The following is a 72,089-nucleotide window of genomic DNA, read 5'->3' on the forward strand; positions in this document are numbered from 1 at the left end:
ATAAAGCCTGCTACAGTTACTTTAGAAGTGTCAAATAATTTTCTTCCTTCTTTTTCTATCTTTCTTTTCTTCTCATCTATCCTTTCTTTCTTTTCTTTCTTTCTTTCTTCTTTTCTGCTTTAACCCTGCTTAATTCTTTATCAATTCATTTAATCAACAATATTTGGCACTGTCCTTGTAGCTCTATGACATTCATGGCCTAGTAAACTAATGCTCCAAAAGCTCTACCAAACACCAAACTACCAGCAAGAATAGTTTATACCTGTTAACATACACATTAAAACACTACAATTAAACTTAACTCATCTATGTCTTATGTTGGAACACCAAACCAGAGGCATGATTCCACATACATATTTTCACTTCTACGAGTTCGGAAGTGTTGGCATGATGCATGAGTGCAGGAACAAGCACAGTGGATGGACTAGAAACAGTAGTGACCTTCTCGTGTTAGTTATTGTCTCGTGTTCCAGGAACAGTAGGCCATTTTAGAAGATTCATGGATCAGCACATCTCTTCCTATTTTATATTTAAGGAAAATAAGTATCTCATCCTAAGTAACCAAACAGCATGCTCTTTCAAAATGCCATGGCCTTTCATTTACAAGGGAAACATCAACAAAGAGTTACTGTTGTATCACTGGTGTGGCATTGAATTGGTGGTTAAGGATGCAACCCAAGAATTCGTATTAATAGAGATATTTAGGCTAGGCCTTCTTCCTTATGCCTCTCTTTCTCCTCCTCCTCTTCCTCCTCCTCCTCTTGGTCCTCATCCTCCTCCTCATCATCATTCTCATCCTCATCTTCCTCCTCTTCTCTTCTTCCTCCTTTCTCACCTCCTCCTCCTCCTTCTCCTTATTCTCTGTTTCTCTTAAAATGAAGGCATGGTACAGTTTACAACATAAATTCTGATGACTATTTATTTAAGTGAAAACAAAATGTCTCTCATCTTTCTGTTTGAATTACCAAAATGAAAAATACTGCTACTGACAAATATGGACTAACGTATGACTGTCTACTTGATAAGATAGGATCTCCTCTGTGTAGGAGATACACATGACAAGCTGTATGCCAGCTCTTAAGGAGCTTATTATGTAACTTTCAAAACAGACAGGGTTAAGGGCTACTAGAGAGAAATCCAGGAGGTGGTTAATTACATGACTTTAGATTTGCAAGAAGAAGGTCCACACAGGGGTTGCAGATAGGGAAATTATCAGCTTGTTGCTTGTAATAAAAAGCATTGTAATAGAGAAAATCATACAGGAAAGCTTTGTATAATCAGAAGAGAATAGCTGAGCACAGATATCCAGGTTAACATTGATGTAAAGAGTGAGAGAAGATAAGAAGCCCAGAACATTGTAACCTCAGTGGACCCTCCTCCCCCATGGTGCAAGTCCCATAACCTCAGCATGCCTAGATGAACACAGCGTGCCTGATGAGTGACCCTTGAGCCAGCCAGCACCATGAAGTCAACAGAATATGGAACCAAATAACCAGAGTAAGGAGGGAAAAACAAATTAAGAAGCTAGCGTTGCCTAGGGTTTTGTTGCACAAAGAACTTAAAAACCAAGGACCCAGCACTTCCTCTCTGCATAGCCCAATCAGATTATGCCCTTGCATTTTCCTGTTTCTCTCATTGTTATTCTATGCCCATAAAATCTGCCTTCTGACTCCAGCTTGAGGAGACAGACTTGAGGGTTGCCTCCTGTCTCCTCACCAGTTGTCCTTGCAGTAAAGCTTTTTCTCTGCTCCAAAGCTAAAGCCATAGTCCTGCAGCCATGCTTAGAACCCCAGCCTTGCCTAGGATTGTGAGTTTGAGTCCCACTGTACAGGGATTCTGGTTGGGTAGAGTCCCAGTGAGGTTTGAGTTAGAGTCCCAAAGAATAAGGGCAATACAGTTGGTTCCCAGGTTACAGACCAGACACTCTCCTGGGAACATCTTTAGGTCAAATTTGTATGTAACTCTGATCCCTTATGAACACTGCGTATATGGTAATATTTATAAGAAGAACTATACTACAATGGCTCACATGTGGTAATAATTATGCAGTGTAGCACTGTAATAATAACGATACCCCTGCACTGTAATAATAAGTTACAGAAAATCTGTTCTCTTTGTTTTAATTCAAGCAAACAGAACATAAAAACAAGCTCAGGCAAAAGGCTTGGAAAATGGGAAATTTCCAAAAGGAGTATTAAATGTTATCTGTCACCTAATGTTGCTTCAATGTCTTGCTTACTGGAAGGGGCATTTGTGAGGCAAGAAGGCAGGTGACATTCACCAAAAGATGACGTTGGTGTGGGTGCTGGAGAGGCTGGAGTAGGGGATGGAGATTCAGGATTTCATTCTGTGGCCAGAGGAGGGGAGCTGAGGACTGAAGTCAGTTTCTTGGAAAAGGCATGGAGGGTTGTTTGCAAAGCCTTTTTCTTTTCTTCATCCTGAATGGCGTTTTAGCAGCTGCTGTTCTCCCTAATCACAGGATAAACCTTTGTTAACGGCTCAATATTAGGATCTTACTCTTACAGCTTAGGAAATCCTGGCCTGTTTCCATACCTGGCAGATAGAGTTCACAAATTATTAATTGTTATTATTTAATTATAAATTATCCTTATGGGGAGCCTGAGTGATCTGTGTCTTGGCAGTTGGTGGAGATTTTCTCCCACACCAAACAGGAATTCAGTAATTCACTTTCTTCTTTTACTTCTCCTCCTCAGTTTCTTCTGCTTCAGATTGTTATCCACTAACCTTTCTTGCTTTTTGGTGCACAAATGTATAGTTATGCTTTTTTCATCATTGCATACATAAGCTCTGTTTTGACCATTTGGGCAACTATTTCTCTTTTATGTAGTGCAGGGCACTTTCCTTGCTTACTTTGAAATTCTTTTTCCATCTGTTTAGTAAGATTCTTTATTGTGGACTCTGGGATGCCAGAGCATTGTTTTGGATTCATCATTCGTGGATAATGATAATGCCCACTAACTCTCAGCATTCTTCTCACCATCTTTACAATTCCCAAACAGGTTGTGCCCTGCAAGGCAAGAAGGAACAGAAGGACCAAATAGATCGAATACCAAGTGGCTGTGGGAGCCCATGACTGATGTTTCGAAGTACTCTGGTGAATGCTTAAATACCCCTTAAAAAGAAGCAACAAGGTAAGTGATGGGGACTCTCACATTCTTACTATACTTGCTGGACTATTTACTTGCCTTTTTTTAATGTTTTACTGGTTTATGATTCTTTGAATGTTACCTAAAGGGTTAAATCACTTTTCTTTGTAACTATAAGGCCCTCTATTTTCTTGATTCTGCTCCAGAGGAGGTTATTTAGCGGCTTTAGTTCCTCCTTGGGGTAGAATACTTTAATGACTTGTCCCCTGATTGGTGGGACTGCACTCATCGCAACATGTAATTCCTTTTGCTACAATTTTTCTGACCTTCCTTTCTCCAAATAAAATTGTTCTCCGTTCCCCTTTGCTACATCCTTTCTTTTGCCCTAACCTCTCAGGCCAGAGAACACAATTCCGTGATAAGAATTTTCCAAACCTTGGCAAAGGCTGGAAACCTTACCCAATATTGGATATGCCACCCTAGGTCCAGCTTCACTTAGGACCACTGATTAGCTTGTATATCTTGTAAAAAATTTCAGTTCAGCTCTTACTGGTATTTTTGAATGAAACTCCAGAGTCCCACCTAACTGTGTCTGCTTAGCTTCCAACAGCCAAGCTATACCACGCTTTCATCAAACTTTTAGGGCCTCTGTTGAGGTAAACATCTCTCTCTCTCCAGCCTAAAGTGAAAAGATCTTTCAAATGTAGCTACTATAGTGAAATAGAAGTCTGAGACAAAAAAATTATACTGGGGTAGGTCCTATGTTATCAATTTGTTCTTATGATATAGTAATTTATGGTTTAATCTGATTCGGTAACAAATTAACTACATCATCATTCTGTTTGTGCGTCTCTGGGGTTTATCATCATCTGTGGTAGAGAACATAACCTATGGGCCTGCAAGTGTTTTAAAAAGTGGTTAATGACGGGAAAATGTCTTGTAAGATATTTAATTACTCCTTTCTCTGTCCACCACTCTATTGAGGACCAACACTGGAATAGCTCCTTACAATTTTTTTTACTAGAACTAAAAGATCTATATTAAATCCCCTTCTGGATAAATATTTACCAGGTGGCTTATCAGATAGGGTAGGATATTTCTATGGACAAATTCTGTTGCCCTGCTCATGAATATATGATCAGAAACTTTCCCATCACCTTGGGAAAACTTGCCAACAAGACTGCATTAGCCACAGTGGCTCAACAGAGAGCGCTAGATCCTTTAGCTAGAGTAGTACTAGGTACTAGGATGACCGTAGATGACATCCTAGCATAATGAGGAGGAGTTCCTGTGTGAATGATGTTTCATGCTGTGTTTATAGTAATCCCTCTGCAGAAATTGAGACTCACTGAGAGAAAATCAGCCAAGAAGCTGCCTGGCTTCAACAAGTATCTAACAAAGAACCAGGGTGTGTCCTACTCCATAGTCTTTTCGATTGGCTTCCTACTTTGGATACTTCAGAAAACTAATGATGTATTTGGACAGTTATTGGAGGGAAAGGGTGAGAGATATATAGGACAAAATGCAAGAAAAATGTTTGGTAAGCAATGTTGTACTCTACACATAGAAAACATAAAATGAACATTTTTTTTTTCCTGCTAGATTTAAGTCTCCTTGGTAGATGAGCATTTTAAAAAGCATTAAGAATTTCTAGAATTGAGACTATAGCAAATATGGTGACTCAAAGGCAGAAGTCCACTGTAGTTGGTTGAGCGATTGCAAGTATGTTTTGAATGATAATATGAAGTCCTAGATTAAAAGAAAATGAAATAAAATAAAAAATGAACAGACTAAAAGGACATGGAAATATTAAGGGCTTAGAGGTTTCTGTAAGGCCATGGGCAGGCATGCGTGCTTTCACCCTGGCCTACCTTCTAAAATGTAAATCAGATCGTATCTTTCTCTAATGGGATGCAACTTAATCCAAAGAGTAAACTTAATCTAGGGAGGTTTAGTCACATGCACACTCCTTCTTGCATGACCTAATTTATTTTGATCCTCTTGTCTTCTCTATTCAAGGTGGTCTCATTGAGGTTTCCCCAATGGCAAGAATCACATTTCTACCAAAATGAATTTGCACTTACTATTTCTTCCACTTCAAAATTTCTTTCTCCAGGCTCATTCCCATACTAAGTATATGTTTTTTAAATGGTCACTATACCAGAGGCTATTGTTCACTGTCCTATTTAAAACTGCCCATGTGTGTAGCCCTGCCTTTTGCTGCCATAGCACATTTATCATAGTCTGAGATACTGCATATTATTCGTTTACTTTTTTTTAAAATTTATTTATTTATTTTTTTTATTTCAGCTTATTATGGGGGTACAAAAGTTCAGGTTATTTATATTGCCCATGTCCCCCCATCCCCCCGAGTCTGAACCTCAAGTGTGTCCATTCCCCAGACAGTGCACATCGCACTCATCATGTAGCATCTCCCGACTACACTGTAAACTCCCTGAAGGCAGGACTTTTGTCTCTTTCATTCCTTACTGTGTGTGCAGCATCTAGAACAGTGCCTGACAGCCAGTGTCCTTCAAGAAATATTTGTTGGATGAAAGTCATTGTCAACACCACTCATATAGGGCACTGGAGGGTTTGTGTCCTGAGTGCCTGCTACTGCTGTGGAGGGACACGGGGATTACCTTTGGCCTGAGATGGGAAATGTGAGGATCTCGGAGGCTTAGAAAATGTGCTGTGGCGAAGGAAAGCAGGAGGAAATCAAAAGTTAGCATAAATAGGCCAAATGATCTAGCTGACATTGGGGAGCACATATGTGTGAGACATAAAATATGACAGACAAAATTAAAATTAAGTAATTTCAAAGAACCTCATAATAAAGTGCTTCCATCAGTGCTCCTCAAACTGGGAAAAGGAAACTATTAAGGAATGGGTATGCCAATGGAGCCTGCAAATATGGAATGTAGAAATGAAGAACATACACGTAAGAATGTGCTTCAAATTTATTGATTTTAGAAAAAGAATAGATTTTCATTAGTCAGGAAGTAGTGAAAACAGCTTAACAGGTTGAAATTGGAACTCTCTAATCCAAGATGAACTATAAAGGTAATTATCATGAAACATAGGGAATACAATAAATCATCATCTTTCCTTACATTGGCTTTTTGGTAATTTTGCCAAAACAGGATGGCAATGTGAAGGGTGGAAATACACATTGAGAAACTGGATTTGCGAGTCAGACCTGCACAGAAAAAGAAAATAATAGATTATTTGTCAAATTTATACGCTTGTAAATACATTTACATTATAGCCTAATGCCAAGTACCTCTGCACAGATAATGTCAGTGAGTATAATGCAGTGCCCAAAGTAGTATGTGACACCAAGTAGACAATGAAATGCTTATTTAAATGGGTGTCTCTTAAAAGAATTATCCAGCATCTGCAATTTGAGCTTAAGTTTTTCTTAATTGTTTTCTATCACAAACCTATTTTAATCCCCCATTTAAATTAGCCTACACATTTCATTCATATTTGACTTTCCAGCATAGTAATTTAAATATATCCTTACTTGATTAAATTTCATCAGCTATTACGTAATGCTTAGAGGATCATGTTCAAACTCTTGGCTGTGTCACTAATAGCAACAGTGAAATCAATTGAAATAAAACCCCAAATGCATGGAAAATAATTGAAATCTTGTGGACTGTTTCAACTTTGAATTGTAAAGCAGTCCTCTTTTGTCTTTAAGCATGGTGTTTATTTTGTAGTAAAATATTTAGATTCTCACAGAATTTGGAACTTTTAATGTTGTGTATATATAGGTAAAATTGACTTTCTAAAAAGGAAAATTGATAGCATTTCCATAATTTCTTGTTGGTATTATAGTAGTGGTTTCTAGCCTAATTGTTCATTAGAATTACTAAGGGGAAAACTCCTCAAAATTGTTGTAGTATGAATCTTACAATGATAATACTTCAATGCAGACTCTGAGTAAATTGATCTGGATGTAGCTTTAATGTGTACATTTACCACAAGTTCCCAGATAATGCTTTTGTAGATGCTCCAAATATTACATTTTAGGAAGGAAAGTTTTAAGCAACATTCAGGGACAGATTTAGTTGCAGGGAAGCCTACAGTCAAAAGTATACACCTTTCTGAGGAAAGGCTTTCACGATTTTTAATAACTTCAACAATTCTATGAATTCGGTAAGTATTATTATAGTGTCTATTTTGTCGATGATCAAATTGAGGTTTAGGAGAGCATTTAGGGACAGTTTGAGGTCATCAAACTATTAGTTGTCAGGGCCAGAACACAAACACAGGAGTTCCCTTACCCAGAGCCCACTATCTTAACCATAGCAGGACAGAAGTTTCCATTCAGAAGCATTGATATAATAAATGCACTTCAAGCACCTACTCCAGGCTACTTCTCTTAAATTGGGGCTGCTGTTGGTTTGATACCTTCTTTTTATTTTTCTGATAATAACTGTCAGCATTGATACTTCTGGAAAGTAAGAAATGTCACCAGACCCAGCTTACCTCTGTAATCATGTCCTGTGGTTGTTGAGCAGCGTTTCAATATAAATCATAATCGTAATCACCTGGCGGAAGTTCTGGAGCTGCTACATAATAGTAACTTCGCTTATGGTGGTGATGTTTACCCTGCATTCACAGAAAAGGTCAGAGAAAATTACAGAGAATTGAGACAATGACAGTGCGAGTGTTTCAAAATAATTGTCCTTAAAAGCTTAGGTTGTTAAAGTCCGTGGGACCTTATATATCATATGCACGATTGTTTTTCAAAATTTTAGTTGGCTTTTCACTTTTTCATAAAAATATATTTAAAAGAAAGTGAAAATGATAAGCATTTACCTTTTTACTGTTTATTGATTGTTACGTGGTTTTATATAATACATATGGGACTACTGATTACAGGCAACCACTCCAAATGGGGTTTAATGTTCTTTATAATGTCATTTCCAAGCACTGCTTTGCCCACCCTTTAATTTAATGTTGAGGATAAATTTAGTAGTTCCAACTTAGGTGGAGTTCTTCATCTCACTCTTATATTGAGCTCATTGTGTCTCAAAATTCCTACATTCTTTAATACTCCCTTCTGTTAATCATATTCCATAATCCCTATGTTTGCATCTTTTTATTTGCTGTCATTTTTATCCATACACTTACTATATTGGTAAGGAGAGATTTTGAAACCCAATAAAATTGATATGATGGGTAAAAATATTATGAGATGTCAATAATAGATACACAAGGCAAATATTCGGGAAGTGAAAATTTCTATGTTAGTTAGCATAGTCAGGTTAATCTAATGACTTTATCACCCTCAAAAAATCAGAAGGTGGAAACTTACCCCCTTATATGTGTCGTTAGCAACCTCTAGATTCCATTAGGCATGTAGTATAATTAATGTAATTAGCATTTCAACTATTGTTTAGGTCAATGCAATTATTTATCACACAAAGATACTTAAGTTCTCAGAGACTAAATATTCTTCAGGATGGCATTTGGAGTTTACATCTGAATGCTCTAAACACATAAGACATTTGGGACTTTTGCCAGTGTATAATAAATGAATGAAATCAATGCACACTTCAGCCTTCATGATATAGATATATTTCATGAACCAATACTGATTCTTCCTGGAGAATAAGTATTCAGAGGAGAAAACTTGTTTTGACTGTATAACATTATCAGGGGAAGACTTGCCTCATGGTTTTTATGCTTGTGATGTTTCTGTGAAAAATAAAGAAAAAATGTTAAAAATGTAATATATATTTGATTTTCAAGTTTTTTTAGTAAATAAAATCATCTTACCTCATCGGAGTCATCAGCTCTCTTGGAAAAAAAAAAGAAAAGAAATAAGTAGTTAATACCTAATTTCATAATTCAAGACTGAGTATAAAAATACACTTGGCCACAATTATGATTAAACTGAATTGATGAAATGTTCTTGGCAAGATGATAAACTAAACTAGCTATTTTTGCTTCATGACAACTTTAAAATGAGTGAAGGGTAGGTTTTATCTATTAAATATAATTAATTTGCTCTATTCAAATATCAATTCTCTTTGGTTTATATATTTTTTGTGTGAGGCAAGTAAGAAAATTCTATCACCATGAATAAGGGAATGATAATTGAAAAGTTAAACTCTGATAGTTTTAATATGGATATATTTATTTATTTATTTTTTATTTTTATTTATTTATTTTTTTTGAGACAGAGTCTCACTCTGTTGCCCAGGCTAGAGTGAGTGCCGTGGCGTCAGCCTAGCTCACAGCAACCTCAAACTCCTGAGCTCAAGCGATCCTCCTGTCTCAGCCTCCCGAGTAGCTGGGACTACAGGCATGCACCACCATGCCCGGCTAATTTTTTCTATATATATTTTTAGCTGTCCATATAATTTCTTTCTATTTTTAGTAGAGATGGGGTCTCGCTCTTGCTCAGGCTGGTCTCGAACTCCTGAGCTCAAACGATCCGCCCACCTCGGCCTCCCAGAGTGCTAGGATTACAGGCATGAGCCACCGCGCCCGGCCTAATATGGATATATTTAAAGTAGCACAAAAGCTACTCATATTCAAAATGTTGATTTGCTGATAGAGACCAGAATTATGCATTTCTCTGTTCTTCTTAGAATGCTATTTTTTCTTCTATTCTTTAATAACAAAATAATGTGATAATCTGTGATCTCATAGCCAGTTTGTTCTTGAAAGATCCCTTGGAATTTAGTAGATATGTTGAAATATTATTTTTTGTAACAAGTTTCACAATAACTTGATACAATTAGAGGAGGAGAGGAGCAAGAGGAGCAGGAGACAGAAGAAAGAGTTCCAGAGAGACCAATTGCTTTACCTAGTGACACACAGTAGAAAATAACAATATAATCTGGACACTTATGGCATTTAATAGATCTGGTATTTTGTTTTATGCTTAAAAAGAAGCAGGTTAATTTTTAGATGGGCTGAAATAATTGTATGCTAAATTTGAATAGCTATGTTTTACAAAATGTGACTTTCAAATTCCTTTTTGCCTTCTTGTAATATTTGGGTTCCATTTAAATGTACTTTGTTCTTCCCTCATATCTATAACTGCAGATTGTCTAGAGCTTTTTATATTTAAAGATATATTACCAGCTCTCAGTCCCTCTTATTGATGGAATTCTCTTAATTTTTCTTAGTTTCGTATTTAACAAATAGTACTTGAGTGTCTGTGGATGCATATTGAATTTTTATTTGAAGTCCTTAATGAACTTATATAGGTTAATATAAGAGAAATGTCCACATAAAACTATTAAAACTATAAATCCATATTCGGGTAAATGCAAATATAGAGTAGAACACAGGGAATAAGAGAGACTCTTATGATAGTTACTGAGAACATATTCTTCAAAATTTACTCTTATACTTACAGTCATGGAAACCATGAGAGCCATGATTAAGACAAAGACAAACAACTTCATATTTGGCTGAGTCCTGTGAAAGCAGATGTGAAAAATTAGTAACACATCCTCCCCTGCATTCACTCATCAAACCTTTATTGATCACACTAGGTTGCAAAGCCTTGTGAGGCAAACTAGAAATACAAAGACAGTTTGAAACCCATTGCCTGAAATAATGGAACTTAGTCACTAGTTGAGGACATTGATAAATAAAGATGAGTGCTCTTATGTGGAAATACTAAAATGCTAGAGAAACACACAAATGGACATCTCAAACATAGCAAGAGAATGGGAGTATGAAGGTGAAGAAGAAAGTAAAGCTTGAGTTGGGTTATAAGAGATGCATAAGGAGAAGTGCTGGGAGACTATCAGGAAATGAAAAAGAGAGAGAGGATACCATGTCAAATGCAGAAACAGTTCAGCATTTAGGGAGGACAAAACTGGAGACAAGCTGACCCCTCAAGTAGTTATGACATTACAGGGGCTTGGATAATGACATCAGAAATGGTAATTAAGGCACAGTCCAAAGAGATGTTTAGAAGTTAGAATGGCAAGCAATAGGGACTGGCTTTATATTAATAAGAAAGTCAGTGAAATGAGCTAGGTTTGTGTCTTGATAATTACATAGATGGTTCCAATCCTGAGACTAGAACAAAAAATATATTGGATAGGGAAAAATAAATTTTAAAGAAGTCAAGGGAAAATAATTGTAGCTACTTTGAGAAATTGCATTGGTGAAAATGATTTAATACTTCATATGATCTTATTCAACAAAATTAACCTAATCTGGGCCTTTTGTATATTTTTATTATTCTGCATGTACAAGTAAACTCAATTTTGTTGGTGTTGAATAAGAAGTAAAGCAGATTATTTATTTCTAAATATGAATATCTATCTAAAACATTTTTCCCTGGAAAATAGAATTGCCATAACACTTATTATACATGACATATTTATATGTTCATTGCAAACTGTAGGGTAATTCCTTAATAGGTAATGGCTTTTCATTTTTCTGATCATTTTGCCTATCATTTGTGATAGAACATTGCAGTATATTTTTTATCTAATTATGAAAAATCCTATACTTCTGGTAAATAACTCTAGATTTGTCACACATAAAGCAGAACTCAAGATTTATGGCAATTATCTTATTTCTTATATGTTGATTTTCCCTCACTAATTTAAAATGAGGTCTCTAGTATTAGATAAATAATGAAAAATGTATATTTCTTAAAGTTTTTCTAACATATAATAGATCTGTTAGTCATATTTTGAAACAGAAAGAATAAAAATTTTAGGATTTTTAATATCTGTAAATTTCATCGAAAATACCAGATCACAGGAAGTTTAAAAGAAAATACTAACATATAGATAAATACATAGATACACATATAAATATATGTAGACATATAAATATATGTGTACGAGCTTTAAGGAAATATTTAACCAAAAATAGAATGACAAAACTTGAGAATGGCAAAACTTTCTTTTCTGTCCCATCACAAGTGAAATTAAAATGAGCATATAAATTAGTCTACTTTTTATAGAGTGTTAACTTCGTGGAATAACAAAACTGTTTTAAATAAAAAAGATCAGTTAAAATGACATGGAAAAGCATTAGTGATAGACACAAGTAACTTTGAAATAGTTACTTAAATCTTTGAAACATGACATACATTTGCAAAAAAAGAACTTATGCTATTTTTTTATAACATTTGACCTTCAAATTTCGTAAACGTAAAAGCAATAAGAAAGCACTTTTCAGATTATCTAGATAAGAAAATTAAAAAAAGGTTTATAGGGAGTTCCACTAACAGAACATGAAATACATCTCCTCCATATTCTACATCATTTACTTTGTACAACTATTGCAGATGTCAACTCATAGGAACCTGAGATCCTGAACTCACTTTCAGATCCTAACATATAGTGACCATTTCTTTAAAGTTTTTCCTTATGAGAAATTATTGATAGATAATATACATTTTCAAAAAGGGAGTTCAATTCGTTTTAGCAAGCAAAAATTAGACTAAGACATCATAATTGATTGTATGTGAACATATTACCTGTTACTCAAGATGAGCCTCAAGAGTTGGTAAAGCTGAACTGAAGCCCCAAGCGATGCTCTGCTTCCCTAGAGGGCCGAGGTATTTAAGCACACTGACATCCCCCATTTGTTTTTTGAAATAACATCAACTATGAGATCATATTGTGGAAACTGGAAATAATGCCAAAATCTGTCTCTACAAATACTAAAAATAAACTTAAGAAGGTGATTTTACAATGAAAGACTGTGAAGAGAAACTAACCAGGAAACCAAGGGACCATCACATGTTAATCCCGGTGTTAGTCTAGGCGTGTGTGAATAAGACGACAGGAAAAGCTTGCTGGAGCAAACCAAGCATAGAAATGATTGAAATGATAAAAATGTCATTGGACAACATCATCTACTCTATTTCAACAAATATATGTCCAAGGTGGAGCAACTCCATGTCAAAAATAATACTGTTATCAAAATCTTACCAGTTCTCTAATGCATTGCAATAACGGGCACAATCAAATTAGAGTCAATTATTTATTACTAATGATTTTCCCACAAATAACTATTTATATGGTATGCTTACTTTGCTCTATTGACTTTAGAATATTTTAAGTCATAAATTGGATATAAACATTTGCCAAAATTCAGTAATCTTTTGGATATTTTATAATAAAATAATTTTTAAGTTTAAGTCAAATGATCCTAGGGGCTTCTTATGTAGTAACTGAATACTGGTGATTACCAATTCAATTTACTTTCGTGGAGTCGTGAAGGGATCGTATTTCACAATAAAAGCCATTTGTTGACATGACTACATTAGACCAAAAAAAAAAAAAGAGTTTTCACTAAATTCCTAATCAATTTTGTATAAAAAAATGTCACCTGCTTGCTTCTGGTTGTATATTTCAGTGTACTCAGAACTGAATATGAAAAACTCATCTGTAAAATTTAGTTAGGTCAGATAGGCCTAGTCCCTTGTTGCTCAGTGTGGCACCTGGGACCACTAGAATCAGCATCAGCTGAAGCCTGTTAGGAATGCAAATTCTTAGTCCCCCTTTTCCCAACTTGCCTAATCAGAATCTAGGAGGTGCATCAAGAATCTGGGTTTTAATAGTATCTCCAGGTGATTCTTCCTGTATTGTAAAGTTTCAGAAACCACCAAATAGACTCATACATGCATTATTTGTCTTTAGACGTGATCCCATAAATAGAAGATATGGTTTAAGTGTTTTAAGGAAATAATTATTAGGTAAATCTTGTATGTTATGTTTAACTAGCCCCATTGAAAATTATGGCTATTGTCTTGATAATATACAAAACAGTATACATTTATTAGGATAAATAAATAAGTCAAAGTAGATTTAAATTATTTTTCTTTCATTGTCATGTGATTTCCAAGCAGGAAAATAGGCAATCTCTTCCCATATGCAAAACAAATCCAATCTCTCATACATTGTCAATGGAAAAGAGATATAGAGGGTTCAGTAACTATTGATATATGTCGGATTTTTAACAATAAACCCTCCTTCAGGTATTTTAGAAGTGTCAAATGATTTCCTTCTTTTCTTCTTTCCTCCTTCTCTTTGTCCTTTACTTTCTTCCCTCTTTCTTTCTTCACTAATTCATTTAACTAACAATATAGGGCACTGTTCTAGTAGACATGTGATACTCATGACCTAGTGAACAAAAGCTAATGAAGAGTACATAGCCACTGCCAAACAACAGACTACCAGGTAAGCAAAATTTACATGTTAATATACACATTTAAAAACTACAAATAAATTTAACTCATCTAGGTCTTTTGTTAGAACAACAAAATACAGACATTATTCCACCCATCAATTTCTGCTTCCACAGTTTGGAAGTGTGGGGATGATGTTTGACAGTAGGATCAAGCATAATGGGCTAAAAACACAATAGTGACCTTGCTGTGTTAGTTATGGTCTCATATTCCATGAACAGTAACCCATTTTAGAAGACTAACAGACCAGAACATGCCTGCATATTTTATAATTAACTAAAATAGAAACCGTATCCTCTATAATCAAACACCATGCTCTTTGAAAATGCCATGGCCTTTTATCAACAGAGGGAAACATCAAGAAGGAGCTACTACTGTGTCCCAGGTGTGGCATTAAATTCATGGTTTAAGGGTGCAACCTATGAATGTGTATTTTCAGTGACTTTATGCTTCACTTTCTATTCCTTCTCATCTTCCTCCTCATCCTTTTTGTTTTCCATTTTTCCTATGATGAAAGGCATAAAACATTCCATGACAATATTCCATGATGTTTATTTAACTAACAAAGTCATGTCATATTCATCTTTGGATTGTTAAAATGAAAAATACCGTAACTATATAATAAAGAGTATGTCACTGCAACTGGATAAGGTAGAACCTGTGTGCTCTTGAAATACAAAGTGACAAGCATTGTTCCTGTTCTTAAAGGGCTTAGCATGTCATTTGTGAAACAAATTTAAAGGTTACTACAGATGGATAAATCCAGGAAAGAGTTAATTACAAGAGAGGGTTAAAGAAATTACATTTAGGGGAATAAGGTCTACACTGGAGCTACAGATTTTGGGCTTATCATCTTAGTGATCATAATCAAATCTATCAAAGTAAAAGAAATCATATGGGAAAGATGTATAGAGTCAGAAGAGAAGAAGGCAGAGGACATGTCCTCTATAACACTTATATAATATGTGAGAGTAAATAGGAAAGCCCATGAAAATCTGTGAGAAGCAAAAGAATAAGAGAAGAGAGGAGAATTTTCAAGCAATTTGTATTTCATTGAAGCCAAAGGGATGAAATTTCAAACAGGAAATCTTAAGTACCATGAAGGAATGCTGCAGTGTTCTTGGAGGTTGATGAATTTCTAAAAACTACAATCTTCTTACCTCAAAGGTACTATATTATAATTATGGTTGGAACTGCATTAAATGAGAGTATATATTAATCACACTGGAAATAGAATTGTTCAAATGTAAACATTTGGTATTATCATTATTTTTCCCACCATAATCTTCATTTGCAAGGTAATCTTAAAATTTAAAAGTTCTCTAAGAATTAAGGAGGCAGTGCAAAACAAAGAATATGAGGGTCATCTCAACCCTTAAGAGTTTAGGGAGAGTTAGAAATTTGGTCAGACATAGATGAATTTATTACAATGAGATTGGAAATGTTAAGGCAGTTACATATAATGGATTCAGGTTTTTTTTTTTTCAAAAATAAGCAATCTAAACCCAATTTAGATTGTTTTCTGGAATTGACTACTGAGTGAGTTAAGTTGGATGCTTCAGAAAACTAATGATATATTTGGACAGTTTATTGGAGGGAAAGGGTAAGAGGACCAAATACAAGGAAAAGTTTTTTTAGCAATTTTGTACTGTATATTTAAAAAATATAAAATGGCATTTTCCCTGTAGATTTAAGTTTTTTTGTAGAGAAGCAGTGTAAGAAACTTTAAGAATTTTAGGGTTGAGATTTTAGCAAATAGGGTCACTCAAAGCTAGAGGTTCACTGGAATTGTTTGAGTTAACGCAGGTATGTATTCAATGATAGGTATGAACTCCTGGCCTAGAAGAAAATGAAATAAAGGATAGATATAGTAGAGGACATAGAAATACTAAGGGACTACAGGTTTCTGTAAGACCACCATACAGAAATGTGTGCTCCAATCCTTGCCTCTCTTCTAAAATATGCATCAGACCATGTCTTTCTCCATTGGGATGCATCTGAATGCAAAGGTTAAGCCTGACCTACAGAGCTTTTTATCATCTGCCCATGCCTCTTTCTGTGACCTACTTTATTTCTATCTACTTCTTGCCTTCTATAACCAAGCTGGACTCCTTGAGGTTTCCAAATATAACAAACATATTTCTACCACAATGGATTCGCACTTGCCATTCCCTCTGCTTGAGAATTTTTCTCCATGCTCATTCCCATAATTTCATATCTTTTCTAAAGTGCCACTATGCCAGAGAGGTTATTTTTGACTGTCCCATTTAAAATTGCTTCTATGCCCTAGACCTACCTTTGCTTCTATAGCACACTTATCATTGAGATATTATGTGTTGTTTTCTTTTTGTCTGCATCTCCCAACTACACTGTAAACTCCCTGAAGGCAGGGCCTTTGTATCTCTTATTCTTTGTTGTGTATGCAGCATCTAGGACAGTGCCTGACAGCTAGTGTCCCTCAAGAAATATGTGTTGACTGAAAGTCATTGTTGATATCATTCATGGAGGGCCTTAGAGAGGTTGTGTTCTGAGTGTCTGCTAGTGCTGTGGATGTCATGGGGTTACCTTCTGGCCTGTGGAGACTGAGATGGGAAACGTGAGGACCTTGGAGGCTTAGGCAATGTGCTGTGGCCAAGGAAAGCAGGAGCAAATCAGATGTTAATATAAATAGGCCAAATGATCTGGCTGAGGTTAGGAATCCTATATTTGTTAAACATAAAATATGACAGACTGAATTAGAATTAATTACTACAAAGGACTTTTCATATGAAGTGCTTCCGTAATTGCTACCCAAACTGGGAAAAGGAAGTGATTAAATGGATGGTTATGCCAGTGTAGTCTGTAAATATGAGACGTAGAAATAAAAAGCATCCATGTAAGAATGTGCTGGAAATGTATTGCTTTTAGAAAGAGAACAGATTTCTAGTACTTAGAATAAGCAGTGAAAACAGCTTAACACTCTGAAATTGCAACTCCCTAATTGAATATCAATTAGGAAGGCAAGTATCATGAAATATGGAGAATACACTGTATCATCTCTCTTCTATTTCACATTGCCTTTTTGATCATTCTACCAAAATGTGATGGCAATGTGAGGGATGAGAATATATGTGCAGAAATTGGTGTTGCCAGTCAAACCTGTACAGACACAGAAAATAACAGATGATCCCTAAAATGTATACTCCCGTAAATACATTTACATGTCCACAGTGTGCAGTTTATCTATTTATAGATAATTTTAGCTAATACAGTTCAGTGCCCAAAATAGTATCTGACATGACTAAATACTTGTTAAATGAGTATTTAAATAAGTAAAAATTTTCATCCAGCTTCTGCATTTTATTACACAAAATAACACTTATCTTTACATATCTTTGAGAATTTTTTACTCCCATTGGCAAATGTTTATGAAATAATGGTATCTTATTTTCTCCAGTAGTTTAGTAGTCTTATTTTCTCCAGTAGTTTAGTAGGCATTGGAAGATACTACTACTATTTTATACAATTAGATTGGCTTGATCTAATTGTAATCTATTCTTATTCATCAACTTATATTTTTAGCAAATATCCTTGGGCAACTAAAACCCAATTTAAAAAAAAATTCTTTTTAAAACTATATCTTCTCTTTTTTTCATCCCTTCTACATAAAGATAAATCTTTAAAAGTCAAATTAGTGCTATTCTTTCACCTCAAGATTGCTTCATAATGGCCCTACAAATTTTGTTGGTTTCTATCTTAAAATACCATCCTGTCATTTCTAATTATCCTACAAGACTTAGTTCAGCAGGATATCTAGTCACCTGGCTCTAATTTTTGTGTTACCACAGAATCCTGTTCATAGCACTTTTTTGGAACTATGCTTTTTATGGGCATTGTGTATATCTCATTTTTCTATCTATAACATTTTTTACGTTGCATGGTACATAGCGAGTACTCGATATTAAGTGTGGAATGAATGAATGGAGAAATGCTTCATGGGAAATACTCTTATGTAAATTACAAGTGTAACCTTAACTATTCAAATAATAGCAATTTTAGTTTTTATTCTCATATTAGATTATTTTGAAAATTATCCTTTCCCTTTAATGTGTTTCACAAAAAAAGAAACGATTGAATTTTTAGAGAGAATTCTATAGTGTATTCCCTGTACCTTCAGAGGAAATTGACTACCATTTATTTTGAAATGAGTGTTGCAATTACTTATATGATACAGTGTAGATATTTGTTACTCCTTATTTCTGATCTGCTTATTAGCACGGATCATGCCCTCTTCATCTTTGTATCATTGTGTGACCTTTTGCATCATCTGAGCTATTTTTGCCCCTCAGGGAACACTGGCATTTTCTTAAGACATTTTTGGTTCTAGTGGCTGGCTGGTTGTTGCTAATGGCATCTTGTGGGTAGTGGCCAGAAATGCTGCTAAACATCCTACAATGAACAGCACAACCACCACAATAAAGAATTGCTCCTTTTACAATGTCAGCTGCCAAGGTAAAGAAACCCTGGTCTAGTATATAGTATGTGCTTTAGAAATGTATCCTGAACTTGAGTGAAATTTTATGATTATATGTAAATAAGAGTAATTAGGATCTAATGAAGAGTATGTCCTAAGAATCAGGGTCATGGGCTTTCTGCTTTCCAGATGCCTACTTAGAGATCATTTTCTTATTCCATGATTCTTGGTTACCTTTATTAATTTTGTAGCTGTATTTCAGATAAGATGTCATTTTATTATATTCAAATAATCTCACTGAAGGAATTAAAGTATTCAGTGCTATGCTATCTATCCCTCTTTGTTAATTAATATTTATATTACTTATAAATTTGAATCATTATATAAATCCACATATTTATTTTTTTTCTTCTTATTTATTTTTATTTATTTATTTTTTTCTTCCCCCCCCCCCCCACTCTTATATTTTGGTGAAGTTACTAAACAGTGCCTGAAATATTGGTCAGGAGGCAAAGGTTTCTAGTACCAGCTCTGTCTCTAAATAACTGTAGAATCTTGAGCAAATAACGCAACTTCCAGATACAAAGTTTCATCTTCTCTAAAATGTCTTCAGAACATTACATGGATAATATCTAGGGTTTCTTCCAGTTCTTATTTCCCAAACATTTGCTGTCCCTTTTATTTTACTCTTTATCCTGCTTTCACATCGGCTCGCTGTCTTCAAGGCACTATCTACGTGGCTTTAGCTATTACCTACCTTTATGCTTCACTTAGACCTCATGCTGGCTTATCTCAGATCCATCACCCAATATGGAAAAGAGCTTTGGCTGAACAAACTCTGTTAGTGACATATAGTCCTAGAACATTTTGCACTGATTATATCTTTCAGGGCTGTCTTATGAATAAAATTTCAATGCATGCAATTCTCATTTCACTCTCTGAAAATGGCAACTCTTAAAGTGCTCATTGTGAAAGCCTGGGTTGCCCCACATGGCACTTTGCTCCTTACTTGTCATTGTGTTCTAATGCTTACCTGGCTCTCAGAACCTGGTATTATCTTAAATCTCTGGCTTTTCCATTTTTCCTTGGACAAACCTCTTATTGTAGTGTATTAGTGCTTTCCTTCATCAAAGTTTTGCCTACTTTTCTGGCCTAAATCAAGTCTGTATGATTAAAGATTGGTGAGAAACCCAAGGAAATGCTATATTTATTGCACAATATGTAAAGCATTTTGCTGAGAAAATAAAAAGGATATCTGAAATGAGCAGGGCATGCTTATTTTTGTATTCATTTTCTTAGAAATCATATTTTTTGCCTGTGGCTTTGGCAGCCCAAAGCTAACACACAAAGGCACACTGGTTATCCAGGGCCTTTCCTACTTGGACTTAGGACACTGGAGTCATTTCATCATTTCTTTTCCTGGCTTCCTCCTGGCACAGCATGAACATAGTCTTAGAATGAATATCAGCTGAACAATTCAAATATACAGTAAACACTGACTTGGGTTTTCTGAGTAACATAAAACATGTATGACAATCAGGAGTGTCTCCTTCATTCACAGATCTAGCATGACATAAGTGCAAGGTATGTTATGAAGAAAAATCATTACTTAGGCCTATACTCTGCTCATTTATTTTAGAAGGACAGCTATCTGTGCTTAAGTCCTGAATACATCTGTTACCGGCAGTGAATAGAAGAGAACATTGTAAGAATGAGTAGCATCCGACACAATCAACCAAATACTTTTATCAACATCAGCCAATAAAGAGGCAAAGAAATCTGGAGACTGATTTTGTAAATAGGCACAAATGAAGTACTTTGAAACCTACTTCAGGCTCTGGTGTGGTACTTTGGCTAAGACCCAGCTCCTCTTTGGGCTTCAGTTTCTTTCTTTTTTTTTTTTTTTGCCTCTATTTTCTGTACTTCCATGAACATTAACAATAAACATTTACTTACTGGAAAAAAAAAAAAAAAAAAAACAGGACCTCAAACCTGGACAGTCCCATTTTAATAAATCTGTACTTGGATTATTTGTTCTCTAGAAGTAGTCATTCTGCAAATGTTGCTCTCCATCCTAAAACCCTTCAATAGACCCCCCCCCCCCATCTACTGAATACAATTCACATTCCTGAGGAGCACAGAATGCTTCCTCCTTCGTTGTAGGGCCCTTTTCTCTTTCTCTCATCTTATCTCCATCTACTCTCTGCCTTGCACTTCGTGGTCCAGATTCACTAATTAATTTAGCCGTAGTTAATGGTTTCTCATAGCCAAGACTCCAGTCTTCTACTTTGAGCCTAGAATTCTCTTCCCTCCTCAGATCAACCCTTTCTTCATCTGGCTTTAAGATTTTGCTCAGGACTTATGGCCTCATGGAGACTCTCTTTTCTTCTTTTATCCATCACCTAAAATGAACTAGGTATTCCCCTTTGAATCTTATTACAGCTTTATTAAAATATTTATTACATTTCATAGCCAGTAGGTTTTCATATCTGTTTTCCCATGAAGGCTTGCACCTCCTTGTGGACAAGAAGTGTGCCTTTTATTTATTGTTGCATTCTGAGCAGCTAAAGAGATGCCTGCAAACATAGATATTTAATATGAAATATATTTTCCTCTTTTCTTCCAACAACCTTTACAGTACCTATTTTTAGCATTCTGCATATGTGGCTATTCCTTAAATCTAGTCATCATCCAGAAATTCTCTTCTTTCTTTCTTTTCTTTTTTTTTTTTTTCTTTTGTTGTTCTTGAGACAGAGTCTCATTCTGTTTTTATTTATTCATTTTTTTTTATTTCAGCATATTACGGGGGTACAAATGTTTAGGTTACGTATATTGCCCTTGCCTCACCTGAGTCAGAGCTTCAAGAGTGTCCATCCCCCAGACAGTGCACACTGCACCCATTAGGTGTGTATATACCCATCCCCTCCTCCCCACCATCTGCCCGACACCCGATGAATATTATTACTATATGTGCACTTAAGTGTTGATCAGTTAATACCAATTTGATGGTGAGTACATGTGGTGCTTGTTTTTCCATTCTTGGGATACTTCACTTAGTAGAATGGTTCCAGAGTGGGTTACAGACTGGATTAATAAAATGTGGTATATGTATACCATGGACTTCTACTCAGCCACAGAGTCTCATTCTGTTGCCCCGGGTAGCCCTGTGTAGAGTGTAGTGGTGTCATCATAGCTCACTGCAAGCTCAAATTCCTGGGCCCAAGCACTCCTCCTGCCTCAGCCTCCCAAATAGCTGGGATTACAGGTGTGCACCACCACGCCTGGCTAATTTTTTCTATTTTTAGTAGAGATGGGGTCTCGCTCTTGCTCAGGCTGGTCTCTAACTCCTGAGCTCAAGCAATCCTTCTACCTTGGTCTCCCAGAGAACTAGGATTACAGGCATAAGCCACGGGGCCCAGCCCAGAGATTCTCTTCTTTCTTATGCTGAAATTCCCACCTGATGTAAAGCTCTGATCTTGTGCTTCTTGAGATTGGCCCAATCTTTAGGTCCCATCATCCGGCCCAGTCTTTGTCTGTTTTGGTTATCTCTAATCATTCAAGCCCTTTTAAGTATGCTGGTGTATTACTCACCTACTTTCTAGCTCATGGTTTGTCATTTTAACACAAACACAATCAACCCTAACCCTACCCCAACAATTCCTTTGACCTATTGGTATTAACACTGCAACTATCTTGCCACACATCTACTTGGTTCAAGAAAACAATCTGATATCTAATCTAATGTAGATTGTAATTATGGCTTGTGAATTTTTTATTAATTTTTATTTCACATTAATCAAAAATTTCTGCTCCTTTTAAATTAAATATATTTTAAGGTGTAAACATATTTTTAAATTTATTTTTTAATTTCAAAATATTAAAGGAGTACAGATGCTTTTGTGAATGGATACCTTGTATAAAGCTTAAATTGGGACTTTTAGTGTGCCTGTCACCAGAATAATGTTCATTGAACCCAATAGGTAAGTTTTTAACCCTTTACCCTCTCCCGCTCTCCCCTTTTTTGATTTCCAATGACCTTTATATCTCTTTGTGCCCCATTTTCTCAATCTACTCATGGATTGGTAAGCACTTAGGTTGATTCCACGTCTTTACAATTGTGAATTGTGCTGGATTCGAGTGCAGGTGTCTTTTTGATATAATGACTTATTTTCCTTTGGTTAGATACCCAGAATGGAATTGCTAGGTCAAATGGCACATATACATTTATTTCTTTGAGGAATCTCCGTACTGTTTTCCATAGAGGTTGTGTTATACCAATTTGCAGTTTCACCAAGAGTGTGTAAGTGTTCCTTCGTCTCTGCATCCATGCCGGCATCTATTGTTTTCTAAATTTTTAATAAGGGTCATTCTGACAAGGGTAAGGCAGTATCTCATTGTGGTTTTCATTTGCAATTCCCTGATGATTAGAGATGCTGAGCATTTTTTTCTGTTTGTTGTCCATTTTTCTGTCTTCTTTTGAAAAGCTTCTGTTCACGTCTTTTGCACACTTTTTAATGGGGGTGGTTCATTTTTTTTCTTACTGATTTGTTTGAGTCCTTTGTAGATTCTGGATATTAGTTCTCTGTCAAATATATAGTTTGTGAAGTGAAATGATTGCCATAATCAAGCAAATTAACATGTTCATCACTTTACACAGTTAATCTTTTTCTTGTGGTAAGAGCACCTAAAATATACTCTTAGCAAATTTCCATGATATAACAAGATATTATTGACTATAGTCCTCATGCTGTACATTAGACATCTAGTCTTATTCATCCTATGCTACTGCAGTGTTTACCCTTTGACATCTCCCTACCACTCCATTCCCAACCCCTGATAATCATCATTCTACTCTCCATTTCAACTTTTTTAGATTTCACACATGAGTGAGATCATGCATATATTTCTTTCTGTTTCTGGTTTGTTTCAAGTCTTACATGACTAGGCTATCATCATGGACTTTTTACCTTGTCATTTTCTCCATTTCACCGTAAAGTGCTACAAATGCTCAGGTTTGCATGAAATTGTGGCCTTTGTGAATCCCTATGTGTCTCTGGCATTCACACAGAATGCCCCCACAACTGAGATCTTAAGGCCCCACTAGGCCTTAAGGAGATCTAATTGTGTCCACTGTAACTTGGGGACTGGAGCCAGAGTGTCACCACCCTCCAGTGATTGTCTGGTTATTGGACAATTGCATTTCCTGGACAGGATTCCTTTATCAACTGGTGAATTGCTTCCTTGTTACAATGTTCTCCAGAATTTCTGGGGACAGATAATGGGCAGAAATCATTTTCTAATTATGTGGACTTCTCAGAATTGAAACTCACTATTGATTTTATTTCAAACCACAAAATTAGCATGTCATTAAGTACAGTATATAAACAGCTGCAAAAGCAGAAAGACCATCATCCACTCAGCAACACCTTCACTTCTTGTCCTCCATCTTGAAGAAAAGGTAAGAATTCCAGGTATGAATTCATAGTATCTTCTCCTAACCCTTTATTTCAAAGTAGTTTGAACTATAGAAAGAGCATAATTACTTAAAATATAGTCTTTGAAATATACGTATTTAAGATAGACTGAAAATATTTTCAACAGTTAGGTTTAAAAACAGAAGTGCCTAGAAGTAATTTTTTTTTTGGTTAAAATTATAATGAAATATAGGCCTCATGAATCTAAGAAAATGTAATAATTAATTATATATATATATATTTAGTACGAGTCTAGTTAATATTTAGAGGAGATTCATTTCTTGAATTAGATAAGTCTTGCAATTTGATTTAATGTAACATAGCCATGAAAACAAATATATTTAAATTATACTATGGAAAGATAAATAATTATTGGGAAAGTTTTATGGAACAGGTTTTATAGAGCTACCATATTGAGTTAAGAAAGAAGTGGTTTAGGGACATACAGTACTTTAAATGTTTATAAATAATGTTTTTATTTTATTTTTTTTATTTTTTTTATTTATTTATTTTTTTTGAGACAGAGTCTCACTCTGTTGCCCAGGCTAGAGTGAGTGCCGTGGCTTCAGCCTAGCTCACAGCAACCTCAAACTCCTGGGCTTAAGCGATCCTACTGCCTCAGCCTCCCGAGTAGCTGGGACTACAGGCATGTGCCACCATGCCCAGCTAATTTTTTGTATATATATATTTTAGTTGTCCATATAATTTCTTTCTATTTTTAGTAGAGACGGGGTCTCACTCTTGCTCAGGCTGGTCTTGAACTCCTGACCTCGAGCGATCCACCCGCCTCGGCCTCCCAGAGTGCTAGGATTACAGGCGTGAGCCACCGTGCCCGGCCAATAATGTTTTTAGAAGAATGTATTCATCAAACTTGTCTAGAACCTCCAACTTTCCCATTTATCATCTAGTTTGTAATATTTCAAAATAATATTAAAATAGAGACATGGAAATATAGATTTAAGTTAAAAAGAAACAAAATGTTCCACTTTGTAAGAAAATTCTAAATGAAACAGAGATGACTTAGAAATAAAAAACAAAAATAGATGATTTGAAAGGAAAAGTAGTTAGAACATATCAGTCAATAATGACGTTCTGGCTTAAAACTTGGTATATAAAATGCTAATTATAAAATATAGACAATGCAGTGGGATACTCCCTACATGTGACTATCTATAACAGAGTACCACTTCCTTTTTTGAACCCTGACAATAAAAAAAATTACATGGAAACTTTTGGAAGTCTTAGGTAAAGTAAAATTAATAAAGAATTATATAATATCCATGAGAAAAATCTGGAAAAAATATTTATTTTCCCTAATAGTGAAAATTATTTTCAGCCTTCAGATATTAGATGTTTTTCAGATAAATTGGAGACTTTTTCATGAAATGCTTTTAGTTCAGAAACTTAGTTTAAAAGTTTGAGAATGTAGATGAGTGTCAAGTGATATGACGCGCAAACATTATTTTTAAAATAAATTATAGAAAATGCAATAAAATCTAACAAGGAGACCATAATTGATACATTTTGGTCAAAAGTATTAACACATATTTTACAAGAAGAGATAGCCCAGGGATGGGGATTGGGCAGGAGAACTTGACCTTTGGTAAATCATCAAGGGATCAGTGCACATATTTTAACAGTGAGAAAAGAATAAGCATAGTGTGTGATCTTTAAAGTCATGTAGCATTAAGGAGGGGGGAGACATTATTAGCTGTGTGGGGATGAAGACTGCATGGTAGATATAAATGGATAAGAAACAAACCTATCAGTCCAAGAATGCATTGGGTGGAGGAACAGATAAAGCAAATGTTAAAATCAAAATCTCAGTCTTAGTGGAAATGAGGAAATATAATTAAACTAAATAATCATGGTAATTGTTTACTTTAGTAAAAGAAAGATAAAAATAAAATTTGATTTTCTTTGTATATGTTTTCTTGATAAGTCTTCCCCTGTTAGAATTGAGACACTATCAGGGCTGAGACTTTAATATTTTGTTCATTGCTGTAGACCCAGTACCTAGACAGTGGCTGGCAATAAAAAGTCATAAACATATACTTTGAAAGAAGGAATAAATTCATAAATCTTTATGTACAAAATTATAATTTTTTGTACCTTTCAAAAAAATTACATAGTACTATGAATAAGATTAAATAAAAACCAAACAGATTGGGAAAGAGCTAATAAGTAAAAAATTCTGAATGGCTGGCAGTGAAGTTTGGAATTTGTGAGCCAGACTAGATTTTGACCCTGATCATATGATAAAACTTCTATTAACATTTTTTTCTAAAATGCAGATATTTTTATTATGCATTAGATTTTTTTTAAAGGAAAAGTAACCCTACATAAATAAGAAAATATATTTGACTGACCAATCTATTATCATTCCCTTGTTTCCCCATTTACAGAAGTTAATAGCCATGAAGGTCCTCATCCTTGCCTGCTTGGTAGCTCTTGCTCTTGCAAAGGAGGTATGTGCAGAAGAAAATCCCTAAATAATTAACATATAGCATATTATCTGCGTACTTGTAGAAAATAACTTCACCAACATTTTTTTACTGTACAAATAATGAAGGATTTCAGCAAAAATTTTTTGGCTGCTTTGAAAATCATTTATGTTCACCCACTATTTCAACAGTTTTCTAGAGGGCCCCAAAGCTAGGTCAAATGCTTTCTACATCAATGTACTTCCAATTTCTAAAGGAAAAGTAAACAAATCAATAAGTACAAATAAAACCAGAAGAAACATAAAAACAGCAAAAAAGTATAATATTGCATAAATACAATTGCATGCATGTGCAACCTAGATAAATATATCTTATTCCAGTGATAAAATATATGTATCTCTTATCCTAGGGGACTGGGCCAAATCTTATATGTGTCTATCCAAAGACATCCAAAGGATGGCATATAAGCAATAATCATAACCAAAATCATAAATATTTTCATATTCATAATGAAAAGTATTTAATATAAATTAAAGTAACTCCTTTTCTGTTACCCATCAAAAACTCTGTTCTTAATTCAGGTAAAATAAAAATATACCATTAAAAAATTACCAAACATAAAAGACATGAAAGCAATTATCTTTCAAGTCTTTAGAAAGACACGCAACATTTTTTATTTCTTAAATTTATAAAAGAGATAGTTCTGCATAAAAGATGTAACAATTAAGTAGGAAACATGTTTAATAATTAATTAGCTATACAAACTAAAATGGTGGTTTTTATCTTTACAGAAGCAAGAACTCAGTGTAGCCTGTGAGGTAAGATATTTTTATTCAGAGAAAACTTACCACCTGTAAAATGGTAATATTCTCTGCTATTGTAGAAGACTTAGCTGATTGTTGATTTTTTTTTTTTTTTTTTCCACAGAGTGTAGAAAGCCTTTCAGGGAGTGAGGTAAGACAACATTCTTTCAGAGGCAATTTTCTGATTTGAGAGCAGTAAATGTGGTGCTATCTTTCTATTGTGTTAGATCACAGCAGTTAAGCTAATATAGCTTTGTTGTGACATACAAGTTCTGATGAAGAACTTTTATATGTTTTATATGTTTTATATGTGAAAGGACAGAATGAATATATGGAGAATTCAGTATTCAGTATTCTAGAACTTTCTAAGTTGGCTTGCTACTTGAAATTGTGTCATTTTCCCTGTTCATTTTTCTTTTTTTAATGAACCCTATAGTCAGGACTGTTTTCTGTCTTGAACCCTCTCTACTCTGGCTGCATTCACTTTAAACATTTATGGAGCACCTTCTTAGATCAGATGTTGACTAGGAACTGTGGTACAACCTGAAAAGATAGGGATGCTAATGATAGCTAAGAGCTTGCAAAGTAGTGGATAAGCAGAAATGCAGTAGGATATATTTTGCATTTAATAATCACAATAGTCACTTTAGCAAACAAGAAGCATTGAGGCTTAGCGTAGTCCCAAATCTTCCTGGGAGAGTCAGGTAGATATTTACTCTTGCATCACTCTTTTTGGGTGTGTCGTCACCTGTTAAGTAAATGGTACATCAATATACTTTGTCTCTTTGCAAGGTTATAACCTCCCTAGGGGAAGTGTTTATTTTTTATAATTCATTTGAAGTCTAACATATAACAAGTGAACTAAGAATGGTTAAGATAATGTATTAATTGTTATTAGGATGTGTTTTTGATGAATATTTGTTTTTTAGAATCAGATGAGGTTTTAGAGATCATTTGTTGTCAGAAAAAGAAGCATCGTTGTAGAGAGAAATGAGCATCTGTTAAACACCTCGTTTTATACTATGTTCACTATTTTTTTCCTCTTGGCTGTATTAATCTGACTTTCTTTTACACAACAAGCTCATACAGAACAGTGTAAAATATATATTTTAGCAATTATCCTGTTATTAATATTATTAAAGGTGTCCACATTAATCTATTAAAAGCCTTTAGTCTCTGATTTATACTGAAAAATAAGAATTATTCACTAAAACTAAATCCAATTTTATTTTTTATTTTTCTGAAGGAATCTGTTACATATGACAAGGTAAAACTTTCATATTTAAAATATATATATTTCCAAAATTTCCTATGCTTGATTTTTCCAGATGGTAACTTTTTTTTTATATGTGATTGGTTTTTAGCAGAAAAGTCAGAAGGGTAAACATGAGGAACAGAAGCAAAGAGAGGTAATTTGTTCATGATGAGTATATTTCTAAAATTGTCAAGTGCAATATACAAAAATGTTTGTAATATATATGTTTAATCTAAAGAGTGGTAATGAAATAAATGCCATGTATCTGTCAACCAGTGCAAGAAATTACACATTAAGAAAGTCAATATATTTTCTAAGACATAAATGAATTTTTAAACACATAATTTCTAGAATATAGAGCAAATACCTAATAATATTACCAGTGGTGTATGTTTTCAGTAAATGTATGTTAGGAGATACATTCCTAGGTTAGGAACTATGTTCCTTTTATTCTCAAGGTGAATATGGTACTGAAAAGAACAAGTACAGCTGATAGAAGATCAATGCAGAATTTGTGTCAAATTACCTTTATTCCCTACGGACAATATAAAATTTTATATTTAATTAAATTACATTCATGGTAACATATTTACACAATTATAATATTTCAGCTTCCCTGTTTATCAATGGATTACTTGGTGCTCACACAAAATATTTTCTGAGTCAAATTGAAATTTAACAATTGATATCCCTCGAAAGACTCGAGAAAACTACTTTCTACCAAGGAAAGTATGCTAGAAGTTGGCCAGTGTTAAGTGACTCTGAATTTAGGCACAAATTGAGACCATTTCTTTTTATTAAAACAAAACAAAACAAAAATAAACCTTGGAGCTGTGCCACTAAGGCTTTTAGACTCAATATCCCTTCATTACATGAAAACAATTTGGTATATTATCAATACACTTGTGTTGAAAAACCAACGCTTTCTCTGAAGACCAAAAAGTGTACAGCTACAGCTATCCAGGCAACTTAGGAAAAGGTAAAAATAATATATTGAAATCCCCAAATATTGATTCACTTTAGCCTGTGTTATACACCCATGAAGTGAGTGGGTTAAGGAGAAATACCTCAAAGAACATTATATTCATTTTTCTTCATGACTCAAGATAATTTCTTAACCACAAGTGAAAGATTTTGTACTCATTATGGTTGTCCAAAAGAAAGAAGATTAATTCATCGTGAATGGCAATTACAGCTGAACCACAGACTCAAATATTCTTTTTCCTTTTTTCCAGGATGAACTCCAGGAAAACCTTAACCCCTTTATCCAACAACAGCAGCCTCTAGTCTACCCATTTGCTCAGCCCATTCCTTACACTTTCCTTCCACAAAACATCCTGTCTCCTCTTGCTCAGCCTGCTGTGGTGCCTGCTTTCCTTCAGCCTAAAGTAATGGAAGTCTCCAAATCTAAGGAGACCTCCTTTCCTAAGCGCAAAGTGATGTCCTTCCTTAAATCTCCAGCAATGCCCTCTTTTGACCCTCAAAACCCAAATCTCAAAAATCAGCCCCTTGCTCTGTCTCTGCTCCAGCCCTTGATGCACCAGGTCCCTCAGCCTATTCCTCAGACTTCCGTGCTTCCTCCTCAGTCCCTGTGGTCTCCTCCTCAGTCCAAAGCCCTGCCTATTCCCCAGCAAGTGGTGCCCTATCCCCAGAGAGCTATGCCCATCCAAGCCCTTGTGCTCTATGAAGCCCCTACTGCTCACCAGTTCTATCCTGCGACTCAACAACCACTTGCCCCAGCCCACAACCCTGCTATTGTAAGTCTGAATTTACGTACTTTGCTGTTTCACTCATGATATGTTGGTAGAATAAGTGAGATCTCTAGAATAATAAATGTATAATGAATGGATCCCAAAGGCACATCGTTTATATGAGTGATTCTCACTGCTGCTTATACAATAGAATCACCTGGAAAACTTCCCCCCCTCCCCAAATCCTGATGTCAAGGCCTACCCACAGAGACTCTAATAAATATAATTGCTGATTTTCTATGTAGAAGAAACTGAGTGTTAGGAAGAAATGATTGCAGGAATTCTGATTTAATTGGGCTGTTAAGAATTTTGATTTAGATAAAGAGAATTAAGGCTCACTGAAACCAGAATTAAACTTGATAATCTGATTGGAATAAAAAATAGTTATTATTTTCTATGGTTTTAAAGTTTTCCCTGTGCACATCTATCTTCCACAGGCTTTCATTCACATCTTGTTTTTGCTATATGTACCTATGAGAGCAAAAGATGGACATGCTTATTTCATTACTTGTAGCATTTTTAAGGCAAGTGTTCTTCCCAAAAGATGAATTATATATTTACTTATTTGTATTTGTTTCTTTCTAAGGTCTAAGAGAATTTAAAAATTAATGCCCCCTCCTCATTTTTGGTAAGTTTGGGAGTTTGGAAATTAGATGGATCGTTTTTATATTTGATGTCTTTTAGTATTTTATTCCCCCGCAGATGCCCAAGATAGTGGCAAATTCCATCAATCTACTAACTTACATATTAATTAGCAATTTATTCTCAATAGTTGATTATTATTTACTGACCTGAAATTATGCATCTTTTGCATTAAAATAACTTTAATTTTATTTATGTGCTATTGACAGATTTAACTGGCTTGCTTTCCAGGGCCTATATACTTACATTTGATTATCATCATTTTCAGGAAAAATGGAAAATAGGTTTCCTTTTACTTTCATGTAAATATATTTGAGCTTTTGTTAAAGGCCAGTTTACATTCTTATTTCTAATTTCGGCTTCATAAATTTTGTGCTTGATTCACTTAAACTTGTTTTTTAATTCATGAGCCAAAATGAAATTACTCAGTCCAGGTGAAAGGATTAAAAAGGGGAGAGAGTATAGCTTGGGATTCTAAGATACGAAACCTTTTGTGGTCATGATAGACTAGACATCTCACTAAAACAATTCCAACTGAGCAGATATCTGTTTCTATAGAAACTACATATATTTCCAAGGGAAGGCACAACAGAGTGCATTTGCAAAACAATTTCTTTTATGAATTAATCGCACCAAAATTGTAAATGGAGAGAGGGAATAGCTATAACATGCAACATAACCAATTCTATATTTGCTCTCTATTCCACAGAATTGACTGAGACTGGAAACATGGCCTCTTTTCTATCTTTGCAGCATGTCACCAAAATGTAAATATGTTTGAGTCTACATATGTAAATTCCTTTATGACACTCATTTAATTTAAATTTGAGTCATAAACTGTTTATACTTTTCAAATTTTGATTTAGTGCCACAGAAGTTTAATATTGAGTTGGAAATACTAAAAATATATCAAAACTATGTATAAAAATAGCTTCTGGAATTATGCTTATTATTACTATTTCTTTCAGAATTTATTCCCTTCCAGTCATTTCAATAAATAATCCTTAAGCATATTTAAGTTGTCCTATCTTTATTATAATTTTTCAAACCTAACTGACCTCTTTAAAGTTAACTTTAGGTTATTATTGATGTTCAAAATAATCCTGGAAGAATGCTTTGAAATTGAATAGAATGCTCTGAATTGAATATAAAGGTATCAAAAAGTGGAGAAAAAGATCGGGTGATTTTTATGTCCTGTTTACTCTAGAAAGTCTTGGTTTACCCCTATTTTTCCAGTGTAAGTATTGCCTCTGTACCTTTCACTTTCAAAAGTATCCAACATTAGATGTTAAATTCTGTAGTCACCCTAGGAAAAGAGCTTCAAATGTGAAATCTGAATCACAACTCTGCCACGTAATAGCTAAGTGACGCAGGGAGGGCTAATCTCTCAGAGCTTCAGTATTCACATCTATAAAATAGTCAGTGCAAAGGATTTTATTGAAGTTTTGATCACATGCTTGTAAGATGATTAGTGCACTGTATATTACACGAAGATACTCCCTGTTGCTTCACATTGCTGACACCACTTACACCAAAACACCAACGCATTCTATGACAATCAAAATGAACTGGGTTACATGATTTTAGCCAGTACTGCCCAAGAAAATAAGACTTATGTGACACTCTGATAATGATTGTGTCTAACTGTGGAGTAATTGTTTTATTGTGATGAATTATCTTTCTTCCTATACCAACTCCTTCACTTGTACATTCAATTTTATCCCCCTGAGTCTATACAATGACTCATCTTTAGCAATTATTCCATCTTTCTTGCATCCCCAATGTTTTCTTTGCCTTATTATAGCATGAGCAGGACATCCTTGCTTATGCTATAATATCTCTCATCTTTAAAGAAAAAAAAAGTATCCTTAATACTGTACCTCTAAACCCCTCCCAGTTATTTGGGTTATTCTAAAAAGTACCCATACTGCTGTTTCCGTAATTTCATATATTATTCTACTATTAACCCACATTGATCACACTTTTGTCTCCCACTGAAACCATTTGTTTTTAAGAATATCAGCAATTTTCATATTGCTAACTTGTGTTTATTTTACCCAATCTTTCAGTGGTGTTGGGCAGAGTTGATAGTCCCTGTTTCCTTGAGAGATCATTTGAAATCCTCAACCTGATAAACTTTTGGTTTCTCCTTTGACTCACTAGCCAATTCTTCTGTCTCCTTTCTGGTTACTTTCTCCTCCAAACCCTTACAGGTTGAAGTACTCTAGGAGTTAACCTTACCTTGGGGGGTCCTTTTTCAGTTCCCTGGTTTTAATTACACTCTTAGGCTGAGGACTCCTGAATGTATACCTCAAAACTTCTTTTGTGAACTCCAAACTCATGCCTTCCTGACCTCCACACCTAAGTATCTAATTAATATCTCATGCCTGGCATGGCCAGCATAGCTCTTAATCTGAATCCAGTCCCCAACTTATTCTTTTCTCAATCTTCTCTATATCAATAAATGGCCCTACAATCTACTCTGTCATCCAAGCTAAAAACTTAGGAGTCACTGTTGCTTTCTCTCTTTTCTTCATCCTTTGTTCTGGGTTGGAGAGGGCTCCTCAAGATTTCCTCTCCTTCTGGACCTCAGAACACTATCTTATTTGGAAATAGGATCATTGCAGATATAGTTAGTTAAGACGAGATCATACTGGGATGGGGTGGACCCTTTAATCCAGTATGACTGGTACTCCTGTAAGAAGAGAAGAAGAGACACAGGGAAATAAACACAGGGGAGAACACCAGGTGACAATGGAGGCAGAGATTGGGGTGATGTGTCTATAAGCTAAGAAATGTCAAAGATGACTGGCAGCACCAGAACTTAAGAGAAAGGCATGGGGCAGATTCTCCTCTAGATTCTTTTGAGAGACAAAGTGTGGCCTTCCTAGCACTTTATTTTAGACTTCCAGCCTCCAGAAATATGAGAAAATAAATCTCTATTATTTGAAGCCACTGATTTATGGTATTTTATTATGGCAGCACTAGGAAATTCATGTGGCCTTATTTCCAATTTATCAATGAGTATAGAAAGCTCAATCTAGAAAATACATATACAACCTCTCCAGTGCTTGGTAGCCCTCCTGTTAGTGTTTTATTCTGACTCATCGCCATCATCTCTTTCTGAACCATGATAATGGTCTCCTCACTGACTTCTCGCTCACCTCTTCCACGGATCTTCTCACACGACAACCAGAATGATCTTTTTTATAAGCATAGATTCCCTCTTGCCTATAAGACCTTACATTATACAACTCTGGCTTCCACCATCAATCTCCTATTCTGATACTCAGCACACGCTCACTAAGCTCAATCACATGAATGAATCTCCTTAATATGTTCTGATTACAGGAGTAGAGAGGTTAAGAGCATGGACTCTGTAGTCAGACTTGCTGGGTCAAAATATGAGCTCAGTGTTTACTTAAATATGGCCTTTTCTAAATTATTTAATCTCTCAGTACCTTGGTTTCCTCTTCTTTAAAAATGGAATAATAATACTTAGCTTTAAAAGCTGCTGTGTTGATTTTTTTGAAAAAATCAACATACATAAAAGTAACAAAACACTGCCTGAGAGACTAAGTACTACACAATTATTAGCTTTGGGCTAAAGTATCAAAGTGTAGACAAGATGAAATAGATAACCTGCATAGTACCATAACCATTTAAAAAATTGATTTTGTAATTGAAAACCTCCCCAAAAGACATCTTCGAGCTCAGATAATTTTACAGGAGAATTTTATCAAATATTCAAATAAGAATTCATGCCAATTCTATACAGTCTCTTTCCAAAAGTAAAAAGGAAGGAACACATCACATCACATTTTATGAAGCCAATGTTATCCTGATATCAAAATCAGAAAAAGCAGCATGTACACACACGCAGAAAACTGGAGACCGATCTCTCATGAACTTAGGTACAAAACCCATCAATAAAATATTAGTAATTTAAATCCAAAAAATATATATTTAAAAATATACTATATTGGGATGCTGAGGCTGAGGATCACTTGAGGCCAGGAGTTTGAGACCAGCCTGAGCAACATAGTGAGACCTCATCTCTACTATATATATATAGACATATTATTACGGAATATCATTTATCTTTAGTTATTACATACCATAGTGTTGGCCAAGGGTCAGTAGCTCTCGAGATACCTACAGTCAAGCCAGGTCAGCTGACATTAACCCAGGCTATACACATGCCTTCTGGTGAAATCATGCATGCTGATAAAGCTTATCTCTGAATATCCTTCAACTTGTAGTAAAGTGGTTCTAGCATTACAAAGCTTCATATTGCATTACTTTGCATCTTCCCTTACCTACATTTGCATAGGGTCCTTACATATACATTATTCATTACTGCTTCCAAATAACTTTCAACCAACAAATAGAAGCTGAAGTTGTGGAAATTTACACACACACACACACACACACACAAGCACGAAGTAAATGAACTGCAGAATATTGTGACAAATATTGATATTTAACTTAAAGAAATGTTTCAACGTGGCAGAATGAGTTTTCTCTCTTTAACAATTATCAGTTGAATTTAAGAAACGAGTATTTGAGAAAACTAATTTGAAAATCAACCTAAGTATCCTTCAAGACTATTGAACCTTTTTTTTTTTTTTTAATAAATCAGTGTAGTGGGTGGAATTGTATCCCCCCAAAAGGTATGTTCAAGACTTAACCCCCGATACCTGTGAATTTGACCTTCTTTGGAAATAGCATATTTGTAGATGTAATCAAGTTAAGATGAGGTCATACTGAGTTAGAGTGGGCCCTAAGTCCAATCACTGTTTTCTGTTTAAGAATCGGGAAATTTGGGCCCAGACATACTCAGAGAGGAAAGACTGCCATGTGAAGATGGAGGCAGAGGTTGGAGTGATACAGCTACAAGATACAGCTACCAGCGGTGGAATGCTAAGGATTTCTGGCAACCACCAGAAACCAGGGAGAGGCAGGGAAACACTCTTTCCTGGAACCTTCAGAGGGAGCACAGCCCTGTCAACACATTGATTTCAGACTTCTAGACTCCAAAACTGTGAGAGAATAAATTTCATTGGTTTTGGCCACCTAATTTGTGATACCTTGTTTTAAGACAGCCCTAGGAAACTAATATAATGAGGCATCTCAATTCAGGTTAGATTTTGTTTAACAGTCAGTTGAAATTTTTTGATCAAATTATTTAACAAATGAGAACCAGAACATTTCAACTTTACTATTAATAAAATTGTTGAAAGCAAAGTTTGCAAGTGGGAAGACATTAAAATTTATTCCTCAAGGGAGGAATTAAAAAAAAACAAAAATGACAAAAGCTCTGTCATGAGTGGTGGCTCATGCCTATAATCCTAGCACTTTGGGAAGCTGAGGCAGGAGGATCACATAAGCCCAGGAGTTTGAGGGTGCAGTGAGCTATGATTGCGCTGCTACACTCTAGTCCTGGCAACAGAGCAAGATCCTGTCTCAAAAATAAATAAATAAATAAATGAAAGCTCAAATACTGTACAAAATTTAATTTTAAAATTCTACAATTGCAGTTGGTGTATCTTAACATGTAGAAAGAAGATTGTAATGATCCTTGGCTAAATACGTGAACCTATGGTTCATGTGAGAGGTATCATGGTGCCACAGTCCCTAATCCAAATGGACAGATACTTCAAGCAGAACCAATTAGCATTCCTCTATTGTTACATGGACACTCAGAGAAAGTGCAGTGTGATCACTTCCTCTGGAACTGGGCTCTGAATGACCACAAAGCCCCAAGGTATGGCAAGCCAACTTTCCTATGACATGAACAGAGCCTGCAAATTAGGTCAGCACAGAGAATAGTGATGGTGAAAGATAAACAAAAGGGTTAAAATCCACCTTCAAGCTCCTAAATTCAATTGTATTTCACCCTTGCAACTTTTAGTGACATGGATTAACAAATTTCTAACTTATTTTTGTTAATTTGATCTAAACTTTATTTCTGTCATTTGGATCGAGGAGATTCCTGACAGCATAGAGACAAATTCCTATGTGATGTGCTTCTGTGTTAGTGGATTGTTCAAATGCTTATAGCTATAGCACTTAAATTTTAAAAAAAAATCTGAAATTGAGTTTTTGAATTACACAACTATGTTTCAGTTGGTTTGTATTGCCATGACAAAATACGATATACTGGGTGGCTTAAACAGCAGAAATTTATTTTTCATCGTTCTGCAGGCTTGGAAATCCAAGATCAAGGCACTGGCAGATTCAATATCTGAGGAGAGTCCTCTTCCTGCTTTGCAGACAGTCGCCTTCTCGCTTTAGCCTAACATAGCAGAGAGATCATCTCCTTGGTGTCTCTTCTTTTAAGTTCATTCAGGATGGCTCTGCTCTTATGAGCTAATTAACCCAAAGGTCCCACTTTCAAATACCATCACGTTGGCAATTAGGGCTTCAACATATGAATATTGGTGGTGGGGGGGGCACAAACATTCAGTCTATAATAATTAAAATGACACTTGAATTCACAAACTTGATAGGCCTCCTGAATGTGGGATTCAAATTATTATTAATATATTGAAATATATGGAAAAATTAGAGAACCCCAAAGTGATAACAGGGAAACTCCTGAACCAAAATGATAACTAAAACTTTTAGAGAGATGGTGGTGGTATAATTATTGCAAGAGAAATAGACCAGAAATGATCTCTGTTTGAGTCTAGTAATTCTATATCCAGGAAAAACTTAATGGCAGCAACACCAGGGTGATTTTGTTGTTTTTTTTTGTTTTTTTTTTTTTGAGACAGAGTTGCACTCTGTTGCCTGGGCTGGAGTATAGTGGTGTGATCATAGCTCACTGCAACCTCAAACTTATGGGCTTCATCAATCCTCCTGGCTCAGCCGCCCAAGTAGCTGGGATTACAGGTGTGTGCCACCATACCCAGCTAATTTTTCTTTTCTATTTATGTAGTGACAAGGTCTCACTATGTTGCCCAGGCTGGTCTCAAACTCCTAGCCTCAAGTGATCTTTCCACCTCGGCATCCCAAAGTGCTGGGATTACAGGTATGAGCCACCATGTCCTGCCCCAGGGTGATTTTTGATATGGAAATATAAAAATATCCATGACTGGTGAGCAGAATTCTGGCTCTAGCTACCATCAGACTGATGGTCCTTATCACCGCTGATTTCTAAATAAGAATCAGTTTATGAATTTATATGCCTTGAATGAAGGGAAAATCAAAATTCTGTAGGAAGGATCCTACTATATAACGTCATATTTCTAACCCTTTCCTTGCCTTCAGCCTATAAGTTTGGGGGGCATTTATCTGGAGAAAGGGAAGTATTTGATTCTCTTACAGACTCTTGGATCCATGGTCTGTCTTCTACTAATTACTTGGAATGGAGGATGTCCTGATGATCTGGTGTTCATGATGGGATTTCTTTGAGTCATGTGATGGATGAAGTTGCCACCAGAGTTAGCCTCCTAAGCCCGGTGAGAGTCTAAACTGTGCATGGTACACTCCGAGTTCAAAGTGTGTAGTTTAAATGGATATATTTAGAAACTGATCTAATCCTCATATTGCCTTCCTGATGTATGTAATAAGGAGTTCAAAAAAGACTTACTAGAAATCATTATCATGCCTCCTTCTATAATAAATAACAAATTCAAAGCAGTACTGCATCTCTGGAGAAATTGTAGTGAATTTTAAAAACTAAAAAATATAAGTGTGAGTCATATTATTGCATTTCCTCATTTGGCCTTTGCAGTTGCTTCTTAGAGAATAACAATAGATTATTGCAAATTTAATGAGATAGTGATACCTATTGCAGGTGGTATGTTAAATGGGTTAAGTGTCAGGTAAATTCTTCGTACTTACTTTACAGGTAGTAACCTAGTAAATGCATTTTTCTCTATTCTATTTAAAAACTAAAAAAAGAAAAGAAAATAGTACTAGCAACAATTTGTTTTCAACTTACAAAATAGAGGTTCCACCTCATGGGACTGTTGCAAGAACAAGTGTACTCTAGTCTTGCATTATAATTTAGTTTGTATGAAACGTGACTGCTTTACCCTATGGTTCATCATGCATGAATTAAATTAATGACTTTATTTTTATAGGATTCATAGATGCCTTTGGAAATGACTTGATGATAGAAGCTGAAAGAGACACAGGGATCACTCCTGCATTAATTTCCTGCAGATCCAGTAGTCCAAGTATGTTAACAAACTTCCTCTAGATTGAAAAATAAGTTGTTTCTCTTTGTATTTCCTAACACTGAGAGAAGGCGGGAGATCCAATGCTAAATGATTTCTTTCTTATTTTTAAGGCAAAAAATATATGTTTTGGTATTCATACACACACACACACATATATATATTTATACATATATATAAAATCAGTAGAACACTGAGCATCTGATGTCTGTCTAGATAATCTAGGCCATGGTGCAAGAAGCTTTGTCACTTGTATGCTATGATTTGGTTGATCCAATAGTTCATTAAAGAGTCATGACAGGTTGGCTGGTGTGGGGATCTTGGAGTAAACCATGACAAGTAAATCTCACCTGAGGCTTGGAAAATATCAGAGCAAGTTAACTGTAATTATTTTGAGAAATGGGCCTTAGTTGGGCTCTGGAGGACACTGGACAGTTCACTACCAGGCTACTGCATGCCCTGAGCTGACTTTTTAATTGTTATTATCTTATTTCTGTAGCTACAAACTCAATTATAACTAAGTGGACTGTACTCAGATGAGTCCCAATGGTGTAAGTCAATTGCATAACCAGGTTGTTAAAATTCCCAGTTTTCCTACAGCTGCCATACTGCTGTTCCTCTCTGCAGCTACAACTGGGTCCTCATGGGAAACAGTCTATAAACAACTGACTTTAAATTATAGATACTGGACCCAGTTACACACAACCATTTATGATCTGCCTGTACCAGGCGGAAGTGAACAATTTTTAAAATCTTCGTTAAAATGGGATCAAAAGTATCATACAAAACTTAGTGAAAACAAAATATTACATACATAAAGACTCTTAAAAGGATTATGTAAATATCGCTGAGTGGAATAATGACAGAACACATGAATTGTGCCTTACAATGTAATTTATTGAAAAGAAGAAAGAAAACATCTCAGTCACTGCACACAATTATTTGAAATGATGACATTTACAGGAGAAGCAATTCAAAGACTTTTTAAACAAAATTTCCATTATAGAAACTTAGTAAAGGCTTCAATACTCTCTGTTTAGGTGCCCTCCATACTGGCATACCACAAGTGGAATTTAGGGAAATTTAGTTAAGGAAAGGGATGATATGCTATCTAATACACAGTAGATAACTCAAGAAGAAAATGGGATTTCCCTATTCTAAAATAACCGTCAAAGCCTTTGGATAGGATGGTTTTACATGATAGTCAGATAAAGAGGAGAAATTCAGAGAATGGAATCTTCAGTCACATCTGTAAATAGAAATAGAAATATGTGGTTAGTTATATTATCATTGAAATAAAGAGAAACTCTTATTACATAATATATTTTTCTGGCCATTTTCTCTTCAGATTAGACCAGCTCATAATGTTATTTGTGCTTTCCTGTTACTGACATACATTTCTGGTGTTACTGATTTTTAAGATTTAAAGACAGCTTATTACTAAATAGTATTTTCTTTTGTAGTGTCACAAAAGATAGAGCAAGGCAATTAGAAGAAAAAGCTTCCATATAGGTCAGAGTTTTATCATTTTCTTTAGATTTATCTATTGGAAGGGAAGTTTCCACCACTGCAAGGGGAAAGCACACACACGCACACATAATTAGAAGCTCCAGTGTAGTGGGTGAAGGTAATTAAAACAAATTTATAGACGTCTTCAACTCGTGTTGACAAATAGACACTTGGTTTCGCTATGTGACTTGCTAAGGATTTCTATTGCTGAGATCATAAAGAACAGAATCCCACTATTGGGTTAACCAGAGTTTCAGTCACGTCTTCATGGAAAATTGGTAACATCTGCATCATACTTGTATAAGAGTTTCCAATATTATAAATTATATTAGTTAAAGTTAGGTGATTTTTTAAGTTTCTGTTTAAATATGTTATAATTATAAAAAAAGTTACAAATAGAAATACGATCAATAGTTAGACATGTAATTTCCAAACTTACCAAGGGTCATAATTGTGAAGTTCCTGAGAATTGACTTAATTCTTCTGAAAGGAAAAAAAAAAATTGTTAAAATCATGTGATCAAAGGCTCACACAGATTCAAGGTTAAGGGGGAAAAAATCATGCAATGAAGGCAGTCAGCAAAATTTTTTACCAAATCAAGAAAAAATGACTACTACTTATTTAGTATCTATTTTCCCAGCGCCATACTTAGTAGAGATCCTACATTTTATTACCTTAGGGTTATAAGATATCACAGTGTTATTTCAAATCAGCAAAAAGGTCAGAATTTGAATTTAGGACTACTGAATATCAAAATCTGTGGTCTATTCCCTACATAACATTTTTTGTATTTATCATAAGCCTAACCAAAAACAGGCATTTAAAGATTAGTGAAAGTGCAAGGAGGAAAATGCCAAATTATATATCAGAAGTCTTTATATTTTTTAATTTAGAGAGGTCTTTTTCCTCACCTTCATTAGAATGAATTTCACTTATAGAATAGGTAACACTGCTATGCATGTTACCAAGAAATGGATTAATATTAGCCAGAGATGCCAGAAAGTATTACTCATTTTCCATTTCACAAAATGTGTATATTATGCAGTACGTATTGATTTGGCATGTTTATTCTAAATGTGTTCTCATACTGTGTTCTCTAAGCTGCTTTTTTTTATTTCCATTGTTAGAATATCAATATGCAGTAATTTAAATGAACTTACCACCACTGTGCCATAGCGTTAGTTTTCTCATTGTTCTCAGAGGAAGTTGGCTTAGAGCTGGCTTGGGATGGCAGGAAATAAGCATCCTGCATGATTTGTGGGAGATAGTACCAAGTAGCATCAAGCTGGTAGACTTGTGGGAAAGGCTAGAGGGAAAGACAATTCAAAGCAACCATATATGAACAATTGCTGTTTCCCATCTCTGAAAAATCAGACATTTGATTCATTTCCTAGATGCCTATTAGCATCCCAAAGGTGATTACTCTGTGAGGAAAAAGAAGAAATCAAACTCTGTGGTATGGTGAATTATGGTGAAGAGACTTTTAGAAGGAGCTCTTTCAAGGTACCAGAGGAGCAATGAATAAATAACTTTTTTAAGGCCACTATTCAATATTAAACTCCAAGAACCTGCATTGTTCACACGGGACAAATTACCAGAGCCCAGAAGAAAGTAGGGGCATGAATTTCGTTAGTATGCGATTTATAAGTTTATGGGCATTTTTGCCACTGAGCTCTATTATTTTCCTTAAAGGCTCTGAGGTCAAAGGAGGGCCCTGCATCCAGGGTCAGCTCGGGTGACTTTGAGAAATGCCAGGCATAGAAAGAAAATAATTCTCCAATTCCTATCCCAATGCTGTTTCCAAACATGAGAGTTTTGAGGCCAAAACATTATTATCCTTTCTGAAATTTTGGAATAGCTGCCTCTGTTGATCCATTATGGCCTCTTACTTAATTGTTTGTATGTATTAACATGGGAACATATATAATTCTCTATATGTTTTGGTAGAAGATATGTGTTCTTTGCTGGAATTAGAAAAAAATGAAGTCATTTCAAATTTTGCTATGGATACTGGACTATGTAAAGATTAAAACAAATATGATATCTGGAATTTTCTGTTTACTTATTAAAGCATTTAGATTAAAAAATAAAGTATAATAAAGTCAACTCACCTCAGGGTAGAACTGGGGCTGTTCCTTGATAGAGAGAGAGAGACAGAGAGAAGGAGAGAAAGAGAGAGGAGAAAGGGAGTTGTTATGATTTGAATGTGTCTCCCCCCCCCCCCAATTTAATCCTTAATGCAAAAGTGTTGAGAGACTGGAACTTAAAGAGCTGAGAGGATCTTAAGGGCTCTGCTCTCAAAAATGGATTAATGTTATGAAAGTGGCTTCATTATTGCAAGAGTGGATTTACTATAAAAGTGAGTTGGACCCTCTCTTGCCCTTTCTTGCACCTGCTTTTATGCCCTTCTGCCCTTCTGCCAAGGGGTGATGTAGCAAGAAGGCCCTAGTAAGATGCTGGCCCCTTGGTCTTCCAGCCTACAGACTCATTAGCCAAATAAATTTCTGTTCACTACACATTATCCAGTCTGTGGTATTCTGTTATAGAAGCACAAAATGAACTACAGCTCTAGTTTCATGATTTACATCCAATAGAACACCATGATAGACCAAATTATTGCTACCCCAAACCCTCATTAATAAGAAAAAAATACATATATATTTGTCACACACTTTTTTCAAAGAATTACATGAAGATTTGAGACCAATGAACTCATTATAAAATTGATTAATAAACTCAATATTTTGAATCTTGGAGAAACATTTTTCTCTCTAATCAGATTCATATAAGAGAAAACTCTATGGCCTTCTTTACATGCTTTTTTGGTGGTTGTTAAATTGACACGTCATGTATAAATTGAACCATTATTGGTCCAGAGTCACTGAATTGAACTCGGTTTCCAATTTCAAAAGTGAAGACATAAGAAAGCACTATAAACATAAGGATATGGGAGTTTGGGGGAAGGGAAGAAATTGATAAACGCATATTAGTTTTTTCATAAACAAGAAACCAAAGGTTAAAGAGAATACAGAATGTGTTCAAGTTCATATGATTAGAAGGTGTCCAATCTGAGATTTAAAACCCAAGTTGTTTCCATTACACAGTACTGTAGAAAAATAAAAGGTCAAATTTGACACTATGAATGGCCAGTTGGGATTTTTCTGACTTAAAAGTTGGCCTGAAGCTATCTTCTTCACTCAGGGATGGCCATAGAATTATCTTTTCATTTTTCTTTGGTAACTTACATCTAACATTCCAGGGCAACGTTAGAACCAGTACTGGAGAGTCCAACACTAGTCAACAGCTAAGAAATACTAGCATAACCCTAGTTAATGATGCAGCTAGTTAACGATGCAGGTAGTTTCTCAAAAAAAAAAAAACAAAAAAACAGTGACTGCTCATAGGCCGTATTTGGAGCATAATTAAAACACAGACACACACACACACATGTACATTAACACTGATTTACCTGATTCGCTACTCTTACAGACTCTCCCTGGAAAGAAAAAGAGAATCAAAATTATCCTTTAAGACTAAATAAAACTCAAAGACAGAAGAAACAACCCAATTGAAATACTTTTCATTTGGGAACTGACACTAATTTTGCCAATTGCATTTTGATTACCTAGAGACAATTTTTCTTCTAAGACATGTGGAGCAGTTTCACCCTAAATTAGATACCCTAATGGTGATTAGTGATTAAAGAGCACATTATTGGTATGGAATTGGCATAGCTATTCTCAGTATTCAGAATTGTTATGATAATACATACTTCATAGTAAGTGATCATTGCCATGAAAATGAAATTAGAAGGTTCAGGAACACTGTGGGAATCAATGAAACATGGGCTAGGGGAAGAGTCAGTATCTGTTACGTATCACTGATAAACTCATTTCACAGGTGAGAAAACAGAGGACTGGAGAATATTTTGAGAGACACTTGGTCTCTCCAGGTGGTTTCTTCAAAAGAAGTGTGTGTCAACTAGTAAATCTCCAATACACTTTGCTTAAGAGAGCATAATTATAACTGAATTTGAGATTCTTAACAATAAATTGAATTTGAGAATCAGACAAATTTATGGGCATAAGGATATAAAATTAAGGAATATGTTAAAAATTATTGTAACCATGGAGATTAACATTTCATAGTGCTTGTGATTATAAATGTGATACCCACATTATCAGAGACAGAACACCTTCTGTTTCCAAGAATAGAGACAAGGAGTTCTTACCTTTCAGATTAATTAAATAAATAATTTCAGAAACTCGGGAGTGAGAAAAAACTGAGAAGAAAGAAATCTCTTCAAGAGTGGGAGGCTATTTAAAAGCAAATAAACTTAAACTTAACAATATAGTATTTTATAATATATTAAGCAAAACATTACCACTTGAGCATGGTTGTATTCATTCATACTGCGAAGTTGCTCCTGTATAAAAGGAAATAAATTCTAAATTACTTAGACATCTTCTGGTGCAAGACATTCACTCTTGCACCAAGAGTATATCATCATACGTGAAAGTTAGAATGAACCGTATTCTATGCCAGAATTCCCAAAAAATATCAAAACACTTACATTTTCTAACTTTAGAAAAATATTCAGCTAAAAGCTAAGCTCACTAGAGTTTGGAAGAATAAAAAAATATTGTAAGGTTCATACTCTGAAGAGAAATAATAACTTACCAATTTTCTAGGATTACATATTTTCTGTTCACAGCTATTTACTAATTATTTAAATTTTATCTTTGGTAAATGTTAAATAAAGTATTACCAGATCTGGGTGGGAGAACATTCTTTCTGTTGGAATATATTTATGTTATAAAAGAGCATATATTATAAAAGCATAACAGAAGAAGAAAACATTAAAATATCTTACATTTAATAAATAATCTTACCTGGGCAGGGACAGCTTCCTAAGGAGGAGAAAATATTTTGATTTAATTCTCTTATGAATAACATTTACTAGGTACCTTCATTCATTCATGGACTATGCTAAGTATTAGAGACACATCGATGAAATACTATGAAAACTCTGAGCAAGCCAGAGTGGTTCTAACAGTTGAAATTACAGACAACCCATGTCCATCTAAGGTACTAAAATGTACTATTTGGGTAATTTCTTAGATCACTAATGAGGAATTCTAGTGGGATACTGATATATTTAAATTTATTAGGACATTAAACACAAGGAACCTGAAAACTGAAACAGGAGTAACAACTGGGATCCACATTAAATGTATTATTGACTTTCCGCCTCCCACACTGACTACAGAAGAAAATATTAAAATGTAATTTTGCTAAATGAGGGCAGGACCTTTTTCCAAAGTCCCAATGAAGTCAAATTTATTTGAAGTAACTTTAAGAAAGGTTTTTTATTGTCTTTCTAAGCGAAAGACTTTTATGATACTCAAAAGAATCAAATCTAGCGATAAGTAGCTTGTGTGAGTTATGGCAGAAGTAAATCTGGCGTGTAGCATTCCTGGTTCCTTTTCTAGAATCCACACAGTTTCCTTAAATGGAAAGTTTATTTATTTGATTTTCTCTGTGGTTATTTGACTTTCTCTGTGCTTTCTCAGGTAACCACTTTTTGACATCCTCAACTAGGACTGAATTTGGGAAAATAAAGACATGATACATTTTTGAATATAATGTATCATCAGGGAAGCTATAAGGTAATTTGAGGTAGAATGTAGTCAAAGTAAATTTCTCCCTGGTTAGTAATTATGGATAAGATATACAACTTTAGTCTAGTCAAATAGAAAGAGTGAGCTTTGCCAGTAAATACGTAGACAATCATATACATAATTTATCAGTTGTTATTATTGGTCAAAGCTAGAATAAATAATTTCTTAAGAAAAATGAAAACATATCTAGAAGTGGCCCCAATTTAAAATTTATTTATTTAAATTCTACAGTAGAATATGATTTTGTATTATAATAAATAAAATATTACCACCTGGAGTTGGTTGCATTTGCTCATTCTACGAGGCTGTTCCTATTTAAAAGAAAAAATATTCTCAATTGCTTGTATGCCATTCTGTCCAGTTCCATCATTTTCAGATAATGAAGCAAGAATATTACAATACTCTTTTCCAGAGGTAGAGAATGGGGACAAAATGATGCTTCTAATATTAGCCAACATTTATTGATAATTTACTATGTGCCACCTAAATACTATGCTATTTAGATTGAAAAGGAGGCTATAAAATACAAATATTCTACTGAAAGCATGAATTAGATACCTTTGATAAAAAAAATGTTAGTTTTATTTTTGGAAGGGAATTAGCAAACATCTAGAGTCCATTATACCACTTACTATAGATCAAAGTCTACCACATAATGAGGAGATATATCTTATCAATACAACATTCTAACTTGTTCCTTGTTATATTTGATAAACCTTTAATGAATTTTTACCAGATTAAGTTGGTAGGTCACATCTTCATTTGAAATGCATTTTTGCTGAAAAATATATATGTGAAGGTTGTTTAAGTAAATTTTAACTAATCTTGGGTAGTGTTAATATATTTTAAATTTAACAAATATATCTCACCTTGGTGCTGCTTTTGGAAGCAACTTCCTTTAAAAAAATAAAAACATGCAGAGTTTTAATTTTATGACATTAATTTACACTTAAGGTGAGAATATTAATCAACCAGACACTATTACTAAATAACTGTGGTAAACTGATTTTTAGCCACAAATTCCTGGATAACTGAGACATGATTAATAATTTGAGGGAAATTGTTATATTTACATTGCTTTTCCTTTTCTCACTGCTTTCACCAGGACATTACTCTGAATACTGGGGGTGGATGTGAAGTAATCACCTTTACTGAATAAACAGAAATTCCAGCTAATTGACTTGGTTTTATTTTGGTAATTTGAATGAAGGTCTTCTCCCAAGTCAAAGGAGAGACCTCATCACCTTCTTTGTCTGCTATCCTTTTTCTCTAGATTAACAAGGGGCAAAGGATGAACAGTAGTTAGAGAATTCCAGGGTCTGATTAACCTAGAATTGGTTGATTTCTACATAGGATTTCATTGGTTTAGAAGCATGGTCATTGTTGGAATTTTTACTAAGATTGGGTTCTACCAAAATCTGTGAAGGACAAAATAATTGTGAAAAAATTGGGCACCACAGATGGCCAGACAGGATTGCTTGTCTAGAAATAATTCTGTAAATTTGTCTCTGACAAATTGTTCCTTTCTTACTTCTTTTGGGTGGATAATCCCACACTAAAATTAGGATAGTGTCGCAGACACAGTGCCTGGTACAATGAAATCTTACAGGACATGTACTCCTCATAGTACAAGTTTTCATAAAAGTTTTTTAATTAATTAGAGCACTGAATTAATATCAAAATCATTTACCTCACTTGAACTGCTGCTAGATTCCTTCTGCTAAAAGAAGAAAACCAGTGTTAATGATCCTCCTGGATTTTTAGAATTTGAAGGAAACCAGTTCTATACCATCACAGTGGGTTGTTTACCCCTGGGAACATCAGAATTGAAATATGTGGTATGAAAAGATTCAGGGCTACTATAATATATTTTCCAAGAGTGTCAATTTTACTTGAAAAATGATGGAGGAAAGTTTAATAATATATCTGGGAACTTAAAAACTTAGTTTTTTTAATTTACTAAAACAGGCAGGGTGAGGTGGCTGTAATCCTAGCACTCTGGGAGGCTGAGGTGGGAGGATCGTTTGAGCTCAGGAGTTCGAGACCAGCCTGAGCAAGAGCAAGAGCAAGAGCCCCATCTCTACTAAAAATAGAAAGAAATTAGCTGGACAACTAAAAAATATATATATAGAAAAAACTAGCCAGGCATGGTGGTGCATGCCTGTAGTCCCAGCTACTCAGGAGGCTGAGGCAGGAGGATTGCTTGAGCCCAGGGGTTTGAGGTTGCTGTGAGCTAGGCTGACACCACGGCACTCTAGCCTGGGCAACAGAGTGAGACTCTGTCTCAAAATAAATAAATTAATTAAATAACTAATTTACTAAAATAGACACAGGTATATCATTGAGTAGAATGCAAAATTTATATAGATTCTTGTGATAAAATGAAACCTTAAAGAAAGAGCCACATTGAACTGGTTGACCCGAGCCTTGAGTTAAGTGTTTGTTCTCAACTTTGCTTGGGGCTACTTTGATGTAAACAGAATGGAAGCATCAAATTCAACCAACGGTTTCAAGATGGAACTAAGATTACATTAGCTTTTAAAACATCTACCCTTTTAGATGTTTATTTTTTTTCTTCTAAATCCTATATGCCTACTTTACATATAGATATAATATTTGTTCCCAAATAGATATTTTACAAAATTGATTTTAGTATACAGCAGACTATTCATCTCTGGGAAGAGCTGATTCACCATATATAATGACCTAATAATTTTTTTTCATGTTTTTAGAGTAGGTAGTATAGCCCATTGATCCTAGGTCATTGCTGCAATAGATTTTTTCTGCCTAAGGACTATCTTCAACAGTAGAAAAGAGTAATCTCATGCCCTGGGATGTCAGAGGCAGGTTTCTACTGGAGTCTTATTTTAAATATTTATGAAACTTTTGCTTTTTACTTTTTACTCTTTCTTTTAATAAATAAGCAATGTTTTCACTGATTATCATTTATGGCTCAAATTCTTGCTTCCAATTTTAACTTTATCTGGCACAACATTGTACATTTTGGGGTATAATACCCCTGTTTGAGACCTTCAATGAGTTAAAATTAGGATAGAATTAATTTAAAATTAGGACTTTAAACATTTTAAAATTAAGTTTCTCAACTTGTGGAATTTAAGATCTCCTTCTTAAAAAGAAGCACCCTGCATACTATGTAAACATACTATGTATGATACGTAAGTGTAGACTCCATGAGAATAAAAGGGCCTTACCTCAGTTTCTGTTATTGCATGTTCCTTAGGAAAAGCAAACAGAATTAATTCATTTTTCATGACTCACATTCAAATGCAAAATTGAGAATTACCACATAAAATACATGCCAAAGAAAATAGAAAAATGAGGCAATATCAGAGTAATAAGGAAAATTAAAAAGCCTCCTTTGTTCTAAGCTAATTGAAAGATTTAGCTTCCTAATCCACATTTCAGAGTTTAAATTCTTTTTTTATTCTTCTATATTGTGATAAATCAATGTAAATAAGTTTACATTTTCCTTTAACAACACTTCTCTCTCTCTCTTTCTGTCTCTCTCTTTTTAACTTCTGGATGTTCAGCAAATAATTTCATTAAAGATCATGCAGTAGATAAAAAGTATGCCAAAGGAGAGCACTGCTTCAATGGTATATAAATACTTCAGCAAAATAGATTTTTTTTCCAACCAGTATGTTGTGTTCAGTTTTCATGACTACAGCAATCCAGAGAGTGGTGGCATTATCCATAGAATTTAAGTTCAAAATATTAGTGTTGGTTTAGTTATCCAGCTAATTTTGGCCAATATGATACAAGAATTTCTTTCTTTCTTTGACTTAGAACTATCTGTCATTCTGATGTAAGAGAATTATTTATACATACTGAGTAGTGTATTTGAAGGCAACATTTTTTGTTATTTTTTTTCCTTTTTGTATTGAGTACAATAGTTTTAAAACAAAGAGTCTTACCTCAGTTGATTCATCACTAGTTTCCTGCTAAGAAAAAATAATTTATCAGTCCCGTGTGAAGATATATATTTTTTAGCTCATAAATTTTGAGCACCTATTTGGTCTCTCAATATGAAATCTATTAAAAACCAGTAGACAATACAAAAAAAAAAGTTACATTTAAAGAGAATAATCAGCTGTGACTATGTAAAACAGTCTTGAGCTTTGTAACACCTTTGGTAAAGCATCCCTTCTACTTTGATGATAAATACAAACAAATAATTGCATTTGTTTATCAATTCACATTAATGCTTTGTCTCCTTATAGGTACATAGTTAAGCCAATAAAATCAGTAGTCTTTAGACTTCTCAGCAGAATTCATTAGTCGTTATAAATGACTTCATATTATGAATATCCTTTATGAATATCCTTCAAGGAAAGGATAAACGTCATAGAAAACACATTTTTTTAAACAAAAATGAAAACATTTTTCCTACTATAAAGATATATATTTTTGCCATACTATTTTAAGAAAAACTTTGATACCTTGATTTCTTCACTCTGTTTTTCTCCCTGACGTTGTTTCTGCCAAAATCAATAAATTATAGCTATGAAGTATATTTTTAAAAGAGCAAACTTTTAAATAGTTTAAATTTCATTGATGTTTCTTACCCTGTTCAGTTCATTAATGTATTCCTTAGAGATAGAAGATATAAACAATATTAGTGAAATGAGACACAAATGAATGAATATCTATGAGAAAGCATCCCTTTCATTGTGCTATTGCAAATTTAAAAATAAATGTATTTTAATGAATGCACTAATATCTCATATCATTTCTAACCTTAAGAAGGTTTTTTTTTTTGCTACACGTTCTCTACGTAAGCTGTCAGTATGTATAAGTGTGCACTTAAAAATATTCTTAACTTTATTCCACTCAACTTTGTTGTCTTTGGCCTTCATCTTGTTTTAGGCACTGTCATGAGTCTCTTGATCCTAACAGTTGCTTCCCTCTTTTAACTCTACATTATATCCCGTGGCGTCATTCTTACCTGTCTTAATTCTATTGGTGTGGCCTGCAAAAAAAAAAAAAAAAAAAAAAAAAATGTTATAAAGGTTATGTTAAAATTCAAAATTGAGTTGTCCATCAAATTTTTAAAATAATTTCCATGAATTAAAATTTGATGTTCTTCTATTGGACAATTAAGTGACAAAATTATAGAAAAATACAACACATTTGGGGTATTATTTACAGTTAGGGAATATTCCATGATAATGAGTGTAGGAATTATAAAGTTCTACATAGGTCATGCAAAAAAAAGCACAAGTGTTTTGGAAAGAGGCAAACATTTAGGTACAAATTAAAATTTAAAGCAGCTCTTTAATATTTGCATATCTTGATTCAGTACACTTTCTGGGTGCCTGGGTGACTGAATGAAGGGATGATTGATCAAGTGAAGTGAAAAAACATTTTTTATGAACAAAAATTAAATGAATTTTCCCAAAAAAGTATGTTTGTATTATAAGAATAAATAGATAAACACTTACCTGAGCAATCCCTGAAAACTTTCTTTCTTTGACGATTTCCTGTTGAAATTAGATTGTGAATTATGAAAATGATAAACACCAAAAGAATGAAGGTTTTTATTTGCCATTTGAACACAAATGTTCCATTTCATTTGGCAAAATGGTAGATTTTTTAGGTAGAAGAAAAAATAATAGTTTCAGAGTTTTTTTAAATTTCAATCTAGGGGATACAAGTGCAGTATTTTTAATATTGATATATTATATATGTGTGAGGTGTGGTCTTTGAGTGTACCTGTCACCTGAATGGCACGCATTGTACCCAATAGGTAATTTTTCATCCCTCACTTCCCTCCTGTCAATAGGTTTAGTTTTATTATCTAATTTTAAAATCTAAAGCAGACACTTTAATTAGTTTCTTCTTCCTCAGGCCTAGAGATTTAGAAAGTACAAGCTTAGCAAAATGTCTAAAGAAGAAATTGAATAGGGCTTTCAAAACAAAATTGAAAGAATAATCCAAGAACCTGGGTACTTGGATACATTTTAATGTGAATCAAAATTAGAATGATGAAGACATTCAATATTCATGATAGCTAACTGAAAGATAGGCAGGAGGTGAGGGGAAGTCAACGTTCCTTGTAAAGAGAGCTTACCTCACTGCTGTCTGGTTGATTCTGCAGAAAAATAACAATTTTGAAAAATGGCATTAGTTCAGTTACTGGACAGAATGCAGGATTAATGGTACTTGTAGAAGGTGTGGTAGAGGTAAGTAATTCAAGACTCAACACGTAAAATGAGACCAAATTGTAAATCACATGTTTGAATGCATGTAAAAGAGATAGAAGCAAGACTACATTAAAATAAACCACGTTACCATACTCTGTTTAATTAACTATTTTTTGAATAATAGCAATCCCTTTGTTAACATAAATTTTATGTAAGTCCATGTGCCCTACTCTTTAAGAAGTTTTGCAGGAGGAGATAACAGCTGTCAGTCTGTGAAATGAAGGAATTATGCCTTCGTCAAAGTGAAACAGGTTGTTTCATACAGAAGGGAAGGACAGTTTTGAAGTCTATGCGCTCCCAATACCCTGTCATGTGAGCTCCACAAGTAGAACAAGTTCTTGGAATGTAGAATAGAATACTTACTTGAACGAGTTCTGGGTGTCTAAGAGGATGTTTCTGTAAAAAATAATGCAAGAATTTTAAAATAAACAAAACAAGCAGTCAAAGTAACAATAATAATACACACATAATACTATGAATATTAACATTGCTATTTAAGAAAGGTGTGTATTTGAATAGCAAAATTTGTCAGAGATCAAGATACTCTGGGAAGAAAAAGAAAAAAATGATAATTATTTCATTGACAAATATCAAAGGAAAATAGGCTGATTACTTCCTTTCTTTTGAGTATGGCAGAGAATTGAGAAAACTGTGTAAAAAGTCTTTAAAAAGTAAAAATCCTGAGTTAGTTTGAATTAATCCAGAATGATAAAAAACTTATTTAGTTTTACGAACTATTTATATTATAAGTCATCTGAAGATGACTTTAAATCATTATAAAAATGTTAGGGCAACATGTATACTTTTATAATTAAATGTTTGTCTGGATTTTATTTTTATCATCAATTAAATCATATAAAAATGTATCTGTAATCCACCCAAGTGCCCATCAATACATTAACAAAATATGCTATATGTATACTACAGAATACTACGCAGCCATGAAGAAGGATGAATTAAGGCCTTTTGCAACAGTTTGGATGGAAGTGGAGACCATTCTGGTAAGTGAAGTATTTAAAGAATTGAAAACAAACACTACATGCACTCACTATTAAATTGAAACTAACCGATGAGCACACATGTGTACAAAGGGAAGTAAAACATAGCAGACATCAAACAGGAAGAGCAGAGTGGAGAAGATGGACGAAAACCTACATAATGGGTACAATGAACACTATCTGGGTGATGGGCACACTTATAACCTTGACTCAAGCATAACAAAACAGGTACATATAACCAAAAACATTTGTACCCTGGTAATATGACATTAAAAAAAAGTATCTTCTCAGACCACAGTGGAATAAAACTAGAAATCAACTCCAAGAGAAATGCTCGATTCTACACAAACGTATGGTAATTAATAATGTATTTTAATCTGCATTTTGACTGTGAAGATAAGACTTAGGTTTTGTTACATGGTGGCACAAACAAACAAATAAAATTCTATTGTTTTCTTCGGAATAAAGGTGTAGAATCTGTTTTCTGGGATGATTTTATCCATTTCCTTTTTGTAAAATGACAAGATAAGAAGTGCTTAAATGACAGATTTGTAAGGCACTTTAATATTTGTTTTGGTAACGTGTAGTTAGAGATTTCTTTCTGTTGGTGTCTAGGATATAGCATGAGCAAAAGGCTACTGGTTCAGAATTTAAGTATTTAGTGGTTCTGCATTGTCCGAAGGAGGATGTAGAGAATGAGTCCATTAACACAAGCAATAATGCCTTAGCATTTCATAAACTTTTGCTTCTGTATGAGATGGTTTTAGTGTCCAAATACTCCTGATCATCCCTTTATCTGGATTTTTTTATACTCATACCTTTATCTGTTTATTTCTCTTACATTTATTAGCTATGCATCACAAGGAAACAAACTTTTGTTTCATATGACTACCTAAATAGATACAAATTCTATTTTTGAGAAGAAAGGTTATTTTTAATTTACATTTTCATTGTTTACAGTGACCACAATAATTTGATCGCTGAGTTAGCAGAATCAGCTCAGTTTACTATCCCTTGGGGAACAACAACAACAACAAAAAGTTTGACACAAACCACCTGAAACAAGAGTTTGACTTAGGTCCCAGAAGTAGGATACATTGGAACATGTGGGTTTATGTTATAGTTGGTTAAGAAATGCTAGACACCTATCATATGTCTAGAAATATGCTGATTCAATAGTGGACCCAGGGAACAAGGTTAATCACATTCTTTGATGCTATTTATTATGTTATTCAGTAACTCATTTCTTCTTTTTCTTAATTTTTCTTTTTAATTCTTTTTTATTGTGGGGTGCCTATATTTCAAGTCAGACATTTTATTCAGAGTTAAGACTTTGAATTGATCATACAATAATGATGAAAATGGGAATCATTACTATATTTGTAATGTCAATAGCTACTAAAGATCACCCAGTGCTTTAAGATTATTATTCCCAATATCCTGGGGGTTATCGGGTCATTTCTAACAAGACTCTAGAACCTAAATTCTCTGTTGAGCTTACAGGCCTGGCCAGAGCAACAGCCACAAGGCAGGTGAGTATGAGAAGCTTCATGGTTGTCGAGGCCTATGAAAAATGACAAAAAAAAAAAAAAATCATATTAAAATAAAGTTTGTTTTATGAAAAAAGTCATTGATTTTTCAACAAAGAGTCTCATCAATACAAACAACAGTAAATTATGGTAAAAGTAGGTTCACTTGAGAAGCAGTACTTTTATAAACTTAAGATGCTCTATTTTGCTCCTCAATGTAAATGTTTATCACTCTAGTTATCTTTGTTAGTTCTTACATTATTTAAAAATACCAGTTTCTTAAAACATTTTTATTCAGTAATACTCTACAACCAGACACTTGGTCCTTAATGTGGTGACATGGTTTAGCCAGAGGAATAGGGAAGCACCAATATTTCAATACAGTTAACAACAACTTTTCCTCCCAGATCATCAGAAAGCGTAATAAACTAAAATCTACTGAGAATGGGAATTAATTTTATCTGAAGTTTCTTGACTATATGCTACTCTGATAAGTCTACTTGAGAGCATTTTGTTCTTTTCCTCTTCTTAAAAAATGCAGTCAGCACATTATACTGAATTTATTAGTGTCTATCAATTATATTTTAAAAGAATGAGCCAGGCACGGTGGCTCACGCTTGTAATCCTAGCACTCTGGGAGGCTGACGCAGGAGGATCGCTTGAGTTCAGGAGTTCCAGACCAGCCTGAGCAAGAGCGAGACCCTATCTCTACTAAAAAAAAATAGTAAAAATTAACTGGGCATGGTGGCACATGTCTATAGTCCCAGCTACTTGGGAGGCTGAGGCAGGAGGATCGCTTGAGCCCAGGAGTTTGAGGTTGGTGTGAGCTAAGCTGACGCCAAGGCACTCTAGCCAGGATGACAGAGCAAGACTCTGTCTCAAATAAATACATAAATAAATAATAGAATCTAGCTACAACTTTGTGCTTTGCTACATTTGGATATCCATGACATGATTATATGAAGATGACTGAATTGGATAGCATAATAAAATTCAGAAATCTTATCATGTTTGATTTCTAGACTTCCATCAAACTGCAAGAACCCAGAAATACTGACATTCACATGTACTAGGAAAATGGTTTCCAGAGAAAGTAGAAAAAAAAATCAAGTTAAATTGTGATTTGCTCACACCTTAGTCAACAAACTAATGCTGACATATTTTTTATATACTACTTGAGTCTACAAATTATAGAACCTAGATGCATTAGTAAGGAAGGCGTATTTTTAAACCCAAATTAATTTGTATTTATCCATTTGTATCATTCCAGATATCTAAATTTAATTATTTTTACAAAGCTAGTCATCTATACTTAATAGTTTATCATTGATATACATATTGTAGAACTAATTTTATTACCCAAATGGTATGCAACAAAAATGAGCTTGAAATAGTCTGACAGAAATGGTTTTTGCTATGGTATTAATAATTACAAAGATAAATCATTTTGCATAACAACTTTTCATAAGATTGGGAAAAAAATAATTCAAATTATCTTACCCCAAGTCTCTACTGAAATTATGTATCTACTTTTCCAATATATGGTATTTTAGTTACAAAATTATCAAAAAATTATGTGGCCTTTATAAAACTATACTGATTTCTCACCCAAAGCTCAACATTCACAAATGTGTTTTTAAGTTACCAGAAGTTATTAGAAGAAGATATTAATATTTGCAAACATACAGAAAAGTTACAAATGCATCTTAAGAAAGAGTGGAAGAAAGAAATTAGATAATGTAAAATCATAGTAATTTTGCAATAGGTAAGCACAATACCTTGAACCCAACACTGAACAGAAGCAAGCTGGGCTGATGATCAAGGCGATGACTGATCTCTTTACTTCATGGCTATTTAAATCTAGCGATTAGTAAAATGCTAATTTTGTGGTTTCAGTTCAACCAATAGGTTTATTTAAATTCTAAGAATTCTCCCAAATAGGAACTTAATTTTCTGCCCAATTCCTTTCCCAGGAAATTCTGAGGAGAGTTTTCAACAGGAAGTGATTCATTCTATGATAACAAATTATATAGGAAATGAAGTGGTGTTACTGAAAATTAAAATACAAAAATTTCCAGATTTATGATTACTATAAGAACATTTTATATGAAAATTTCCAGATTTATGGTTATTATAAGAACATGATTTTATGTTGAATGGGCAATTGAAAAGAGTAATATATCAATATAATTTATTTTATGTCTTTTGAAAAATTCAATTTCTATAAAGAAAATTCTTGGGACAAAATAAGATTTTCAAAACTTTTCAATTCTTATCAACATACTAGGCCATTAAAGGAATTCATCATTTATTTCCCCTTTCAAAATGGAACTTGTCTTCTATCATTTATTGTAATTATTTATTTTCTGGAGTAACTTCTATTATTTGTGCCCTGATCTTTTTTCCTAAGAAGGAAATCCAATTGTCCTATATGTTTTGGTAATATTTTAACTAGACCAGGTAATTTTTTGTTTGCTTTGTTTTAGGCGTGCTAGTTGGGATAGTATTCATTCACTTAATTATTATATGACACTGTTTAATTAAAAGTAATATTTATTCAATAATTATAATTTTAAAAGATTTTTTAAAAAATCAAGCATACTTGTTAATTTACTTTACTTTTAAAATAAATTAAATGAAAAAATGAAAATTACCTACCATTTGATCCAGCAATCCCATTGCTGGGCATCTACCCAAAGGCAAAAAAAATATTTTATAAAAAAGGTATCTGCCCTCAAATGTTTATAGCAGCACAATTCACAACTGCAAAGATGTGGAAACAACCCAAGTGCCCATCGATACATGAGTGGATTAATAAAATATGGTATAGGTATACTGTGGAGTTCTACTCAGCCACAAAACGCAATGGTGATCTAGCACCTCGTGTATTATCCTGGATAGAGCTAGAGCCCATTCTACTAAATGAAGTATCATAAGAATGGAAAAACAAGCACCACATGTACTCACCATCAAATTGGTATTAACTGATCAACACTTAAGTACACATATAGTAATAACATTCATCAGGTGTCAGGCAGGTGGGGGGGGGAGAAGGGAATGGGGATATTCACACCTAATGGGTACAGTGCTCACCGTCTTGGGGATGGAAACTCTTGAAGCTCTGACTCTGGAGGGGCAAAGGCAATATATGTAACCTAAACATTTGTACCCACGTAATATGCTGAAATGAAAAAAAAAAAAAGGCGTATGATGTGATGTATTCAAATTTTGGCCTTTCTTGGAAGCAAAGCATATGAAAGGGATAATAGCAATATAACTGAATTTTTATGGTCACAGTGAGAGGGGGTGTAAGGAGGCAGCAGAGCTAGAATATTTCAGAGAAGGGAGAGCATGAAGGTGAATTGGGAAGAGGAGATAGCAGGCTCGAATTTCTCTGAACATGACTGGATGTTAAGAATTACAGCAATGAACAAAGTAGTTGTAGTAGAAAAGATTTCACAGAGGCACATGGAAATCTATATAAAAATTTAACAAGTAGAACTTATTTCAGGTTTTAATTTTTAAATGTCTGAAATAAGAAATGAATTACAGAAGAAGTCCAGAATACAGATACATATGATGGTATGAGGTGGCCAGGAATGTGAAGTGACTATTAATATTTGGGTAAGACTGGAACTGTTGAGAAGTGAGAGGAGAGGTTTACAGATGAGAAAAGTGCTAATGGCATGTGTGTGCAGACATGAAAATAAAATTCTAAAGTAATTTTGTCAAGGAAACAAACTTTTTGTATCTTGAAAGGTGCTATGGTTGCTAAGGAATATGAGAACTTGGGGGAGTACAAAAGAGCAAGTGTTATTCTCAGCATGGACAGACTGGGCAAGGAGTCTCGAGAGATGGGTAGGAGGGTGCGAACTGAAGAAGTGGGGGGAGGGAGAGCATTACCCATGGAAGAGGAAAGATGTGTTAATGACAGTGATTTGAAGTGACTGGACCATAGTGCCAGTCAGGGAAGTGATGAATGGCATAGCTGGAACTCAGGGCAGGAAGCAGAACAAGGAAGGCCATATGGTACAAAAGGGAATTCGGATGTGACCTTAAGAATTGGAAATTCTCCTTCTTTATGAGGAAGGCAGGAGACTGAAAGGTTGGCAATCTCTGTCTTTGTGCCTTGAGGTGAGACCGCAATGGTCTCATCTCTACCCCACCCTGCTCACTCTAGCTCTTTCCTGAATGTCATAACTTCCTCTTGTTTCAAATTGTTATGGTTATGGGCTGTTCCAATCGAAGGACCTTGAGGACCTTCCTCTTCCGATGCCTGGAAGCTCTTCAAGAAGGATATAAGAGTTGGGTCCTTCCCTGCTTCAACAATCCACATGCCATGTTTCTGACCTCAGTTCCTCCGTTTCCAAGCACTTACATGAGGAGACAAGGAAGGACATTAACTACAATGTACTGTTTATCGTTGTGCCAGTCCTCTACTGCAATTAGATTCCTCCAACAATAGTAAGAGCTGGCATTTATTAAGCATTTATTTATAATGTTCCAGGCACTCGGGCATTGTGTGAACACTTTAAGAATTTTTTCATTCTAAGAATTTTCTGATGACAACCCAAGGAAGTAAATTTTATTGTCATTTCAGTTTTAGACAGGAGGAAACTAAGGTTTGTAATGATTAACTTCCACAGGTTGATGCATAAATGACTAAGCTGGCTTTGTACCAGGCTGCTTTATTCCAGGGCCCTCACTCTTAAATACTGTGCTTTATTTTCTAAATTATGGCCCCAAAGACTTTCTGTGCTTTTGATAAAGATTTGAGCACTGCAGGTACTCACCATCAAATTGGTATTAATTGATCAACAGTTATGTGCACATGTAGTAGTAACATTCATCAAGTGTTGGGCAGGTGGGAGGCAGGAGGAGAGAATGGGTATATTCACACCTAATGGGTGCAATGCACACCATCTGGGGGATGGACATGCTTGAAGCTCTGATTCAGGTGGGGCAAAGGCAATACACATAACCTAAACATTTATACCCCCGTAATATGCTGAAAAAAAAAAGATTTGAGCAGTGAGATGAGTCTGACAAATTATAATATTCCATATTTTATTATTTAATTTTTTATAATCACATAAATTAATAAAATATTGAGGTCAGTTTTAGAAGTTTCTGACATTTGAGTTAAGTAATTAGTTAAATATGTATAATATTTTAAAAAATAACTAAGAAAAAGGTAACGATAAAATAATTTGTTAATTCATAACCATCATAACCAATCATTAACAAAAATATGAAGGAGGGCATGGATATATTCACATTTAATGGGTGCAGTGTGCACCATCTGGGGAATAGACACATGCCATCACACTATGATATCACACATGATAAAGGGAAGCAACTTCTCCAAAAGGCATTCAGAGATCTATTTAAAAATGGAAGTTTGAGGATTTGTACACTATAAGTCCTACCTAAACATGGAAATCTCTCAATTATTGTACTAGTAAGTTAGTCAGTAGCTTGAATAATCAGTAAGTCATTCATATTTGATGAATTATAGCAAATATTTGTGGTATATAATTAAAGTAACCCAAGTTTAGCATTATCAGTATACATAGGGTGTGGTTGGCATTGGATTTATCGGTAAAGGGGATAGGTAGCATATCAGAGAGTTTTGCTATAGGTAACAGTAAATATTATAGATAGGTAACATTTATCTAAGATAACATATACATATAATTTATTATCTGGTAATCATAGTATATGCCTATTTATGTTTTTATTTTCTGGCTTCTCCATTAGAATGTGAGAGAAATCTTTTTTTGTCTTGATTTTGGACCTAGTACCATGCTTGGAAGTTTATGTGTAAGATACAGAGATAAATGTATCCCTTTAGCTAGGTAAGAAATGAATAATTATCTCTTAATTTCATTTTCTAAGTTATTATCATATTTTACAATAATATTGCTCAATACAATTGCCCTCCCCTCCTCTTCCTCCCCTTCCCTTTATTTTTTCTGTACTCTCTTTCTTTCCTTCCCCTTTCTCTTTCTTTCTTTCTCTCACTTCCTCCCTCTTTCTTTCTTTTTTCTTTAATTTTCTAGTCTAATGCATAGTTTTTAATATCTCTATTAATAGTTTATAGTCTCCCTACACCCCTCTACAGTACGAATACTGCAAGACAAGAATCTTTGCCAGTGTTCTCCACTAATGTATCCTGATAATCTAAACACACAGTATTTGTCAAATAAATAGAGTTCTGAACATAAAAAATCAAAGTAAATATGGTTGCCAAATAGCAATTTAGACATTATTAAATAATATAAAGGTTATTGTACACTGCAGTGATATACCATACTTTCTTGAACTATTCCTAAGAAAACAAATTTATTTTTCTCTTTCTGACTTCTGTTACCTCCACTGATTGAAAGTTAGTATTTGAATGTAGTAGTTACAACAAAGTGCAGGAGTATATGAATTGCTTTATAATTTCTAGACATATTCACTTTATGGATATTTCTTTGTATAATTATATTAATGTTATAAAAAAGGTCTAAGCATAGATAAGGAAATGGTGACTTAAATAGTTTATCTCTATGGCATATAATTATTTATGGGTTTGAAATAATGAAAAGTATTACATGATGCATTAGGAAATTAAGATATTACAGATAAAGTGCTCAGAAAATAAATACAATGTATTTCCTGGAAATGTTCAAATGTTCTGAACTCACTGGCAATTATTTTAAAGTAGACTTAGCACTAGGAAATACTTTGCTGGGAATACTTTTGTGACACAAAGGCTCCAGTGTCAGTATCTTCCTTCAGTCAAAATTAAACAAGTAAATGTGAAAAAAAAAAAAAAACTCTATTCTTTAAATCCATGACACAGATTAACTATATTTTAATCTATAAACAGACTTTCATTATTTAGAATTTGCTCTTTAAATTTGAAATCTCAAAATATTGGAGAGAAAAGGACTAGAAAATTATCTAATAAATTATATATTCTAATCAAATTCTATTCTACTACTGACGTGCTGTTTACATATCAGGTTCTCACAGTTAAAAAATACAATTTGGCCAGTTTATTAATACTTATCCTTCTCAGGATTTGAGGCTAAACTAAGCTCAGAAAATAAATTTACATTTGATTCTTTACTAGTTTGAAAAGAAATGGAGACACAGAAAAATGTTGGAGTGATAATGAATAATGCTATTATGTCTGGTTTTATGAATGTGGACATGGGCCAACTGTTTTAGGTAATAATTTTAAAAAGGAACTTCCATTTCAAAAATGTAATTCTAAATATGATATTTATCTCTAATTTCATAGAAGTAATATGATTGTTGAATATGTTTGAAATTTCCAAGCTGCAACCACCGATCATGAATAGGCAGGAAATGGCTGACTCAGGAACACAGCAGCTGCTGGGGCCTCGGCAATCTCAGTCAGGAATCAGCTCCACCACGTTTTTCTTTCTGGACTTACTTCTTCCATTTCACGATGTATTTTGTCTCTATCTCACATGGTAGCCTGTGGATTCAAACCTGGCCTTTCCCTTTAGTAACCAGATGACATCCGTACTATGTCTTGTCTGACAATTCAACCAATCATTCCAGAATGTTCCTTGATCCTTTGAGCCTTCATCCTCAACATCCCTTTCTGTAAAAAACTGTTACGACATAGGTAGCTTTGTAAGTAGCTACATGGTGATGGCATCCGTAAGCAAGGAGTTCATCCCTCCTAATAAGGGAGAAGAGGGGAGAAGGGAATTCAACATGTGAGACGATATAGAGTTTAGAAGAAAAGGACATTGGGAGTAGGAGTGAAAGACACACACAGAAGGAAAAGAAGAAGAAACAGGAAAGACAGACTTTTGAGTTTCTGGCTTACTCAGCACACTTTACAGTATCAGAGACGAGATGGTCAAATGGTATCCCAAAGGCTATTTTGTTTGGTCTGAAACATTCAAATCTTTGCAACATTAAAAAATTCATACATAATTCAGTAATTCTAGTAGTCTTTCTTGATAAGTCAGATGACCTGATAGCGCTGTTCTTGCATTCTTATGGGGAATCTGTAGGAATCTGTCAGGAGTTGAATTGTGAATTATCTGCTTTGAACAGACTATGCATATACCACTTAACACTTCCCACCATGCTCTTTTAACTTGCACCTGGCCTGCTTCGTTCATTTTCTGTGCTGTTAACTATTTGGACTGATAGGAATCTGAGTCTGCACAAAACACAACCAATGAAGTGTTGTTTATTAATCCACTCAACAATATTTGTTAATAATCTAGAGCATATAGAATATTATAGTATCTGATAAAGATTATACAAAGATGCTTTAATTATGGACCTTGTATTTAGGGAGACTAGATTCTGGAAAGAGGGATAAATGAGTAAATAGCTATAAGCAAAGTAGAAAAGATTTAGTATTCCAGGAGATGTTATCATTATGTAGAGGAGAGAAAATACATTTTCAGTTAGAATATCCAGGTAAACTTGATGGAGAGGATAGAATCAAGACAAGAGCTTAGACAGTTGAAAAGTAGGAAATATATACTTACGGAGCTAAGTTTAGGAGATAAAATTCATTGTCTCTCTATAAGATTGTCAGTATTAGGCATTAAGTTAAACATTTAGGTTTATATATTTATGTATATATGTGTACATGTATATGCATATGTATAGTGTTAAATTTATGACATATTTGTATAGTCTATGCATAGAGACTATATTAATGTTATTAATCACTTGTCCTTCTGCATATATATGTTGCCCAGGCTGGTCTCAAACTCCTAGACTCCAGTTATCCCCCCACCTACCTGGCTCATCCAAAGTGCTGGGACTATAGGCATGAGCCACTGCACCCAGCAGTAGAGTATAATCTTTTGCTAAGGCTGTTTGGCAGTTTCAAAGTCTCATATTTTTTTTTGCCTATGATTAGCTGGCTTTTGAAGTGTTAATCTGGGCAATAAAGAGTTTAACTTGTTAGGTTCTGAACAACTTGGTTGTGGTTTTACTGTGGAAGCAATAGCCAGACCTATTTCGGGAGGGTAAACCCCAGCTGCAGCCTCACCTAAGTGTGAGCAGTGGGGAAGGGGAAGGTGAGTTTTCTGCAGCTCAGGATTGAAGGCCACTCCCGAGAAGCATGGTCTCCACTGACACATGCTCCTCGGTGTGCAAAGTTTGTGTGTGGACTACACATCACAGGTCATGGAGCTGCAGTCAAGTAGGAAAGTTTCAAGAAGAAAAGCACCCTTTTAAGAGTTCATTAGTAACACTCCTTCAACTAAGGATCGTCCAATTTGGAGTATCACTTAGATAATCTGAAGACTTCATTGTATCTTTGGAGAACTAAGATGAAAATGAGTATGAGGAGAGTTTCAATAAAGGAACTATATGCGAAACCAGCTACCTATGCTATTTACATATTATAGATTCAGTTAAGCAAAGCTACAGCTTTAACAACTGCAGCAAAAGAGAGGTGTATGATGCTATGGATATCTGCGAAAGAAGTAACTAATCTGGACAGGACAGGAAAAGCTTCTGTCCTGAGAACTGATGCTTCAGCTGAGGTGGACAGAATGAGAAAGAGCTGAGATGGGTATTATCTTTCTGTCAAAAAAATAAAAACACCATATACAGAGCCTTGTTGAAGGAGACTCAAGATGCTGTCGCAGGACTAAAAACCCAGTGCTGTTGGAAAGGAGAAGAGTGGAAATGAAGGGGAGTGGGAAAGGTAGGAGCCAGATCATTCAAGAATTTGTAGGTCAGTTTAAGGATTTGGCCTTAATCCTGAGACAGGGGAAGCTACTGAAAGGTTTTATGCAGGAACATGGTGGGAGGTGGCAAGATCAGATTCATGTACTGAAAAGATCACTCTGGCCTCAAAGTGGACAACAGATTACCTCAGGGGAAGAGTTGAAGCGGGTAGACCAGTTCAGAGCCTTTAAAGTCATATAAATAAGAGATTATAGTGCTCACACTACAGGGCTCGTGGGAATGGCAAGAACTGGACAGACCGAAGAGATTTTACAAAGGAAAATGTATGGAATTTTTGTAATGGTGTGTATTAATATATGGCAGGTAAGGGAAATGCATACACACACACACACACACACACACACACACACAGATGTTAGTGCTTTCCACTAAAATATAGAACCCTGGAGGAAAGATCGTGGAAGCCTTACAGGCATCTCAAATTCTGTTTGCCTAAAAGGAAGGAATCACCTTCTGCCTATTTCTCTGGATCATTCCCCTGATTACCCAGCCCAGACACTTGCGCACCATCCCTGACTCCTCTCTGTCTTGTTTTCCAGCAGCCATTCTAGCATAAAAGTCTCTTTGAGTCTGCCTAGGACATGTCCCATTTCTAGTTGAGCCGCCATCATCATACTGCCACAGTCTGGACCTTTTTACAGCCCTCACTGTCTCCAGTATTCCTCCTATCTAATCTGGGTTCCACGCTTTAGTCCGGGCAGTTTCTCAGAAATGCAAAGCTGGCTGTGTTGGTTTCCCATTGGCTCCCTCCTTGCTGTTGGATGATAGTCCAACACCTAAACTCACCTATGGACCCCTGCGTGATGTGAGCCCTGCTTACTGCTCCAGCCTCACTTTTTACTTCCCTGCAGCATCCGTCCCTTCTCAAGGGTACAAGCACAAGAGACGTCCTTCAGTTTTAAGAGTATATGAGGCTCTTACTCCTTGAGCCCTGTGAACATGCTGTTCCCTTCTCCTGGAGTATTCCCATTTAGTATTTCTCCACTCCGTCCCAGCTCTTGCCTGCCCTCCAGTGTTCTTTAAGTGACCCTTTTCTGAGGTCCTTCGGACAACATTTAATTTCTACATATATCAGCATTATATTTTACAAACACGCTATTTTAATTGCCTATTTACATATTTATCTTTCTGTTTTCATTATAAAATATTCGAGAGCAAGTAGAGGTATCATGCATCATCAGAAACTTGTAGTACTTGAAATATACTTGGCCACAAATTAATATTCTTAATTGAATTGAGATTGAATTAGATATTCATCCCTAATCCTATAGCTTTGACAAAAATTCAAAGGACATGCTTGTCTAAATTTCTTTGTGCATTTTGGTGACCAGTATCTGATGATTTTAAATGTCTAGGACCTCATTCAGTGATGATAGAAATGGGTAGACAAACGAAATTAGTAATGTTCCTTTTTCAACAAAGATAAAATAATTCATATGCTAAAATCATATTTTTCATTGTAGAATTTACAGCTGAAAGATCTGTCATGCTTTTAATGAGTGATAAGTTATCGTTCAGGAAATTCAATTTAAAAAACTATATAACATTAAATATTATTTCAATCCAGATACAGAGACTCTGCTGTCTAATTAAAAAAGATGATTTGTTGCAGGACCTATTTATTTAGTTTTTCTTTTTTACTTTGCATTTATTCATCTGAGCTTATTATGTTGCTCTTTGCTGCCACCTAATGATCAAAGCTGATATGTCCCTCATAAAAAGAAAGGGATCAAAATTAAAATAGATCTATTTTTGCCCATCAAACCTTCTCAAATCTCCAAGGTACAGAGGAGTTTATTAACTGTCCCCAGGTTTCAGGTGTTGGGGTGTGTGTGTGGTGGGGGGAGAGAGGGAGGATACAAGGGGGGAAGGGAAGAGATAGTACTTTGCAGTTTCCCTTAATCCATTCATTGACATTGCTTGCCCATTACAACTCTTCTCCAAATACAAAATTCAAATATTTCCATTTGAAATGGTCAGAAAACACCTACTCTAGACAGTAAAACTTGCACTTCCTTAAGACTTGAAGTATGCCTCACAAAGGTATTTGGGATTAAAATAAATCCTGAAGTCTGGTTTCCTCTTAGCCTTTAATGGCGAGTCAGCTTCCTTTAAAACTCCTTAGGTTTTACCTCCTCCTACTGGAACTAAAGGGAATATCACTTTTAATACCGTCAGAAATTTAAACTTACTTTTTCTTTGAATATTTAATAGATATCGTCTGTAAAACCATCTTGATCTAGTATTTATTTTCTGTAAATTAGTAACTTGCTTATTACATCTCTTTAGAGACTCTAGTGTTATTTAATCACTTATTAAATTATTAAATTTCTTAATAGTGTGGCATTATGGTATTCAAAAGTCATTAAAGAAATGTAATCAAAACATAATATATATTTTTATTCATTTATTTATTTTTTTTTTGAGATAAGGTCTCACTCTGTTGCCTGGACTAGAGTGCAGTAGCATCATTTTAGCTCACTACAACCTCAAACTCCTGGGCTCAAGTAATTCTCCTGCTTCAACCATTCCAAGTACTTGGATCTATAGACTCTCACCACCAGGCCCAGGTAATTTTTGTATTTTTGTAGAGATGGGGGTCTGGGTATTTTACTCAGCTGGTCTTGAACTATAGGCCTCAAGTGATCCTACCAGCTAGGCCTCCCAAAGTGCTAGGATCACAGGTGTGAGCCACCTCCTCCAACCAGTATTTGTTGTTGATTAGAGTTATATTTTTGTTGTTACTGTGATTGCCATTGGGGTCTTCTTTAAAATTCTTTGCCTATGCCAATATCTACAAGAGTTTTTCCAACATTATCTTCTAGAATTCTTGTGATTTCATTCCTTACATTTAAATCTTTTATCTATATTTAATTGTTGTGAGGTATGAAAAATATGGATCCTGTTTCATTTTTTTTGTGTATGTCCATCCAATTTCCTCAGCACCATTTATTGAATAGGGTTTCTTTTCCCTAGCATATATTGTTGTCTGCTTTGTCAAAGATCAGTAGGCTGTATGTAGGTGCTTTTAAACCCAGGGCCTCTGTTCTGTTCCGTTGGTCTATGTCCCTATTTTTGTATCAATACCAGGCTATTTTGGTTACTAAAGCCTTGTAGTATAGTCTGAAGTCTGTTAATGCGATGCATCTAGATTTGTTCTGATTTGATTACATTAAAAAATCTTCTGTACAGCTAAGGAAATAATCAACAGAGCAAATAGACAACCTACAGAATGGGAGAAAATCTTCTCAAGCTATACATCCAATAAATGGCTAATAACCATAATCTACAAAGAACTCAAGCAAATCAGCAAGGAAAAAACAAATAAACCCATTAAAAAGTAGGCAAAAGGCATGAACAGAAGCCTTTCAAAAGCAGATAGACAAATGGACAATAAATATGAAAAAATGCCCAACATCACTAATTATTAGGGAAATGCAAATCAAAACCACAATGAGATATCACTTAACTCCAGTGAGAATGGCCTTTATCACAAGGTCCCAAAACAATACATGCTGGCGTGGATGCAGAGAGACAGGAACACTCATACACTGCTGGTGGGACTGCAAATTAATGCAACTCCTGTGGAAAGCAATATGAAGATACCTTAAATAGATTCAAGTAGAGCTACCATTTGATCCAGCAATCCCATTATTGGGCATCTACCCAAAAGAACAAAAGTCATTCTGTAAAAAAGACACCTGTACTCGAATGTTTATAGCAGCACAATTCACAAATTGCAAAGATGTGGAAACAACCCAAATGCCCATCAATACATGAGTGGATTAGTAAAATGTGGTATATGTATACCATGGAGCTATAAGAAATACCATGGAGCTATAAGAAATAACGGTGATATAGAATCTCTTTTGTTCTCCTGGAGAGAGTTGGAACCCATTCTACTAAGTGAAGTATCCCAAGAATGGAAAAATAAGCACCACATGTACTTACCAGCAAATTGGTTTCCCTGATCATCACCTAAGTGCACATTTGGGAATAACACCAATTGGGGATTGGACAGATGTAGGGAGTTGGGGGAGGAGATGGGTGTATACCTACATGATGAGTGTGATGCGCACTGTCTGGAGAATGGACATGCTTGAAGCTCTGACTCGGTGGCAAAGGGGGGGGCATGGGCAATATACATAACTTAAATTTTTGTACCCCCACAACAAGCTGAAATAAAAAAAAAAGGAATTAAAAAAAAATTAGCACTAATTTTATTGTGTATTCTAAATGCTTTATTTGTTAATTTTGTATATTGTCTGCCTCCTCCCAAAAGATTGTGAGGATTTGGGGCCTGTTTTTGTCCACTGCTGCACTTAGGTCCCTCCTAGGCCCTCAGTTAATATGTGTGAAACAAATAAAGTAAAAATAATGTCATTCAATCTGTGTGTTCTGAAAATGATGAGATTTTTAGAATCATTTGGGAGACAATCACCATCAACCCTCCAACAAAAATATTATTCTCAATGAAATTGAAAATTGGTGCTGTGGTAAATTTTCTTTTCTTTTCTTTTTTCTCTTCTCTTCTTTCCTTTCTTTCCTTTCCTTTTCTTTTCTTTTTTCTCTTCTCTTCTTTCCTTTCTTTCCTTTCCTTTTCTTTTCTTTTTTCTCCTCTCTTATCCTCTCCTCTCTTCTCTTTTCTTCTCTTCTCTTTTTTTCTTTCTTTTTTTTTTTTTGAGACAGAGTCTTGCTCTGTTGCCCAGGCTAGAGTGCCATGATATTAGCCTAGCTCACAGCAACCTCAAACTCCTGGGCTCAAAAAATCCTCCTGCCTCAGCCTCCTGAATACCTGGGACTACGGGCATGCACCACCACACCCAGCTAATTTTTTCTATTTCAGTAGAGACGGGCTCTTGTTCTTGCTCAGGCTGGTCTCAAATTCCTGAGCCCAAGGGATCCTCCTGCCTTGGCCTCCCAAGGTGCTAGAATTACAGGTGTGAGCTACCGCTCCTGGCTAATTTTTAATATCTGTATTTGTTTGTATTATTGCAGCCTGTCCCTTTGAGACTTTAGTGTCCCAGCATTTTCAATGACTGAAATAATGTAAAATTGGATGTTTGCACATGTTAACTACTTGCTTCCTGCCCAGCACCTCTTGTTCTCATGACAATTATTAACTGCTGGTGCACTATTTATTTGTCATGCAGGATGAGATAACATCAGGATCACAAGGAGAAATTATGACTTTGTTTTGCAGAAGAAATGAATGTTCCTTAAATATTTGCAACTAGCTGCTGACACCTACAAGTCTGGTTACTCAAGGTGTTATTGGAGACCCCCAAAACAATGCAGACTTCCCCCTACCTTTCCCCCATCCTGCATAAAAGCTTACTGCCTCATCTTTCTAACAAAATAGATTAGAGAGATTTGCTTTCCTATCTTTTTGCTTTAGCCAAATCCAATAAACCTTTCTTTATCTCCAAGCACTCCAGTGTCACAGTGTTTGGCTTTAGCTGCACATAGGGTGCATAAGCCTGAATTTAGGGTTCCACAGCATTATCTAAAAGTGAACAGGAAACTTCTGGAACAGAGATTAGAGATATTCTTTCTTTGAATGATAAACTTCCCAGTTCCCCTTTGCCCTAGTTCTTTCTACTTCTGCAGCAATGTGATAAGAGCCAGATGGGCAGACCTGCAAATGCGAAGTTAGCTATAGGATAGAAATCCCAAAAAATATGAATTCGGGAGTTTATATACATATATTATCGTCTCTTGTCCTGAGATAGAGAAACTTGATCTCTTTAATTGAAACAAATTATAATTGAGAAGAGAAAAAGAGAGTCCTGGGTTCTTATCTTTTGGAATGTACATAAATGTGTCCAGGGATCATAGGAACCCAATGCCTCCAGCTTCGCAAGCCCTGGAGTTTCCTGATTCCAGATTTTATTCCTCTTTGAAATGTAAACACCTGCCTCAGGGAGAGCAGATCTCAGTTCTCACTATCTTTTCATTCACCATTTAACTGCCAAGGCGTGTTTGTTAACCTAGGTCACAGGTTTCTTTGCTCAGAAAGCCTTAGCCAAACAAAAACATAAAAATATTTTCGCTATAGTCTTTTTACCTATACTATTTGTTAGGGTGGAAAAGGTTAGTAGGTGCTCACGGTGTGGGTGGAGAAAGATTTCTCACACAGAGATTAAATTATAAAAGTAAAAAAAAAAAATTATTTTATCCTTAGGAGAGAAAGAGAGAGAAAAGGGAGGGGAGATAGCAGAGAGCAAGAAGATGGCCTGGCATCCCAAAGAAAGAGAAGAGAGATGCCAGCAGTGAGGCCAAGGGGCTTGCTGCTTTTATGGAGACAAAGAGAATAATAGTAATTGTTGTGAAGTAATTAGCAGGCAGTCTCAAGAGGTCAAGTTGTCCCTCTTTCTTGTTTACTCAGTTTCTGGAGATGTGATTATCTATGAGATATAGCCAGGCCTATTACGGGGGATGTGATTTTTGTCCCTGAGATATAGTTTTGGGCAGGAATTGAAAGCTTAGAGTTTTACCCCCCTGAAGTCTAGTCCCCAGCTTCTCAAGAACTCCTTTAGGCTGTAGAAACAGATTCTAAAGGCTGTGAGCTGGTGGCTATAAAGAGAAAGATTTCATTTCCTTTCTTTCTGCTCCTTTCAGGTGTTTGTGAAAACAAAGTCCCAGCAGGTTGCTTGCTAGCTTGGGACAGAAACTAGCAGCAAAGAGTAGGGAGAGCTCAAGAGTGACCTTTAGCTGTTATTAGAACTTTGGGAGATTCAAGGCCTCCATAACACTCTTTTCTTCTAATATTTTTAGTCTTTCTTCTCTACGAGTTGTTTTTAATTTCCCAAGTAACATACACACACACACACACACACACACTCTCACACATACACTGCTACACAATCACATCATATATATATATATATATATATATATAAAATTATCAATGATTAGATTAAGCAGTCACCCATCCAATTTCACATCGTTGTTCTGAGATCTTTCCAGCCCAGTTTGTAAGCATTTGCCTATTGTAAGGTTTTTTTGGATTGGCCGGCGCCAGAGAAAGAAAGATGAGCAGATTTAAAAGGGATAAGTAAAGAGGCTTTATTGGGGTGC

General features: G+C 34.9%; 1 protein-coding gene across 1 annotated transcript; it reads left to right on the top strand.

Annotated features, from left to right (window-relative positions):
• Nucleotides 1-26,648: 26,648 nt before the first annotated feature.
• Nucleotides 26,649-36,145, top strand: CSN2 (casein beta). Its single transcript, XM_069456984.1, has 6 exons — nt 26,649-26,699; nt 27,603-27,629; nt 28,725-28,745; nt 28,843-28,887; nt 29,969-30,490; nt 35,939-36,145. Exons 1-6 carry the CDS (start codon nt 26,649-26,651, stop codon nt 36,143-36,145), a joined length of 873 nt encoding a protein of 290 aa, XP_069313085.1.
• The last annotated feature ends 35,944 nt before the right edge of the window (nt 36,146-72,089 follow it).

This window comes from Eulemur rufifrons, chromosome 24 (assembly GCF_041146395.1).
Source record: "Eulemur rufifrons isolate Redbay chromosome 24, OSU_ERuf_1, whole genome shotgun sequence".
Lineage (NCBI taxonomy): Eukaryota > Metazoa > Chordata > Mammalia > Primates > Lemuridae > Eulemur > Eulemur rufifrons.

What these genes read in the sequence shown, in the direction of transcription:
- CSN2 (XM_069456984.1), top strand. Translation starts at nt 26,649, where the DNA reads ATGAAGGTCCTCATCCTTGCCTGCTTGGTAGCTCTTGCTCTTGCAAAG. An exon ending in AAAGCCTTTCAGGGAGTGAG is followed by an intron (nt 27,630 to 28,724) that starts GTAAGACAACAT and finishes ATTTTTCTGAAG; the next exon opens with GAATCTGTTACATATGACAA. An exon ending in AATCTGTTACATATGACAAG is followed by an intron (nt 28,746 to 28,842) that starts GTAAAACTTTCA and finishes ATTGGTTTTTAG; the next exon opens with CAGAAAAGTCAGAAGGGTAA.